Raw genomic sequence first — 72,089 nt, 5'->3', positions numbered from 1 at the left:
CCACTGTCTAGAACTGAAACAATCACTCAGAATCTAAATTATTTGCAATACTCTTCGGCCAATAGCTTAAGCAAGAATTTCTCGCTTGCTCTTATATCCCAAACTTGCCCATCTCCATGAATCTGTGTATTGCCACATATCTGTGGCTTCCTGGATAATGTTCCATCCCCAGCATCTGTCTCTGTCGGGGCTACCTGACATCTCCCTGATTCTGCCTTTTTTATCCCAGTATTCAATTTACTTTTCCCTGCCTAGTTCTATTCTGCCCTGCTATAAGCCCAAAGCAGTTTCTTTATTCATTAACTAATAAAGGCAACACATATACAGAAGGACTTTGCACATCAGCTGGGTACCTGAGCAAGAAGGGAGTCTAGCACTGTCAAGCTTAATCTGGCATAGCCATTGTTAAAAATACAGCCTTCATCAACTATTAGTGCCTTTGTTTGTGATAAATTTGGATCACATACATTCCTTGTGTTTGCTTAGGCTGTGTTTTGAAGAAATAGTGAATGGCAGGGGTATTTTGGTACATAATACATGGGGATTTTACAAGCTTGAATTCTAAGGAAACCACATTTTTGTATACAAAAATCAATTTGAAGCCATAATTTATTTGAGATTTTACGGAAAATTGCTTGATCTAAAATATTGAATGAATTGGTGACCAACATATTGGTAACTAGAAGTATAAAAGTCAACATAGATTTTAAATGGCATTCTTTGGATGAACTAATAGATAAACGCATGATTATTTATGTAAAGAAAATGTATAAAAATAGTTATTTTCCCCTTTAAGGAATTTATTTTCCAAATGCAATCAAGAGTTAGAAATTTAGCAATGTAATTCTGCCTAAGTACCTAATACCAATAAGAGTATTAAATAAAATGTGATGTACCAATTCAGTCTAATAAAAGAACACTCATTATCAGTCTGAATTATAACTATAACCAGACTATATGGAAAATGAATAGATTAAATGTGTAAATTGACATATCTATAGAAGATGCAAATAGTTTCAAAGGAAAATACGTAAAAGATAAGATAAAAGTAAAAATAAAAACATTAAAATTTATTGATATAAGATTACCTAAGAATTTTTAATTGTGCCTCTATCATATGAGAGGCAAAATAATAAAGCAATAGTTGAAGATAGAGTTCTAAATATAGTATGTAATAAAAACAAAGTGTAAAATAATATATAATTAAAATATTGCATAATGATTGTAAAAACAACTTGTGCTCACATGGTCCATATCTCAAGATCAAGCAGATATCACACATTACAGATCATTTGGTAAGATAAAGGCAGAACTGTAGGAGGGGGACAATTGTTCTTCCCAACAGCCCAGTTAGCTTAGACCCAAAATAATCACGCAGAAACCATATTAATTAAATCATGGCCCATTAGCTCTAGGTTCTTATTGGCTAATGCTTACATATTAATTTAACCCATCTCCATTAATCTGTTTATCGTCATGTGGCAGTGGGTTACTGGCAAAGTTTTAGCACAACTGTCTCCGGCAGCTCCATGACTTCTCTCTGTCTCTGCCCTCATTTCTCCCAGAATTCAGCCTAGTTTTTCCTGCCTACCTACTTTCTGCCTTGCTATAGGTTTAAAGCAGTTTCTTTTCTTTTTTTTTTTTTTTTTTTTTTTTTGTCTCTAAACCATTTATTTCTCCCGGTCGGAGGGTGGGCATTGCTACGTGTGGTCGAAAAAAACAGAACGCTGAGTGCAGCAAGGCTCCAAGAACAGCGATGCAGGTAAGTTATTAGGCCAGCACTCAGGCGAAGGTGAAACCGGTCCAGCCCACGTTGGCTGTGCTCATGTCTTAATAGTTGATGTAGATCCGGTCAGGGCTGATGTGCAGGCGATCAGCCAGCAGGCCGCACAGCAACTTGCTGTAGGTGCAGTTCTGCGCACCGCCGATCTTGCCGATGCTGTGCAGACTGCATAGGGCGCAAGGGTCGCTAGAACCGCTAAAAGTCATTAGCTGGTCCCGGACCACGTGCACTGCGATGTACTGTGCTGGCTTGCCGGTGGCCTGCGCCAGTGCTGGGTGAGCTCGGAGAGAAGCCCCTCTGGCACTGAGGTGCGGGGAACGTTGGTGTTCACGGTGAACATCGGCATGGTGGCGGAGGGATTGCACGTGGGGATTAAGGACAGTGAAAGGCGGGATGTGCTCAAAGCAGTTTCTTTATTCATTAATAGTAATCACAGAGAGGACTCTCACATTACCTCCACTTTTCTGTTTGAATAAAAAGGAAGTTTTTAACTTTAACACAGTGAAATTACCCATAACAAAGCAGTTATCAAGCAAGAATTGCAGTCACAATATTTATATCGACTTTATCTTTTGTCATAACTAAGGAAAACTATAACTATAAATAATTCAACTCCATCAAAGACTCCAAAAGAATAAAATATTACCTAAGTAAACAGAAAGTACATTGTAAGCAACTTCTAAAACTCTAGAATTGACAGAGACATCTCGCTGTCTGGACAATCACCCAAAGATTTTTCTATACGGTTGGGGCTTCTGTCTTCAGGCTACTGTCCCATAGTATCCAGCAGACTTTTCCATGAATCAGGAAATTTCAAAGACAGTTCCACCTATATTGACAGTTTTTCAGTCACTTTCTTTCGTGCCCTGCAGGATGTCTGGCAGATTCTTTCATGTAGCAGGAACCCCGAAGTAGCATCTCAACTTTAGGGAAGTTTAGCAGTTATTTCTCTGCAGGTCCTGCATGCCCATATTATCAATAAGTCCAGACAAGAGCAGTTTCTTGCCCAAATGGCTAACAAACTCCATAAGGGGCCTCTTCAGTGCTCATTATCCTCTTGAAGTAACTTAGTGCTGCCAGGAGAAGATGTGTCTCACCGTCATGAAAAGTCTTATATTCTTTTTGTGTTTTCTTTTTTTTGTTGTTTTGTTTTGTTTGTTTGTTTTTTGAGACAGGGTTTCTCTGTGGTTTTGGAGCCTGTCTTGGAACTAGCTCTGTAGACCAGGCTGGTCTCGAACTCACAGAGATCCGCCTGCCTCTGCCTCCCAAGTGCTGGGATTAAAGGCGTGCGCCACCACCGCCCAGCGAAAAGTCTTAAATTCTTAAGCATTTTAAATGCCATACTCTGAAGGCTCCTTATCATTTACCCAAGCAATGTGCTATGACCAAATGAAATGTAACTCTTAAAACATTTTCTTTTTGACTTAAGACTCCTGTAAAAATGTATTTAAGCTAGATGAACAGAGAAGCAAGAGAAAATTCGAACAGGGAATTGAAACAAAGGAGAACTAGAAAGAATTAGAACTTTGAAGAAAATTAGAGGACAGAAAAATAGAAGAATAAAGAAGATTAATTGAGCAGCACATGTGTGAATTTATTCTGTATTTCCTCAGAGAGAAAACTTTTAAGGTCAGTTTTGATTCTCTGTGGAACTCTTCCTAGAATCCTGGAGGTAGCCTTGAAGAACTGGACTAGGAAACCATTAAAAGTTAAAAAAATTAAAACATGCTACCTGAGCCCAAGGATACCTTTCCCAAAGGAAAAAGACCAAGACTTTTTCCTTTCCTAGAATCTCTTTTGTTTCCTTGTCTTGTTTTATTTAATTCTGTTTAAAGATTTAAAGATTTGAAGGTGGAGCTTATCCCAGTTTAGCGTCGCCTAGGTAACAGGCAGGGCTACTTGCAAGCTCTACAAGATATAAGTTGTCTGCAAATTCATCACCCATGTCCTCACCATCATTAACCAGACTCAAAAGGAAAACTTCAGGAAATTCTACAAGGGCAAAAAGTACAAGCCTCTGGACCTGCGATCCAAGGAAACTAGAGCCATGCCACGGTGAGTCACAAGGAGAAGCTGAAGACAAAGAAGCAGCAGCAGAAAGAGAGGCTGTACCTGCTACACAAGTATGTGGTCAAGGCCTAATGGAAAGGCAATAAAAAGTGCAATACTGGCAAAAAGAAATGTGCTAATAAAATCAGTAGACAATTCCTACAAGAAGTACAAATAACCAATAGCATGATAAAATTTCTACCACACTAGCCATCACAGAAATGCAAATGAAAACTGCATTGATATTAAACCTTACCTTAGTCAGAGTGGCAGTCATGAAGAAAAATATAAAAATAAATGCTAGTGAAGATATGAATAAAGGGATAACACTGAAATATCTGGTGAGTATGTAAATTTCAGGTACTGTGGAAATTATCGCAGAGGTTCCTCTTAAAAATAAAAATAAAACTTCTTTGTGATCCATCTATGGCTTCACAAAAAGACTCTTTCTAAACATATCACAATCAACATTTTCTGCATTAACAATTAACAGTAACTGAAGTATAGAACCTGGGTGTATAACAATAGATAAATAATCAAAATATATGTGATTTATGAGGGCAATGAATTTTTTCATCTACAAAGAAGGATAAAGTGCTACCATTCCATTGAAAAGGGATGCAACAAGATATAACCATTATCTTAGTTTGGGTTCCATTGCTGCAATTAAGCACCATGATCAAAAAACAAGTTGGAGAGGAAAGTGTTTATTCAACTTACAGTAACAAATTGATGTTCAAGCAAGGAAGGAGCCTGGAGGCAGGAACTGTTGCAGAAACCATTAATGAGTACTATTTACTGACTTGCATTCTCTGGTATTTTGTGATATTTGTACAACATGTAGAACTATATTGCTGTGATGAGTTTAATAATAACCTAAACAGTCAATATCTAGGAAAGAGGTGTGGGTAGAAGTTCCAGGGAGAGAAAGGAAGAAGAGGAAGAATTGAAGGGTAGGAGAAGCCAGGAGATTTGGAGAGGAAACAGGAGGTACAAGATGTAAGAGAGGTAATGCCATGTAATAGATTTCAGATTAATATAAATGTGTTTATTTAAGCTATAAAAGCTAGTGAATAACAAGCCTAAGCTCTAGGCTCAGTTTTCACAATTAATAAGTCTTTATGACATTATTTGTGAGATGGCTGGCAGGACATGGAAAACTCAATACAGATGGTATCTAACTCAAATATCCAAACATAGGGCCTGAGAAAGTTAAGTTCTGGACAAAAAGTTGATGTGGATGTTTATCCTGTAGTCTTCAGGCAGGCCAGTGTCCAGTATATAGGGGCTACAATTAAAGATCCACAACTACCAGCTGTTGCCTGTTGGCTGGAGTCAGCTGCCAACACTACGCACCAGCACCATGTGCTAAGCTGAGTCATGCAACAACAGATATAGCAGTTTAAGATTTGTCTGACATGGTCAGAGAACACTACAGATGCTTAGTAAAGCCCAGTTCAGACCAAGAAAGCTTCTAAAATGGTACAGTATGCTTAGATGTTAAAGAAAGAAAAGAAAATGGGTATAGACAGCCATAAAGAATAATAAAATTTTCAAGGAAAAAGTAAGTAATATAAAAAAATAAGTCATGTAAAGATGGGAAATATACAACATATCTAGATCCTATATGATATTTTATTAACTTTGAATTTTTTAAAATAGTAATGTACAAACAACAGAAGCTAAGAAACATTGTATCATGGAAACTGCTAAATTAAACTGATCTATATATTTTAAGAATGTTTTCACTTCAAAATGAAAATCAAAAAGTATGTTGTCCTGTAGAAGATATTATACCTTTATTTCCACAGAAAACACAAAGTTATGGCTTCCTTTGAAATTAATTAACAGATTTGAATGGGGGGAGAATTACTGAAAATGTTGGCTACAGACATGGAGAGAACAGCCAAGAAAGCCTACAGCACAGGTGACATATATGCCAAACACATGAAATGGGAAAATATCTGAGACTGGATGAGATAAGATAAATCTTGTTGGCTACAGAGGCCTCATGACTTATTATTACATGCCACCTTTCATGTGGCATAGATAGAGGTTTGGTAATATAGTCAAAACAAACTATAAAGTTAACAGATGTCATCTATCTGCTCAAAGACAGAACAAAACAAAATCACCTTCAGCTGTCTTGTGCCCACTGCGCATCCCACACTTATGTCAATACAGATATATGTTATCTTAAAAGTTTGTGTTTTCAGAAAATAACAGGACCATGCACCAATAAAGACAATTAACCCAGGTGTGTCAGCCTCTCAGAATGCCCCTGTTGCTGTTTTGTCAAAATTCTAAATTCAAAACAACTTCAAAGCTGCTAACTGAGATGGTCCAGCCTCATAAACTATCCAATAAATACATCAAACAAGCTCTACAATTTTCCAGCACACAGAAAGTAAACAAAAGAATAACACATCTATATCTCCCTGGACTTGACCATTATCTCAGTTTTCTCAAGGTCCCCCAAAGATGCCATTGCCCTCCAGACAACAGGAATCAGTCTAGAGAACATGATACTCACATTCCCAAGAGGTAAGATGGGTGACTTCTGGTCATTTGGTGGGTATTGAATATTTGTCAATAAATAGGGAGTTTGGTTACAAGGTGTTATTGGTCATGACCAAGAAAAAAGATGAACAAAGATGATTAGATTCAGGGATCTATTTCTGAAGGGAAAAAGAAGAAGTGATATGTAGAATGTTGGAATAAAAGGGTCAATTGTTGAGTCTACTTTTGAACAACCACTAGTCTCAAATATTTTACATTTGTATGGATTTTTATATATTGATACTTAGAGTCTTTTTGCTATACTGTAGATTTGTTTCTATTCTTGTTTAAGATTACTGTACCTATACAGTTCATTTAAAAATATAATGCAAAATTTTAGTCTTTGAAAGCTACTTAGGATTTAAAAAAAGAGTTTAGTAGTTAGTAATCTATAATAATCAAACATATAGTCATGTTAGGTATGTTTACAAGGTCAAATAGAAATAAATTTTAAATAGATGGTCTTCAAATATTCAAAGACCTACATAATATAGCATTTACAATGTTTTAATAGCATAAGGATTTTCATGACATTGAGATACGTCTGTTTCTGGCAGCATCAACTTATTTCAAAAAAAAGAAGACAGTAAGAGAGACATCAAAGAAACTCCATATAGAGTTTGATTTTTTTTTATGGCAAAGTTGGCCACTGGCTGAAGAAATTTTCTTTGCCTCAATTGCTGACAGTATGCTGTCTAAACTGAGAAAACAGGACACACACACATACACACACACAAACAGCCAATCTTTGGTAGAACAAGACTTTCAAGATAGCATCAAACAAGGTAGGACAGTCCTTCAAAGTTCCTACATCACAAAAAAAGTTTGTCAGCTGGGATAGATGAAATAATATCTTCCCTAAATTTCCCAAATATAAATGAACTGTAGATTATGGATTTAATTGTTACCTGGTAATTGTTTTTTGTATATAATTTTTACTATGTTAGAGTTAAAACATGTTCTTTTTATTTAGACAAAATGCAAAAGTGTTATGTGATATTTTTACACTGTGTGGATATTGCTGAAATTGGTTTAACAATTAACAAAATCTAAATGGCCAATATCTAGGCAGGAGGTAAATGTGATATTTGGAGGAAGAGAAAGGAAGACAAGGGAGAATTGGGGGAAAGGAAAGCCTAGGAAACATGAAGAGGAAAAAGAGGTCAAAGCCGGTATTTACAGCATTCAGAGTGGAATTCCACATCACCTCCCCTTTTCTGTCTAAATAAGAAGGAAGGTTTTAACTTTGACATAGCAAGATTACATAAAACAAAAGCTATCAAGCAAGAAATATAGTTACAATATTTATATCTACTTTATCTTTTATCATAACTAGGAAACTATAAATATAATTATCTATTCTTCAACTCCATCACAAGCTCCAGAAGGATAAACATTATCTAAGTAAACAGGAAGTACATTATAAGTAACTTCCAAAACTCTAAAATTGACATAAATGTCTCACTGCCTGAACAGTTACCCAAAGTTCTTTTAAAACATTGGGATACCCATCGACAGCCTACAGGCCCATAGTATCTGGCAGACTTCTCCATGAGGCAGAAAATTTCAAAGACATTTTCACCTATATTGGCAGTCTCTCAGTCACTTTCTTCTGTGTCCTGCAGAATGCCTGGTAGACACCTTCATGAAGCAGGAACCCTGAAGAACTGTCTCATTTTCTTTATGTAACTTTAACAGTCATTTTTCTGTGGGTCCTGCATGTCCATTTCATACAGCATAACATCAAGCAGTCCAAACAAATGCAGTTTCCTGCCCAAATGCCTAAGAAACCTCTTTCATTACCATCATCCTCTCGGAGTAGATTGGTGCTGCCAGAAGCAAATTTGTCTCATTGTCCTAAAAGTCCTAAGTTATTAAAGCATTTTAAGTGTCAGATTTTGTTAGTCTTTGAAAAATTAAAAGAATACCCATCTGAAATATATCTCTGTATATCTAGAAAATCTAATTAACATTACTACAAGCTTGACTATTATAGATGACTATCTATTACCCTGTATTTCTTAATTATACATTACATTTTAAGTGAGTTACACAAACACAATACCTTAATCAAGAGTAGAAAGATACATACAACAAAATAGACCTTACATTTGAATCAATAGAAATAGATCCATACAAAAGCAAAGTATTCATCTCTATAGCCTATTCTCTTTTAAATACAAACAAACATTTATAAACAATCAATTAGGGAATTTTGGGGCATAGTTTTCTCAAAACTCCTTCATGCTGTTTTATTTTTGTTTTTGCACCAAGTATTTTTAGGTGTTCACAGAGATTTTTTTTTGGTATTCTTGGTCCTCCAAACAACTTTAGTCTGGAAGGAATCCACAGGTTCTCATCTTCTGTAAAAACAAAAGCAGAACCTCTTTGACAAGAAAAATATATCCTTAGACCCAAACTTTGAAATCAAGGTATGTTGGGTTAGCTTAGCAGCCTGTTCAATGAAATGTCTCTCTGTACTTTACTCATTCATAGTTAAAACTTCCAAAGTAAACACATTGATATACATTATCCAGACTCTCTGTGTCCATTCCATCTTTATATGGCTTTTTTTTCTTATTCTATTATTTTTCTACAAGTTTACTCTGTTCCTTTGAGTACTTTGTTTTAATTTTTTAATGTTTCTTCTTTTTATAACTCTTTTTTTCTTTTTCTTTTTGGTCCTAAGCCTATGTACATTTTTAAACACACTGTGTCATATTTAGATGAATTTTATGTCAGAATCTGTCCTATTGTGTATCTGTAATTGTTTTTTTTTTTATTTTATTTTGGTTCGGGATTGCTTCTTAAAATACTAAGTGGTATGGCTAGGACTAAAAATGTTTTGACTTTTTGTTCCACCCAGTCTCACATGGTTGAGGTCTGCTCAGTGTCTGCTCTGTGAGCCATGCTCATAGATCCATTTCAGGCACAAAGCAGATCTATATTGCCATTAAGCAAGTTGTATCACTTAGCTAACAAGCCCCTTTCAAATGCTCAGTCTCCCCAAAAAAGCCAGAGATCTCCTCCTGCAACCTCAGTGGAACTCTAAAACAGTTTGCTCCAATAGTGAGGGGACTTAAGAGGTGATTGAACAACCACACACATTAACCTGAAATGAATCCCACAGGTTCTTATCCTCTATGGAAACAAAAGAGAAACCTCTTTTCCAAATCAGCAAATCCTTAGACCCAAAGTTTGAAGAAAAGATTCCTTTAAAGTATATATGTTGGTTTAGCTTAGCAATTCCCAGAATCAAATTTCTCTCTACAGATGTAAAATTGAAAGAAAAAACAATATTATACATAATCCAGACTCTCTTTGCATATTCCATCTTTATGTGGTTTAATTTTCTTTACTCCTTTTAATCTATGACTGTCTGTACTCTGTCTCTTTAAATGCTTCACCTTTTTTAATGATTACCTTTTTTTTTCAACTCTCCATACTCTTTTTCTTCTTTCTCCAAAGCCTATGTACATTTATCCAACACTGTGACCCATTTTGAGGTCTTTTCCATCTGAATCATCTGAATTTGGCTTTATTGTGCATTTATACTTATTTTCTGACCAGAACTTTTTCTTATAATGCTAAGTGCTTCTCAAAAACTTAAGCTGTGGCATTACTAGCAAATGTATGGCCCTGCTTGCTTCCTCTGCCCATCAGATATGGCTGAGCAGAGGTCTGTTTAGTATGATTCATGCTCACGGGCCCATTTTCAGGCACACAGCAGGTCTACATTGCCATTAAACAATTTCTAGCACTCTGTTCACAAACCCTATTTAAATGCTGGTTCTCCTGAAAGAGCCAGGGGTTGTACTGGCAGCATGGCCCAGAAATCTGGCATGTCAAAATTGCAGAGCATTTTTCTGCTTCCTCTGAGTCAGGAAAGCCTCTCTTAAAGGAGCTGGAACATGCCACAGGCAAACAGCAAGAAGCAGTACTAAATTCTGCATTTTTTGTGTCTAGAATTCCTTTGAAACTCTATCAGGTTTTAAGTGGATTTTAGTTGGCCATGTGGACACAATTTCTTGTAAGGAGGCCACCAGTTAGTTCCCTGCCACCTGACATCTCATACCAGAAATAATAACACAAACACTATATTATTTAAAACACTGCTTGGCCCATTAGCTCTAGCTCCTTTTTGGCTAACACTTATATTTTAGTTTAACCCATTTATAGTAATCTGTGTATTGCCATTTGGTTGAGGCTTAGAGGAGAAAGTTCCGGCATCTGTCTCTGGCGGGACTATGTGGCTTCTCCTGATTTCACTTTCTTTCTCCCAGCATTCAATTTAGTTTTTTCCACCTACTTAAGTCCTTCCCTATCAAGAGGCAGAGGCACCTTCTTTATTCACCAATGGTATTCACAGCATAGAGAGATAAATCCCACATCAGGAAAACCCCAACCCAAGTAAGCTCACTAGACACACAAAAACAGAGGCAACTAATAACCCCCCACAAGCATAACCCAAAGAAGGGAGACACACAAACACTACTAATGCACAATAACCAGAATTAACAAACACTGGTCATTAATATTGCTTAATATCAATGGACTCAGTTCACCTATAAAAAGACACAGGCTAAGAGAATGGATATGAAAACAGCATGCATTCTTCTGCTGTATATAAGAAACACACCTCAATTGATGCTCACCTTCCTGGGCCTGGATGGAAGTGGGAGGACCTTGGTCTTCCTGTAGGGCAGGGAATTTGGACTGCTCTTCAGTATCGAGAGGGAGGGGGAATGGACTGGGGGGAGGAGAAGAGGAGTGGGGATAGGGGGAGGGGAGTGGGGGGAGGGGGCAATGTGTGGGAGGAGGGGAGGGAAATGGGAAACGGGGAGCAGTTGGAAATTTTAATTAAAAAAGAATAAAAAAAATGCGCAAACAAAAAAAAAGAAAAAAAAAAGAAACACACCTCAAAAAAAATAAAATAAAAAATAAAATAAAAAAAAAGAAACACACCTCAACCTCAAAAACAGGTAATATCTCAGAGTAAATGGTTGGAAAAAATGTTTTCCAATCAAATGGATCTAAGAAGCAAGTGGGTGTAGCTATCCTAATATCTAATAAAATAGACTTCAAACTAAAATCAATAAGAATAGATGAAGAGGAACTTTTTATGCTCACAAAAGGAACAGTCAATCAAGATGTAGCCTCAATCCTGAACATATATATCCCTAATACAAGAGCAATCGCATATGTAAAAGAAACATTATTAAAACTTAAATCACACTTCAGTCCCCAAACACTAATAGGACACTTCAACACCCCACTTTCACCAATTGACAGGTCAAACAGACAGAAACAGAGAAATAAGAGAACTAACAGATGTCATGATTCAAATGGACTTAAGGGACATCTATTGATGTGGGATTTCCCTCTGTATGATGTGATTGCCATTAAAGCCCGAAGAAACTGCTTTGGACCTATAGCAGGGCAGAACTAAGCTAAGCATGGAAAACTAAACTGAATGCTGGGAGAACAGAAGGGCAGAGTGAGAGAGATGCCATGTAGCTCCACCAGAGACAGATGCTGGAACTGTAGCTGGTAAGCCACAGCCACATGGCCATATACAGATTAATAGAAATTGGTTAAATTAACATAAGAATTAACCAATAAGAAGCTAGAGAGAATAGTCCAAGTTCCATTTAATTAATGCAATTTCTGTGTGATTATTTCAGTTTTAAGCTGGGAGCCAAGAAGCAGTCTCCTTCCAACAATCTATAAAACATTTCACCCAAACACAAAAGAATATACCTTCTTTTTAGCACCTCATGGAACATTCTCTAAAATTGATGACATACTCAGTAACAAAGCAAACCTCTACAGATACAAAAAATAATTTTATTGTAACACCATGGATTAAAGTTAGAATTTAACAACAATATTACTCTCAGAAAGCATAAAACTCATGGAAATTGAACTGTCAACTACTGAACCATCTCTGGGTCAAGAAAGAAATTAAAAGCTTCCTTAAATTCAATGAAAATGAAGGCACAGTGTATTCAAACATATGGGACACAATGAAAGCAGTGCCAAGAGGAAATTTCATACCACTAAGTTCCCACATAAACAAAACAGAGAAACCTCACATTACTGACTTAACAACATACCTGAAAGCTCTAGAGTAAAAAGAAGCAGACTCATCCAGGAGGAATAGAAGATAGGAAATAATCAAATTGAGTACTGAAATCAACAAAATAGACACAAAGAAAACAATATAAAGAATCAACAATACAAAGAGCTCGTATTTTGAGAAAATCAACAAGATAGACAAACCCTTATCCAAACTAACCAAAAGGCAGAGGGAGAACATTCAAATTAGCAAAATCAGAAGTAAAAAGTGGGCATAATAACAGACACTGAGGAAATTTAGAGAATCATTAGGTCATAGTACAAAAACCTATACTCCACAAAATTGGAAAGCATAAAAAAATTGGGGAGGGGAGTGGGGGAGTATGAGAGAAATGGGAGGATGGGAGGAGGTGGAAATTCTTAATAAATAAATAAATAAAATAAATAAATTTCTAAAGATATACCATATACCAAAATTAAATCAAGACCAGTTGAGCAATTTAAATATATAAACTTCAAGGAAGTAGAATCTCTTATCAAAAATCCTCCAACCAAAAAAAGCCCAGGGCTAGATGGTTTCAGTACAGAATTCTAGCAGAACTTTCAAGAAGACCTAATATCTATACTCCTCAAAGTTTTCCACATAATAGAAACAGAAGAGATATTACCAATCTCCTTTTATGAGGCTGCAGTTACCCTAATACCAGAACCACACAAAGACACAACCAAGCATGAGAATTACAGACCAGTTTCACTCATGAACATCCATGCATATGGATGGAATTAGAAAACATTATCTCAAGTGTGGTAACCCGGCCTCAAAAAGAAGAATATAGGATATATTCACTCATAAGTTGATATTAACTATAAACAAAACAGATTGACTCTATAGTTTATGATCCTAGAGAAGCTAAGTATCAAGGTGAACCCAAAGAGAAACATGTATAGATCTACCTGGAAATTGGAAACAAACAAGATTGCCTAGCCAAATTGGAAGCATAGAGTTAGGAGAGAAGAGAGGGTGGGAGGGGAAGAGGAAGGGAGAAGGGGAATGATGAGGAGAAATTGATCAAATGGGATAGTCAAGATGGAGGAAGGACAGAGATGAGAGCAAGGAAAAAGATATCTTGATTGAGGGAGTCATTATAGGTTTAGCAACAACCTGGCTCTAGAGAAATTCTCAGAAATCAAGAAGGATGATCCCAGCAATAGAGGATAAGGGGCCTGATCTTGACTTACCTTGTAGTCAGGCTAATGAATATCTTAAGTATCACCACAGAACCTTCTTCCAGCAACTAATCAAAATAGAGACTGAGATCTGCATAGGAGCACTGGACTTAGTTCCCAAGGTCCAGTTAAAGACTGGGAGGGATGAGAATATGAGCAAAGTGGTAAAGACCACGATGGGTACACCCACTGAAACAGTCTACCTAAGTTAATGGAAGCTCATCAGATCCAGCTGGATAGAGAAGAAACAAGCACAAGACCAAACTAGTCCATCTGAAAGTGTCTGGCAGTTACATGGCTGGGGTAGACTGTGGGGTCACTGGCAGTGTCACCAGGATTTATTCCTACATCATGTACTGGCTTTTTAGGAACCTAGTCTCTTTGAATGGAACCTTGCTCAGCCTCGGTATAGTAGGCAGGGTCTTGGACCTTCCACAAAGCAATGTGTCTTATACTCTCTGAGGGTTTGATGGGGTGGGGTGGGAGGGTATATGGAGGGAATGTGATATGGGAGAGTCTTCTGTTTTGTGTTGATTTCATTGGTTAAATAAAGAAACTGTATTGGCCCTTTAATAGGACAGAAAATTAGGTAGGCAGAGTAGCCAGAACAGAATGCTGGGAGAAAGAACCTGAGTGAGGCAGTTGCCATGATTCTCCTCTCTGAGACAGATGCAGGCTAGAATCCTTCCCGGTAAGACCCCACCTCTTGGTGCTGCACAGATTATTAGAAATAGGTTAATCAAGATATGAGAGTTAGCCAATAAGAGGCTGGAACTAATGGGCCAGACAGTGTTTAAAAGAATACAATTTGTGTGTTGTTATTTCAGGGCATAAGCTAGCCAGGCAGCCAGGAGTTGGGGCAGCAGGAATGCAGCCCGCAGCTTCTTCTACAGGAATAGGAAGAGGGAAGGAAGTGGGAATTTGTATTGGTATGTATAATGAAAAAAAGATAGTTTGTTTTCTTTTTTGTGTGTATATATATTTATATTATTATACATTATTAATATATCAGTATCATTATATATTAACATTATATATATATATATATATATATATATATATATAGTACCCATGCTTGCAGCCAACAGAACTCATCTGACAAAAATAATACGGCTACCAAGAAGAAGCACTAAACTGATTTTTTTCTGTATCTAGAATTCCTTTTTAAGATCTATTAGGTTTTATGTCGATGCAGTCAGCACACGTTGGTGAACATTATGTTGGCAGAGGCTGCTCATTAGTCTCCTGGCCACCGAGAAGCAAATTAGTCACAGAAACTATATTACTTGCAATACTGTTTGGTCAAAAGTTTAAACATATTTCTAGCTAGCTCTTACATATTAAATTTTAAAAAACCTATCATTTTATATTTTATCATGAGGCTTGTAATTTACTGGAAAGGTTCATACTGAAGGCTTATGTCTTTCTCTTCAGGTACCTACATGGCTTCTCCCTGGCCATCCCTACTGCTTTGGACCTATAGCTAGGCAGAATTTAGGTAGGCAGGGAAAGCTAAGCTGAGAGCTGGGAGAAAGAAGGGCCTAGTTAGAGAGAATCCATGGAGCTGCCAGAGACAAATGTACTGAAATTTTGCCAGTAAGCCACTGCTACGTGGCAATACACAGATTAATGGAGATGGGTTAAATTAATAAATAAAAGTTAGCCAATAAGAAGCTAGAGCTAATGGGCAAAGCAGTGATTTAACTAATATGGTTTGTGTGTGATTATTTTGGGTCTAAGCTAGCTGGGCAGCTAGAAGGAGGAAGCAGCCTCCTCTTACAAATTGGCGTGCCAACATGGTGGACTAAAATTCACATAAAACCTGATAAAGCTTAAAAAGGAATTCTAGACACGAAAAAGACCAGAGTTTAATGCAGCTTCTTGCTGATTGCTGGTGGTGTGTCATTTAACAAACTATGTTGGCCTTTATACTTCTAGTCCTTCTGTATATGTGTTGCTTTTATTAGTTAATGAATAAAGAAACTGCTTTGGGCTTATAGCAGGGCAGAATAGAACTAGGCAGGGAAAAGTAAATTGAATACTGGGATAAAAAAGGCAGAATCAAGGAGATGTCAGGTAGCCCTGACAGAGACAGATGCTGGGGATGGAACATTATCCAGGAAGCCACAGATATGTGGCAATACACAGATTCATGGAGATGGGCAAGTTTGGGATATAAGAGCAAGCTAGAAATTCTTGCTTAAGCTACTGGCCGAACAGTATTGCAAATAATTTAGATTCTGAGTGATTGTTTCAGTTCTGGACAGCGGAGAACATACAAACAGCCTCCTACAGCACCCAGCCATTAGCAGCAGTGAACACAGATGACAACACAAGTGGAGGACACAATTTTATTTTCATTAGGTCAGGGTATAAAAATTGGGGTGGATAAAAATACTGCAAGTCTGTTGTAATTCAACAGAAAAGAGTATCTATTTTGTGGTGGATAGATAGTATTGTTTGATTTTCTAATCCATAGTAATGAAGGTCTGGATGTCTATTGTTCAGATGACTTTAGCATTTGAACTTGCAGACAAAGGAGTAAAGTGAATCACAGTTTTCATCTTTCCATTTCTTGTATGCTACAAATTAATGAAAAAGGTCAGATACAGACAGTGTGGTCTCATCTGGTTCTAAGACTCAAGATAGGAAATAAGAACACTTCTATTTCTTGCATAAGTAACCCTTTCTCTTTCTGCACCCTGAGGTCTGTCCCCAGAACCAAGATGAAGAGGTAAACAACAATATCTTTTCCTCATACCTGTGTTTGAAGTCAGTGACACACAAAAACCATGATTTTTCATGCTTGGAGCTCCAGTGGCCCATGATTTATAGAGAAACAGAGATCTACTGCTCCAGTGCCAATGTCGGTTCTACAGTGAAAGAGTCAAATTGAGCAAATGTTACTCAGAATTTTGTAGAAACTTGGGCCATGTGCATTTTAAAAAATGGACCAAAATATAGAACAAAAATAAAGATCATACTCCCTTTAAGAACCATAGTGTTTCTTTGCTTTTGTGCTTTCCTGAAATATTCATCTCTTCCACTGTCCCTCAGAGAAGTACTCTGAATTTTACAAAGAACCATAAATGTGTATCACAGAAACTGCTCCTAGAGTTTTTTGAGCATAACACTAGATAGGACTGGTTGGATTGGTAAAGCAACAGATACACCAAAACAGGCAATAAATTATTTTCTTCTGTCATCCCAAAAGGATTCTCTTCTAACACAGAAATCTACAAGATATGCTATAAATAGTAATGAGTATGTAAAAAAAATCTCAGTAAATACAATACAATTTTCCATGAATGCATGGGCCTTTAAAGAAGTTGAGCCCCAGCTATCTCCATAATAACCTGCAGTGAACCTCAACATGCTCATATATTCTAGCATCCACAAACACATTGCTTTTCTATACTTGTTGTAAAATTGGCTTTTTACAATCTAGACTTGATTCTCCCACTTCCCCTTCACCTGTTTATTAGGAGATAAGGGGCCACATACTCACATTTTTGGGGTCATAGAGTCCAGTCCAGACATAGGCATTTGTAGTACCACTCTCCTTAACCAGAGAAGCCACAAAGTTGCCCTCGGCCTGGCTGAGCACTGACACCAGGTGCCCCGAATTCTTATTCTGGCCAAAAAGCTGTAAGCATGCAGACAGAAAATAGATTGCTCAATGGAGAAAAGCTGTTTTGAACAATATACTAGCCCCACTAAGGAATGTTTGAGGAAAAGAACAATGTAGAAATGCTCCTGATGATACTGTGACACAGCCTTAAGATTTCTGTCCAGAAAATTCAGAGTAAAAGTTACCAGCAAGGGACAAACTCAGGTAGGTGGGGCAAATAGGTGATCAACCCTATCTTATGAAGTGACTAGAAAAGACGAACACTATCTTCAGAACCTTCCTCTTCTCATATTTCTCTTTTCACTTACATTTGCCTCTCCACAGGCCAAACGTCTTCAACAAAGTAGTAGCAGTAGGAACTATAGGCATTAGCACCTTCTGGGCAGTTGATCCTGGCAGAAGGAAGATCGTTCTTAGGTATGGGCAAGCCTTCTTCAGCCTTTCACCTAGAGAGTGTGAGAGGAGAGTGAAGGAGATGCTGAGGACTGGACAAAGCCTGGATGCTGAGATACCTGTCATTGAAGCAAGCCCCTCTGTCGGCATGCAGGGATGTAAGACAGGCAGTAGAGTGACCTCTATCTTCCTTTCTTACTTTTCATTCCTAACCTCTCAAGTTTAAAAAAAATGTTTTGTTCTATAACAGAATGCAGATTCCTAGTTCCCATATCCCTGAGTAGGAACAGAACCCTTCCAAGATCTCAAGATGTCTATAGGGGTGAGGGGGGCTAGCGTGAGCAACCCAAAGATGTGTGACACTAGAGCAGGACAGTCTGTGAGTTCTGGAACAGGGTAGGCAGCCTCACATGACATGTCACACACCTGCTTGTGACAGCAATAAAACAATTTAAGATTTAGACAACTTAGATGTCTTCTCTAGCATGCCACTACATAAGAAATGAAGGCTGAACTCCTTTTTTTCTATCCTTGTATTTTCCTCTTCTACCTTTTCCTTTTTTCAAATTTCATATTGTGTACTCTTTTCTCCCTAAACTTTACCATTTATGGAATCATGATTTGGTGGTTTTATCCACTTCCCTAGATGGCAGAATCCTATGCAGCATGCCTACTCCTTTCTTGACCCTCATCTTCCTAAACTGATCTGGACAATTTTGCCTTTCTCACTAACAGAAAGTTTATTCTGACTCCTTTCTTAATACAGTTTTTGTGTGGTTATTTCAGTTTTGGATGGCCAGTATGAACAAGTGGCTCCTACCAACAAATTGGCACCCACATGGCCAACTAAAATTCATGTAATAACTCGAGAAAGCTTAAAAATTAATTCTAGACTCCAAAGAACAGAGTAAAGCATGGCTTCCTAGTGCCATTTTCTTTGATAGGCTCTGTTTGCTAGAAGCAAGCAGAGGCATGACTCCTTTAAAAGAGATTTTCCTCACTCAGCAGCAGCAGCAGAAAAAAAAAGTCTGGCTGTTTTGAAATGCAGGCTTTCTGGGATGTACTGTCAGCATGACCTTTGTCTCTCTAGGGAGATGGAACATCTGAATGGAGTTTGTAAACAGACTGCTGCAGCTTCTTTACTGGTGACATGGACTGGCTGTGTGCTTGGAAGTGAGGCAGTGTGAATGGCTCTCCTAGACAGTGAACAGCTCCACCATGCTGGACTGGGTGGGGCAAACAGGCACTGCTGTTTTTCTTAGAAGAAGTGCAGCTTAAGGTTTTAAGAAAATCCTAGCAGTTTAATAGAGCTCCTGGAAAATAAAGAGTTACAGATATACAATAGGACAGATTTAGACATAAAAGACCTCTAAATTGGTCACAGTGCTAGATAAGGGTATGTAGCCTCAGAAGAGAGAAGAAAAAGAGTATAGAGAATTGGAAAAGAAGTAGATGATTCTTTAAAAAATGGTAAATTCTTTAAACAGACAGAGTATAGATAGTCATAGATTAAAAGAAGAAAAAAAAAGCCACATAAAAATGAAAAATTCACAGAGTCTAGATTATATATATTATTGTCTTATCTTTGAAGTTATTGACTGTGAATGAGCTAAGGACAGAAAGACCTTTCACTGTCTGGGCTGCTAAGCTAAACCAGTGTGTATATTATAAACGTAGCATGACTTCCAAATTTAGGTCTAAGGATATGTTGTTTTGGAAAAGAAGTTCTTCTCTTGTTTTCTCAGAGGATGAGAACCTATGGGTTGCTTCCAGATTGGTGTGGTTTGATGGAATAAGAACTCCCTGAAAGGTCACCTTGAATACCCTTAAAAATTACTTTGCCCACGTACTGACTGAGGTAAACCTAGCACACAGGATAAACCATGAAATACCTGATTAACAGTTCCCCCAATCAGCAGGAAGCAGAATGAACAAAATTACACCCATATTCCCAAATATTGTCTATAGATGCTTGTTTACATTTAAAGGGGAATACAATATAGAAATGAATAATTTGCATTGGAATGAATCTTGGTTTATTCATAGAAATTTAAGGTCAATTTTGTTATATGTATATGCATTTCTGATCTTGATTAAGGTATTGTGTTTGTGTAACTCATTTAAAAATATAATGTATAATTAAGAAATATAAGCTAATAAATACTCATCTATAATAGTTAAGCTTTTAGTCATTTTAGTTAGATTTTCTAGATATGTAGAGTTATATTTCAGTTAGATAGGTGCTCTTCAAATCTCTCAGAAACTTTTAGAATATGGCACTTAAAATGTTTTAATAACTTAGGACTTTTCATGACAATGAGACATGTCTACTCCTAATAGCACCAATTGCTTCAAGAGGAAGATGGGCATTTTTAAGAGGCTCCTCATCCATTTGGGCAAGAAACTGCTCTTGCCTTGACTGCTTAACTGGACATGCAGGACCCACAGAGAAATGACTATTGAACTTTCCTAAAGGTGAGACGGTTCTTTGGTTTTCCTGCTTCATGAAAGAGTCTGCCAGACATTCTGCAGGACACAGAAGAAAGTGAACAACAAACTGCCAAAGTAAGTGGAACTGTCTTTGAAATTTCCTGCTTTATGGAAAAATTTGCTGGACACTATGGACCTGTAGGACAAAGATGAAGGCCCCAAAAGTGCAGAAGAACTTTGGGTGACAGTTTGGGCAGCATGATGTCTCTGTCAATTCTAGGGTATTATTTTGTACTTCCTTTTTACTTAGGTAATATTATATCCTTCTGGTGTCTTTAATGGAGTTGAAGAGTTTATAGTTATAGTTTTGCTTAGTTATGACAAAAGATAAAGTAGATATAAATATTGTAACTGTAATTCTTGTTTGATACCTCTTTTGTTATATGTAATTTTACTATGTTAAAGTTAAAATCTTCCTTTTTATTTAAACAGAAAAGGGGAGGTGACGTGGTAGTCCCTCTGTGTGCTGTGATTACCACTAATGAATAAAGAAACTGCTTTCAACTTATAACAAGGCAGAACTTAAGTAGTCAGGGAAATCTAGGCTGAATGCTGGGAGGAAGAAGGGCAGAGTTAGACAGAGAAGCAATAGAGCCACTACCAGAGTCACCCATGCCAAATAAGCCACTGCTACATGGCAATACACAAATTAATAGAAATTGGTTAAACTAATATGTAAGAGTTAGCCAATTCAAATCTAAAACTAATGGACCAAGTAGTAATTTAATCAGTACAGTTTCTGTGTGGTTATTTTGGCTCTGCGTGGCCAGGATGAACAAGTGGCTCATTACAACATCCCTACCTCTTCTCTTCTATCTGCTTAGAATTCCCACCTTGCCCTATTCTGTGCTGCAACAGGTCAAAAGCAGATTCTTTATTAGTCAATGGTATTCACAACATACAGAGGGGAATTCTACATAACAAAATATTTAAGAATAGAAGAAAAATAGGAGGAGTTGTATCTCTGACTGTTGTGCCTGATCTTGGGACTCTTTTCCTCTTATTGGGTTGTCTAGTTCAGTTTCAATATGAGATCATTTGCCTTGTCTTATTATATTTTGCTTTGTTGTGTTTGGTTGCTATCTCTTAGAAGTCTGCTCTTTTCTAAGGGGAAAGTGATGGGGAGCAAATCTGGGGGAGATGAGAGGAAAGTTAGGGGGAGAGAAGGGAGATGAAATTGTGGTCAGGATGTATTATATTACAGAAGAATCTATTATCAATTAAAATAGAACGAAAGAAATGAAAATGTCTCATAAGTCAGGTTGTAGGTCAGCCTGTAGGGAATTTTTTTAAATTAGTGATTGACCGGGGGGTAGGCTGTCTAATCCAATTTAGGTGGTGCCATCACTGGGCTGGTGGGCCTGGGGTCTATAAGAAGGCAGACTGAATAAGTCATGAGGTCAAGCCAGTGTTCCTGCCCTGCTGAGTTTCTGCCTTCACTTCACTCAGTGGTAGACTGTAACCTGGATATGGAAGCTAAAATAAACCCTTTCTTCCTTGTCCACCCTTATGAGATGGGAATCATGAAGAAAAGCCACTGACACTAATCTTTAAAAATGAACAACAATAAACTTAAACAAGGACACTGCAATGAAAATTAAAAAGCACTGAAGAAATTTGAAAAAAAAAAAAAAAAAAAAGATGTTCCCAGGTGTCCAATTCCCATGATCCTGAAAAACAAAGAGAGCAAGAAAACATCTCCCAGGAATTGTGCAAATTAAAGATGAAGTAACCAAGAAAGGAAAGATGAAGGTACCCTGGAGAATAATTAAGACTTGTGTGGGGAAAATGAAGAAAAAAGACTCAAAAACAGTGAGGAGAATTCCTTTCATTGGTGATGAGCCTTAACTCTTAACTCTACCTCAAATAAAAACTGCCAATTCTTGCCTATACAGAGTCTGAAGGTGGCTAATAAGGATGGCAAAAGATGATCAGAACTCTTTCAATAGAATTTAATAACAAAAATGCCTGAAGAAATTTGATATATCACAAATATGCTGTATAGGAACTTATACTTCCTCTACATTAAAAAAAATAGTATAGGGCATGTCTACTTTAAGGACCCAGTCAATTCTTCAAATTAATGTGCAAATATATAAACATACTTATGTACTTTGTGTATACACATATATGTATATATTAAAATGTTCCTTTATGTTAAGGAAGATCTTTGGAAAATAACTTTCTGATAAGTAGTCCGTTATATTTGTTAAATTCTTTTATTGGTTTTATGAATTGCTGTTGCTCCATGATGGTTCTCTTTGCAACTGCACACTTGTGACCTGTGCCTCTTTGCAGGCCTTTATTGTTCCTCCTGAGTACTCAATAATTTGGATCTTGATTCATGCATTTCCAATGTAACTTAAGGCTTAACACATTTACCACTTTGTTAAAGGATTTAGCTTTAGATTTAGGTAACTTGTACATATCTTTGTGCAAACTTTGAGTAAAGATGCTGCATTAAAGCCAATATTCTTTCTAGAAACTTCTCCATTTCACGAATATCACTTCCCAATTTTGGAATTTTTTTCAAATTTTCCCAGGAAAAGAAACAATTAGTAGACTAAAGAAACAACCTGAAGAACAGCAGAAAATTTTTTACCATTCATGTACTTGACAGTGAATTGGTATCTAAAATATAGAAATGTCTAAGAAAATTAAACCCAGAAATACCAAAAAAAAAAAAATCCAATCAATAAGCAGACTAGTGCAATGCTCAGACATTTTCCAAAGGAGCAAGTACAGTGGCCAATAGATACATTTTAAAAAGTTAAATAGCCCTAAGCTTTGGGGAAATGCAAAGTAAAGTACATTGAGATGCTATGTCACTCCTGCCAGAATGGGGCTGTCATTAAAAGAGCAAGAGTAGTGCTGACACAACAGAATGACATTTGCAGAGTGTAATATTGGGTTGACAGAACTGAGATTGGCTGCCACACATTATCAAATTCCTGTGTCTACAATGGTTCTATTGTAATGCTTTACATAGTTCATTGGTCCAAGAACCTGAAAATAGAGACGAGCATCTTGAACTTTATCTCATTGCATATATGTATATATATGTAGTTAACAAATAAGAGATTTCTTCCAAAAAAAAATGAGAACAAAAAAATCTTTCTTTGGGAGATCACCATATTGTTTTATGTGCACTGAAATGTTTCCCAGAAATGATAACTTTTGTAGCTGTGCAATGGGTTGCATGTGTCCATTTCAAGGTCACCTTTTCTTTTGGGGGGTGGCGTTTCAAGACAGGATTTTTCTGTAACTTTGGAGCCTGTCCTGGAACTAGCTCTTGTAGACCAGGCTGGCCTTGAACTCACAAAGATCCACTTGCCTCTACTTGCCACTTTACTCTGGGATTAAAAGCATTTGCCCCCACCATCTGACAGCAAGTTCATCACCTTAAAGATTTTAAATGCTCAGCACTCTTTTCTGCTTCCATCAAAAGACAAAGGACTAGATAATTCTAAAATCTTACTTGGCTATTCCAACCCATTTTTGCTGTATCCTAATCATAGTGTTTAAGAAAAAAATCTTGGAGGAGAATGTTTTGTTCTTTGATTGTAAAAAGAAAATATTACTGAAAAAGAATCAAGAAAAATCCCAAAACCAGATCATCCAAGGACAGTACAGCAGGTCCAGCTAGGAAGATTATGAAATTACCTGGAGAGTCATTATAAAATATGGTATTATGTTTACTGTTATTAAAACACACCCATGGCAGACCGTCATAGACTTCTTTTTAGTTGCTAGAAAGTTCTCAGCCTTTTGAAAAGAAAAGGGAAATCACAAGGCCAGGCAGACAGATAGCTTCACAGGAGGCTGACTTTGTGAGCAGATCAGTAAGTGAGGAAGTTCCAGTGATTTCGGTTTTAGCATTTTGCTTATACCGTCGAAAGAAGGCATGTAAGCAATCTGAAGTTTAAACTATTTTATTCATTGTCTCAAGCAGGGATGCTTCACAACATATCCTGCTGCATCTGCCTTTCCTGTCCCTGTCCCCATGATGGCCCTGTTCTGGAAGCACGTAGGACATTTCTCTCCTCCCCTGCTTTAATTAGCCTTTTTGAGTTTCTGGAAGGGTTTCACCTAGGCTGTTCAGGGACTTGAGCACTTATTTGCTTCTGGGAAAGCAAAGAAATAGTCTTTAGCCTGGGAAGTTCGCCAGCCTAGGTGCGGGAAAGGGACCCCATATGTGACAGTTCTCAGAGTGTATCAGAACGGAGCTGTTACTATTGCCAGGTTTTGCGTTTCAGTGTCCAATGAAAATGCTCTGACACTTCTTGCCACTCCCATTCGTCACCCACCCTAGAGTTTCTATTCAACCCTGTTGTATATGAAAGACCTCCCTCTTGCTAGCCCGACATGATATCTTGATCTCAGTCTGCAGGTAAGTACTTTTTATAGGTAAGCACTTGTAACATAAGTTAGTCCTCATCTATGTGGGGAAAGTAAAAAGGTAATTTTTATACCGAGGCTGCTAGCAAGGACGCCTAAACAGAGCCAGAGCTGCCTTTGAGATTCAGGGTTTATCTGATCCCCTGAAGAGAAATATTTGAGCAGTCTGGGACTCAGATGGCCTTCACATCAAGAAATGGAGAGCAGAGAGGCCTTGCAAAAGATCAAGCATGCTCTGTTCATTCCAGAATTTTAGTTTCTGTGTTATTTAGTAGAGATTGTTGACTTGCTTCCTAAACAAAAGACAGTCTACTGTTCAATATGGCTAGGAGCATAGCCTACTTCATCCTGGTCTCATGCCTGATCTTCCTGTCTCCAAGGCAACATGAGCTCTTTTCCTAGAACTTGTATTCTGAAACTATCGTTGCGTGCCTACCACCTGATGTACCTGGAGAAAGGCAGAGGCAATGTCAGTCATGGCTTGATCTTTACTACTGTTCTAGTTCCATTTCTCCTGGGATTTTGAAATGAAATTTAAAATCTATGGCTGCTGAAGTTTGATTGGCTCATCTTGTAACTTTAGATCTTATTAAGGATTAAAGGGGGTTCGTGGGCTTAATAAAAGGGATGGGGAGTGAAGGGATTCCTGTGTATGGAAAGGTGTCAGTTAGACTAATGAAATAAACTTCATTGGCCAACTCATTATGAGTTCTTTTCTTAAAGAATGAGAGATGTGAGAGAAGAAAAAAAGATGCAGGGAGTGGATCAGGCAGTCATTCCATGCCCATGCTATATCTCTGAGTCTACCAATAATCTCATTGTCTAGTTTTAGGCTAATCTTGGCTTTCTTCTTTAACTGTTTTCCTTTCCTTGGCCAGACCTGCACTCTGTCTGGATCAGCTGCCCTGAAGGTTCTAATACCTATAACCCCCATTACTAATACTTCTTTGAAGACCATTTAACTCGGACTATCCAGATATCAGTGAGTAGAAGAACGTGTGAAAGGGAGAACGTGTGTGAAGGTAAAACCCACTGACAGTTTCTGGTGTCTTCAGCAACTTCATTAGATCCCCTACTGGACCCATCTTGCAAGCCTGCCTTTCATTTCGAATTTTCCTGACCACAGATCATGGTGGTGAGCCACAAAATTATCAGAAATATGTCTGCACTTTTTTTTTCTGTCTCATTCCTTGGGAGGACCTACTATATTGCTCAAAACTTGTAAGAACATGAATTCGAGCTCCATTGTGTGAGTGTTGAGTCAGGCTGAGGGCAACTTTGTGGCCACTCTGACAAGGAGAGTGGTCCTGCAATCGCCTATGTCTGGACTGGCCTCCACAACTGCAAAAGTGTAAGTATGTTGTCTTTTCCTAATATTCAAGTGAAATGGAAGAGGAAGGTCTGAGATGCAAGAGCTAGCTTCTTTAGCCTTTCTTTTATTCATGAATGGTACTTTTCCATTTCAAGAAAAATATCTTTTGCTTGCCCCATTTTCACTTGTCCAGGTGATCTTTGTGTTTGATAGAAATGCTTTACAGGTGACCCGATAGAAGAGAATTTCCTGTCCATACACTAGCAGGTAAAAGGCTGCTGGATTATGAAGTGTTGCCTCCAAAAGTAAAATCTAGGAACTATTTTCTGTAATGAGTGTTTGTAAATTCTGTAAAATTGAAAAACTTGCATGCTTGTGGTACAGAGAAAGAACTTTAACTATTCAATTAAAAGAGGAGCTGGGGTCAGGAGGTGGTGATACACGCCTTTAGTCCCAGCATTTGGGAGGAAGAGGTAGGCAGATCTCTGAGTTCAAGACCATTCTTGAGCAGGGCAAATTCCAGGACAGACAAAGCCTGTCTTGAAAAACAAAACAAAATAAACAAGCAAAAAGTAAAGCTGAGAACAAAAGCCTGGGGAATTTCATGAACGTAGTTAAAAACTGTGGTTTATTCTTGAAACATTTTGTTGTTGTTGTTGGTGGTGGTGGTGGTTTTCAAGTGTGCAGTTCAGACAGATTGTTTTAACCCTTTCTGATTTGCAGATCTCCTATTTTACATGTTGTCTTCCAGAAGACCGGAACAGTGAGTTTCTATTTGTCTACAAATCCTGGGGTAGTGTGTATCCCTGACTTCAAACACAGGTCAGAGACAAAGAATCACCATACTTTTTGCCTCTGTTAAGACTTGGGATGGAGCTGGGGTGGGGCTTGGGCTAGAGGTAGGGTAATAACACATTTGAGAAATGGAAGACAGTCTGTCTCATTTCTTGTCCTGAATTTTTAGGTTTGGCAGGTCCAAGGCTCTTTTTGAATCTCTCAGTCTGACTTTTCCCATTGGGCTAGTAGGATAAAAGAAGTGGAGAGATGACAATCATGATGCAGAATACCCTTCTGTCTGAAAGATCAAAGACTAAAGTCACCTGAAAAAATGAGGGGGACATCTAGAGCCTGACAAGAAATTACTATGGAGTCAGAAATTAAACTGAGCCATCCATCAAAAGTGAGTTAGACTCCTCTTTCTGGACCAGCTTTCCCGCATCACTGGCCTGTGATACCTTTATCTACACTATTTTCTGGAACCCTACACAATTAAAATAAAAACACCTTCTCAATGTGGTTTTTGTACACTGATGGTGTTTATATATCTGGGGTGTATGTCATACTTTCTTTGATAAAGAAACTTTTAAAATTCCATCCACATAATTTGCATGTTAGTTTATGAGCCCACAGTCATGAAAGATAAATGAATGAATAAAAATTCTACCTAAAATCTATATGTTTGTATGGGCTCATAAGAATTACTAGTAATCTGTTACACTCCAGAGTGTCTTGGTACTCTAGAGGAATTCACATAGTTAAACTGTGAAAGGACTATTTTCCTTGCTCAGTTATACAAATTAAAGCTATAACCAATGTGGCAATGTCATGAGACTTTTTGGATTTAGAATGTTTAATGAATCAGTGGTAGAAAAAATGAGGGCTGAAAGGCTTTAACTGATATTAAATGGCAATCTTTAACTAATGACTAAATAAATTTATGTTGAACGAGGCAAACAAAATATACTGTCCTATTTAATTGCCTTTTTTATTTATTTATTTTTATTCTTTTTTTAATTAAAATTTCCACCTGCTCCCCGTTTCCCATCCCCCCTCCTCCTATATATTGCCCCCTCCCCCCACTCCCCTCCCCCTATCCCCACTCCTCTTCTCCTCCCCCCACTTCATTCCCCCTCCCTCTCGATACTGAAGAGCAGTCCAAATTCCCTGCCCTGCAGGAAGACCAAGGTCTTCCCACTTCTATCTAGGTCCAGGAAGGTGAGCATCCAAACAGGCTAAGCTCCCACAAAGCCAGTTCATGTATTAGGATAGAAACCTAGTGCCATTGTCCTTGGCTTCTCATCAGCCTTCATTGTCTGCCATATTCAGAGAGTCCAGTTTCAACCCATGCTTATTTAGTCCCTGTCCAGCTGGCCTTGGTGTTCTCCCAATAGATCATAAAATTCTGAAACATTAAGAGTTAGGTTTTTAAATTTTTTTTCAGGGAAACAACTCATTACCAAACATTGATTATCATACTGGTACATTTAAATATTATTTGTCAAGTCAATACAAAGAAAATATATTTGTCAGTCTGAGTTATAGTCATAACCACAGCACAAGAAAGACAAATATGCAAGCTTTACTTATATTAGAGACAGATAGTTTAAAAACAAAAAGATAGAAAATATATGATTCAAATGTAACCATGATAGCATTGAAATATATGTTCTATATCAGAATGATTTCTTGGAATGGTGTCATAAACCCTAACACTTGGGAAGCTGATGCAGGAGAATTGAACGTTACAGGCCAGGTTGAACATGTGAGATTCAAGTCAGCCTGGGATATATAGTAAGGCCTTGTCTAAAGAAAAGCAAAACGCAAAATTGGCTGCTTTTGTCCCTGTGCTATCCTGGGATTTAGGGTTCTCTGGGCCATATGTGTTGGGAATTGAAGTTAGTGTGATATTGATGTTGAGGTGGCTGTTGCTGGTGGGGCTTCTTCATGACTTCCCTTGTCCTCTTTGCCATCCTCTCTAGACTGTCTTTGGTGAGGAGGGCATGGAGGCTAAAAACTGCAGGCCCATTTCCACCTTGTCTGAGGGTCAGAGAGTTTAGAAACTGACAGGCATAATTGCACCTCCTAACTCAAGAGTTGGTTTCCTGGCTCCTTTGACATTAGGATAGCTCAAGATCATCCTGATGGGAGGTCAGGCTATATAAATGTACTTCTGCTCCTTTATTGTAACTATGAGGTCACCTAGGGAAGGGCAGTCTTCAGCATACAGTGATTTAGGGCACCTTAGCTACCTAGAGGACATAATGCTAAGGATTTGATGTCTCAGGGTGATAAGGCCATTGACTGTGTGAGTTATCCTTTGTATCATATTAATAAAGTCTTTTGTGATAAGGCCATTGACTGTGTGAGTTATCCTTTTTATCATGTTAATAAAGTCTTTTGTTATCTTCTCCCCCTAGTTTATATTGGGTATTAAAGCTGGGGAATAAAAACAGTGGTGATTTTTAGGATTTCAGTAATCCCTGGAATACCCTCCCTGTACTGTCTTATGGATTCTGTCTTATTATTCTATGTGTCTTCATATACTTTACTTATATTTCTTCAATTCCCATGTCCCTACCCTGGTAAGAGATGATTTTGTCGAGGCCAATCCCCGACAGGAGGGCCCCTGCAGAATCATGGTCCCTAATCCCAATACATACTCTGTCTCACCTTGCTCTCCAGCACCCTGATTGTCATCACTCTCCAACACTTCTTGCACAGAGTTGGAATACTACGGTCAATGCCCATAGGGCCTCCATATATAGTAAGGTACCTTTGCCTGCCATGGGACCTGAGTTGCTGGCCCTATCCTTTGGGAGCACTTCAGATCCATTTTTCTTCTCTTGACTCTCACTATTCTGGAAGTTTTGCTGGTAATTGCATGGAGGACACCTATGATGTGGATAAAATCTATAATAGTTGTGGTTTGCTGTGTATTTACTACCTTTAACTGGAACTCCACTTGTAACATTTGCTGCCTCTGCACCTTTTTCTCCTTCAACAACATCAGACTCCACAGTCTCTCCATCAATGCTGCAAAGGTGCTTCCTGGGATTGCTCTTCTTTAAGGTAGTCTGGAGTACAAATGTCTTCCTTGATGTCATTCCTGTTGATGTAACTATATTCATTCCTTACAATGAACAATTTTACTGCTCTACAAATCTTCACTGTGATGACCTTCTTGTCCCTGCTAATGGATTTAGTCAATGTGATGCCCTCCAGTGCTTCCACTACCCACTGTTGCTACTAGTAGAGCAGACTTAGTGGGGGCAAGTGGGTGTGGTGGGCAGGTGCAATGGGGTGGGAGAGAAAGAGGCTGGTGCTGCTGATTCTCAACCTTGCTGTTTCTCATATTTGCAGTCTTAATGACTAAGGCCAGCAGGTGAGGACTTTGGTAGGTTAATGGTCCTCATTGATTGTCCATATCTAAGTGTCCACATCTTAGTGGTCCATATCTAAATACATACATATATGAACAACACTAAATAAACCCAGCAGACTGTACACACATACATACACACACACACACATACACACACACTTCTTGAATAGTAGTTGAAGAAGAAATAATGAATTTGATAATGCGCAAAACAATCACACATCAGTTTGGATTTAAAGGGGTATTTATTTTAGGGAAAAAACTTACAGAACATTGAAAGCCAGGAAATGAGTCTAGTTGCTGGAGCAAGAGCCAGAAGCAAGAGAGCAAGCAGAGGGCTGCCGCTCTTTTTTAAAGAGCAATAGACCACGCCCAGTGGGCTGGTATTTCAGCAGCTATTGGCTGTACTGATGTATCAAAAGTTCCATAATCTTAGTTTTTTGGGGTTCTTTGGTGGAAACTGACAGGTCAATCATAAATTTCCTACCATGAATAAAAGCTTCTATAGAAATATTGATCCAGAATAGAACAATGTTGATAACAAAGAATATCACTGGAGAACTTTCAGTTCTGTATTTCAATATTTCATATAAAGTGACTCCAATTAAGGCTGTGTTAAACCAATCATGATATCAGAGTCATAAAACCTGGGTTCAGAAGTAATTATTTATACAAGCATCCTGTGAGAAATCTGTGTGAAAGAATATTTGTTAGCAAATGGACTGGAAGTAATTCATCTAAAAATATTAAATTAAGTCTTTATTCTTATGTTATACATGCAAATTAGCTGGAAGGGCTTCATAGACTTAAACTGAAAGGTTAAAAGTATCAAATCCTTAGAAGAAAAAACATAAGTTAGAGTTGGAAAGATGACTCAGTGGCTAACAGCTGTTGTTGCTCTTCCAGAGGACCTGAGTTTAATACCTTGCACCCACGTTGCAATCTCCTGTATCTCCAGTTCTAGGGAATCTGATACTTCAGGCTTTTATAGGTACCTGAACTCTTGGGCACATATCTATAAGATATCTGTGGAGAGAAGCATAAACATAAATAAAAATAATAAGAATATTTTAAAATAAATAAGTAACTATGACTTTGGACAGGGCAATTATGTCATGATAATACCATCTAAAACAAAGTAAAAGAAATATATCTATATCTAAATACATGGGATTCCACAACATTTAATAATTTAATATCTGAGATGATAGAATCATAAAAGTAAAAAGCTGACACAGCAAGGCAGAAAGCTTGTTGTGAGAGATTTAGTTACACTGTGTAAAGATATCCCACTGTGGTTGGTTTAATAAAAAGCTAAATGGCTAATAGCTAGGCAGGAGATACAGCAGAGTAAAGTAATATAAAGAAATAAGCCATGTAAGAATAGACAACTATTGAATGATAATTAACATTGGATGATAACTGCTGATAGACATTGTAATATTGAAGGAACTGCTGAATTAATCCAGCCTTTAGGGATGCTTTAACCTCAAACTGCAAGGGAGAAAAAGTATTGCTTTGGGGAAGGGGCTATGTTATTGTTTCTACAGAAAATGAAATGCTGCAGTGGATTCATTCAAGATTGATAGACACCAGGTTTGATTGGGGGAGAACCCCTAAAAATCTAGGTTAGATTTAAATCTAGGTTAGACATGAAGATATAAACCTAGGAAATCTACAAGACAGGTGACATATTTTACCTGTTCAAACATGAAACAAAAAAATTGTCGTTGGCTGGTTTGTGCACAGAACACAGTCCATACTTGTGTTAATGAAGATATGTATGTTACCTTTAAAAATTTGTGTTTTCCCCCATGCAATCCTTTACCCAGCATGCCTGGTAAAAGATGTTACTGTACTGTCAATGTATTTAATATTTGATTGGCATGAATTATGTATATTCTTTTTGCATATACTTTCTGATTTCTTCTGTGAATTGCTTATTACAGTGCTATCTTTATTCTAGCAATATGTAAAAAAATGTGTGCAAAGAACTTTTAAAAAAAAAAGAAAAAGAAAATTTGTGTTTTCAGGCAGGGGACCAGAAACCAGTGAAAATGGATGACCCACGTGATCCAGCTTCTCAGGGTACATCTGTTTCAGTTTCCTCAAAGTTCTATATCCAGAACAACTTCAAGGTTGTTGATTGAGATGGTCCATGATTACAGAGAAGCCTTGTACTATGCCATTGTATAGAGACTAGATAATAAATGTTAAGGCTACTTTTGACAGGAGTTGACCAAAAGCGGTTTGCCTTTATGGTTTGGGAGCCTAATGTACACAAACCTGCATGATGTTACCAATGAGTGCAATTTGTCAAATTATGTGCAACAAGCTCTAAAAAATATTCCTCATGACATATCGGTAATCCCATATATGGATGATATCTTCCTGGTCCACCCACTCTCCAGCATAAGTTATCATGAATGTTTTTGATCTTGGCCACTATAAGATGTTTAGGTAGTTTCTTACCCAGTCATAATGAATGATGCTAATTTTTGCCATTGGAGTTTAAAATCATCATTTTTATAAAATAGACAAACAGAAAAATCATAAGAAGTTGATAGTGACAGTTTATATAGAAAGAAGTCTAAAGGTGACACTGAGATTTTATCATTCTTGATTTTATAATCTGGAGTCAGATCAGAAGCCCTGATATTGAAAACTTTGGCTAGCCACTTAATTTTGTTGTACATTGCATCCCATGGTGCATGAAACTAGGCAGCTGTAAGTAGTAATATTTGCTACATAGGTTTTATTTGGTGATTATATACATTAATGCATGTGGAGATTTCATAAAATGTCAAGCACCTGGTCAAGTTTCAATAAATGTTGGCTATTGTTACTTTTTAAGAGCAATAACAGTCTAAAGTAATAAGCAAAGAGAACTGTCTATTTAAATTTTGAAACCTTAAGCTAATTCTTTAATAAAACATCTGTCAATGAACAGTTTTAGTGAGGAAGGAGATGCTCCAGTCAACAGATAGCAGGTCTATCTCTGTGGGGTAGCTGTAGCAGCAGAAAGGGAAGGTATCAGGTGTCACCATGCATCAGCAGTCAGGAAGCAAGAGAGTGAACAGGAAATGGGACCACTTTATAAATCCTCCAGATCCTTCCCCTCTGATCCACCTACAAAATTTTATACAATTTTTTGAAACAGCATCATTCACTGGAGACCAACCATTCAGAAGCCTAAAACGTCATCGTGGGAAGAAATGCATTCCAAAGTGAAAGGCATGTTTGTGACATGAGGCCTGTGGAGGCAGAATTAGAAGCAGATGCTCTCTACTGATGGGTGAATGTTTTGATAATTAACTGATTTTATTTTTAGTTGAAAATAACATAGTGTCTACTCCTTCAGGAATATAAATTTTTTTGTAACATAGCACAGATTAGGCCCAAGAATCACAACCTGAGGGGGAAGGACATTTTTATGTAGAATCATGCAACTCTAGAAGGAAGAGTTTGAAAAGCACAAAAGTTTCTCACTTGATGGTGACAGGAAACTGATTTCTGAAAGGGTATCCGGAGAGAGGTCTACTGGCAGCCCAGTCAATGAGGAGAGGTATCTTTGATATTTCTGTTTTTGTATAAGGGATGTTCCCACACTGCCACTAGACCCCAGAGTTCTAGATCCTCTAGATATCCTGGAACTATTTTTAGGCATTGGATGCCAGTCCTTAGCTTTAGACTTTTGATGCAACTCCTTATTTCAGATACAAAATAGTTTTTCTTTTATTCCAAAAAAAAGTCTGAAGGGAATGTATTTATAGTGGAAGGGGCAGAATCAGGGGAAGAGAGGGATGCTTAGGGAACAGTAGCAAAGCTTTCTGAGAGCGAAGTGCCAGTGACTTTTGTCTAACACACCAACCAGTTTTCTACCTGAGAGAATCTGGAGGTTTCCAAACACTATAGAAACTTGGTGGTGGGACACAGATGCTTTCAGATCTAAGGAACAATAAACAGCTTGTGTCTACTTTGAAACACATTCAATTACGGCTGCTTCCTTGCCAGAGGACAGTTCATTTAGAGCTCTGTGGTTTTGGGAGCTGTGAGCTCAAGGCTGGCACAAGTATTGTGCCAGCTGTTCACACTTCCTACTGAGATCCAAGAAGTAGCTGGGATCCCCTCAAAAACATCTCTGGCTTCTCTGTGTTGGTGAGTCTTCCTGGGTTTTACTCAAGGATGGGCTGGCACTGCTGGGTGGAAAAGCAGATGGGATAAGGTCTGCAGAGCTCAGATTATGCCTGTTGATGGGGGAGGAGGGGTGTGGAGAGTGCCAGGAATTTAAATAGTGACATACTGAATTTCGTAGACTGCTAGCATGCGCACATTGTGTTTAATTAACAGTTTTTGCAAGTCACAAGCATATGCTTTGTCACTTCTTGTTGTCTTCATGGTAAGCTATTATGTACTTTAATGAAATCTTATGTCTTCTCTGAGCGACTCTTGCTTGTAATCATCAGATTAACACCATATGTTAACCCCACCCCTTTTGCCCATGTCTGTTATCCTCTAGACCTCTCTACAAACTATGCATTATAGAGACACAAAGGAAATGTGATGCTGACCAGTGGGACCAGACCCATAGTGGGAACTCAGTAGGGAGTTGGGCCAGAGAAAGGAATGACCAGCGTAAAAATCCAACCGGGGCATAATCAGAGTAGAGAGAAAGTAAATATTCATAGGAGATGCTCTGTAAGCCAGAAGCTCGAAGTGGAATGAGCACAGAAGGCAAAGAGACCTGGGGACTGAACCCAAAGAAACAGAGAATAATCCAAAGGTGCCTCTAGCGGGAATTTCCATTGTCCATGCCAGAGAACCGGTGAATTGCAATTGAAGTTCCAGGGGTCAGTCTACCAGAACAGTATCCTTTGATGGGCCAGTCTCATTTAAGACCACAAGACTACAGACCCCGGAATGTCATTTCCTTCTGCTGTGTCTTTTAATTTTGGCTCAGCTCCCTTTCTCTGGTTTCTAGAATGGTACGAGGAGATGTAGAAAAATCTCCATTGCCTGTGTTTATCTCTTGGAAACATCCTGTTCGACTGGGCATTTTTACCTGTAGATTGTCAAGAAGATGACCCCTCCCTAAGCTGTACTGTCTAATTTGATAATAATAATAGTTTATAGAGAGTTTTGATGAATAAAAATAAATACAGCCAGAGTCTGTGAGTTTCACCTTAGAAGCTGCATGGATTGTAGCTCAAGCTAATGACTAAGAGTTGAGTCCCAGGAGCCCAGCTACTTTAAATTCTTTTAACCTTAATATTGGGAGATCTTTCAACAGGTCATTGAGTGCATCACAGCTAAAACAAAGCTTTGAAAATAACAAAGTTAGACTAAGATGTTTTTGCTAAATAACTTTAAGGTGAAAAACCCAAGAAGACATTCTGAAGTTTTAGAAAGGCACATAGATGAATGCGGGATTCTTTAAGGTCAAGGAGCAAGAACAAAGAGGTTCTATTATTACTAGATGGCGTACTTTCCTTGCTAAGCTTGGTTGATGACCAAAGGTGATGATTAATTCCTTATAATCTATTTCTTCCATCAATCTCCTGACACAAAAATCTATTGATGAATGACTATTTCATGTATAAAAGTTTAGGTTTGCGATTCCTTTTAGATTCCTTAAAATATTACCTTTCAAGATACGTAATAAAGTAATTTGCCCTTTAAATGCAGGCTGCCGGTAAAAGACCTGACAAGAGCACCTTCCTTGCCCACATGGGTAATCTGTAACAAGTTGTATGATAGTTTTTGAGATAATTTGTTTCTTTGCCTGCAATACATAAAATGTTTAATCATGTGAGGGAGATGGAAAGCATGTTTTTAACCTATAATCATTCACAAAAGAAAGAAAAAGAAATTGAATGCAACTGTTTTGACTCTTGTACTGTCTGGAAGATTCTGTTGGGATATAAAAGCTGTGAAAAGGCTTGGGAGGAGAGAGAAGAGAGAGAGAGAGAGAGAGAGAGAGAGAGAGAGAGAGAGAGAGAGAGAGAGAGAGAGAGAATATAAAGAAAAAGAGAGAATGAAGAAGGAATCACTAAGAGAATTTCTGAGTGCTTTTTTCCCTAACCTCCTTCAGATAGAAAGGTCTAACCTCGATGACTTTGTGGATTCCTCTTAAACCCCTTGTGCTTCTGGAGGCTGTCCTCCCAGACAGCAGTACTCACATACTTTGAGCAATGTGAGAATATGAAGTTGCATGTAAGCAACAACCACTGAAATTCGGTTGTTTCCACTGTGGAAATTCTCCACAAACTTCATTGAGAATCTTTGCACCCCTTTCTGCATTCCAAATTCCATCAACATACTACTGTCATAGCCAGGGCACTAGGCACAGAAGGCTGAGAAAGAAGCTGTAGTGACTTCACAGTTAGGCGTTTACGGCAGAATTTATGACAGCATCATTTCACAGGTCCTATGAAGAGCACCAAGCTATTTCTGAATATCAAGTTGGGCACAGATTCTCTAGGAAATCATACAACTTGGTAGTTGTAAGAAACCTGCAAACTCTAGGTTTTCACGTATTCTTTTGAAAGACTCTAAATGCATTTGTAAACCCCCTCAACCATAAGACATTTTTCTAAAACTTTACACTCACTCTATCTTGGAAAAGGGACAGTCGCCCACACAAGCACATGCTGGACTGCTTATCCTCCTGTGTCCTTGTGAATAATCTACAAACATAACTCCATTCTGGGAATTGAGGCAAAGACAACCCACAGATGTTGACTCAGTTCCTGATGTATTGATTTAGTCACTAGAACAAGGTCAGGAAGACCACAGAGACGCTCTCCCTTATCACCTGACCACACAACTATTCTCCTGCTCTGGAATAGACCAATCTTTGCTAGTAACCCTTTGAATAAACCAATCCAATAAGTTGGAAAACAACCTACAGGTTCCCCCCTTATGTCTGTGACTTTTTGCTTTAAAAGATGGACTGTAACAGCTATCGGATGTCCTTCATATCCCAAACCTGAAGGGCCCTGTCATGACAGAATAAAAATCCTCTTGCTTTTGAATCAATTGCGCCTGTGTGAGTGGTGTCTGGAGCAACTCCTCCCTGATGTTTGGACATCTAGTCCAACACTTTCAAATTGCTTTCTGCAACACATTCCTGGTTCTCTACTTAATTTTGGGCTCACTGTATGAAGACCTTTTTTTTTTTTATTATTTATTTACTTACTGTGTACTTTGGAAGGTTTTCAACTCAATTCTATGAAATGACCTACAACTCAATCTCAGAGGGAATAGAAACAGATTAAATATATTTAATTTCCTAATATCTCTCCAATTCCTTCTTTTCCTGCAAACAGCAGACTCATTTTTTTCTTTTTCTTTTTTTTTTTAAACTTTTTTTTGTCCCCAAAACTACAGTGTGTGTTGGCCTAACTAATGTGGGATTCCATTCTGTATGCTGTGAATAACATTGGTCAATAAAGGAACTGGCTTGGCCGGATAGGATAGAACAGAGTTAGGCAGGGAACACTAAACTGAATGCTGGGAGAAAGAAGGAAAAGTTAGAGAGAAGCCATGGAACCACCAGCAGAGACAGATGTGATGAAACTTTGCTGGTAGACCATGAACTCGTGGTGATGCACAGATTAATGGAGATGGGTTAAATTAAGATGTAAGAGTTAGCAAATAAGAAGCTAGAACTAATGGGCCAAGCAGTGATTTAAATAATATAGCTTCTGTGTGATTATTTCAGGAGTCTGGATTGACAGAAAACAAACTAGCGGCCTTCCTTACAACACCTAATTCTCTCTCTACTCATAGTTTATTTAATTCATCTATAGTTACCTCAAATATTCTGTGTAACTTTGAGCGGTTTTCAAACATTTAACTGTTATTCAGAATAAGACTTTCTTATTAGCTGGAAATGCTGTAGCTCAGAGATTGAATGGTTGCCTGGTATGCACAATGCCTTGAGATTAATTTCCAGCATAGAAAAACATATCACATAAAAGTATTTATTGCCAGAAACATAATTTTATATCAGTATTATTCATGTGTGCACAAATAATTATAATAAAAATTATTTTAAAATATTTCTGCAACTTTATTCAACACAATATGGCATTTTATATTGTTACCTTTATATTTAGACATTTATATTAGTTATTATTCACAGAACTGACTTAAAAGTTTTAATCACCACTAAGCTAAAATCCACACCTTATCAGGCACTGTTTTAGATTATTATTAGCACTGTATTTCCTATTTGGTCTATGAATTGAACATTTATCCAAAATTAGGGTATCAGTTCTACACAAAAGATGCCCTGTGCCCAAATAACTGGAAAAACCTTATTCCTTCCTTACATCTTCAGGGCATATGTATTTTCACAGCAACATAGCTTTCACTTGTAGCATCACTCACATGTGGTTTCTATTTCTTTGGTTAGATGGCTAGAAATTCTTGTATACTATAGATTTTTTCAATTAATTAATTAAATAATTTTAAGTGGCCTTTTCTCATTTTCCATGCCCATCCCAGTTCCTACTCCATCCTCTCCTCCCTCCCACTCTCCCCACCTTCCACCCACCCCACTCCCATCCACTCCTCAGAGAGCATAAGGCTGGAGTCAAAAAAGTCTGACACAGCACTCTGAGGCATGACCAAAGGCCTTTCCACTGTATTTAGGCTGAGCAAAGTATCTCTCCAAAAAGAATGCACTCGAAAAAGTCAGTTCAAGTACTAGGTATAAATCTTGGTCCCACTACCAGTGGCCCCACAATCTGCTCAAACCACATATCTGTGACCCACATTTAGAGGGCCTAGTTTGTCATTCCAGAGTCAGTGAGCTCCCACTCACTCAGGCTCAGGTCAGCTGTTTCTGTGGGTATCTCCATCATGGTCTTGACCCCTTTACTCCTATTATGCTCCTCTATCTCTTAGACTGGTCTCTGAAATATCAGTCCCGATTTTTAAAAAATGATAATTAATTCTATTTTGTTAATATTTTTCTATGGGTTCCACATATGCAAACTCAGTGGTTTTAGTCTTCACACTTCTCAGTTTATTTTGCATTTTCATTGCTTTCTTTCTCTTATTTCCTCAGGAGTGAGCATGGATTAAACTCGCAGTGCTTCTTAACCTGTGGGTCACAACCTCTTTGGAATCGAACAACCCTTTCCCAGAGTTGACTAAGATCATCAGAAAACACAGATATTTATACTAGAATTAATAACTGTATCAATTGTAGATATGAAATAGTAACAAAAATAATTTCTTGGAGCCGGGCGGTGGTGGCGCACGCCTTTAATCCCAGCACTTGGGAGGCAGAGGCAGGCGGATCTCTGTGAGTTCGAGACCAGCCTGGTTTACAAGAGCTAGTTCCAGGACAGGCTCCAAAGCCACAGAGAAACCCTGTCTCGAAAAACCAAAAAAATAATTTCTTGGTTGGTGGATGGGAGTCACCACAACATGAGAAACCATATTAAAAGGCCACAGTATTAGGAAGGTTGAGAACCATTGGATTTATTTTTTTTATTAAGCTATACATTCTTCCCCTCTCCCCTTCTACCCTCTCTTGTGATTCACTACACTTCCAATATACTCAGATCTTGTCTTTTTCACCTTCCTATGCAGATTCATGTATATCTCTCTTAGGGTCCACTTTGTTTTCTAGGTTCTTTGAGGTTGTGGACTGTAGACTGGTTTTTCTTTGCTTTATGTCTAAAAGCCACTTATAAGTAAGTATATACTATATTTGTTCTTCTGGATCTGAGATACCTCACTCAGGATGTTTTATTTTTCTAATTCCATCCATTTGTTGGCAAATTTCAAGATATTATTTTTTTTTTTACCACTGTGTAGTACTCCCATGTATAAATGTACCACATTTTCTTTATCCATTCTTCAGTTGAGGAGCATCTAGGTTACTTCCAGGTTCTGGCTATTACTAATAATACTGCTATGAACATGTTTGAGCATTAAATTAAAGATTTTATATCCTTATTCTTTTCTAATGTTATCATTCAGTGTTATCAGTTTCTCATTAATCACTAGGTTAAAAGTACATTTTTTCCAGCTGATTTATAAATTACTAAAAGAAAATGATTTTAAAATCATGAGGTTCTCCCAACTTTAAATGGTTAAGCTTAATTATTTTTTATTTTATTTTTTTAGTTTGTAAGGATTCAAAATTTTTGTATTCAATAGTAAATACTACTGGAATATTTTTCTGAGCTAGTAATAATCTCTGATAATCTAAGAATACCTAATAGTGGCAAGTAAATCACCATGAGAACAGTAAACAATACTCGCTTCAAAGCATTCCCTGTTTGGCTAATCTAAGATTAATAACCTATATGGTAAGTAACCTATGTGTTTATTAATCTATATGGTAGCAACCTGTATGGTAAGTAACCTATGTGTTTAGTAATCTATATGGTAGCAACCTGTATGGTAAGTAACCTATAGGTTACTGATATATGGATAGGCTAGTAACTTATAGGTTACTGACATATGGATAGGCTAGTAACTTATAGGTTACTGACATATAGATAGGCTAGATGAAGTAAGATCATTTTGAACTATTATGTTAGCAACTTACAGTGCATGTAACAGAACCAGCCTTACCACGGGTCAAAGATCTGAAATGACTGTTTATTTCCACTGTGGTTTTGAAAGTCATTGCCACATTGATTTGCAGTTTTGTTCTCAGGCACATACTTTAAAAAAAAAAAAAAACTGAGAAATTTTAAGGTTTTTCAAATGGTTCTCTTTATTCTTGATAATGTTTTGTTTTCTGAAATAGGACTTGGCTAAAGTTAACATAGTTATTCCTTAATTTTTTTCTAATAATACTATTGCCTACCTTTCTCAGTTTTTTATTTTTAACAGATTTATTTGTATTTAAAATGATATAGATGTATAAACACATATTCTTTGGTTTTGTTGCTTTTATTGCTTGGCTTAATTATATATAATAATGCACTTCATTATGATACTTTTACATAAGTATACCATGTATTTTGTATGAAGCCCCTATTTCTCATCTCCTTCTCACTAGCATCCATCCTCTTTCTCCTTCCTATTTACTCCCATTTATGTCAGGAGCCATTTCAGGCTTCTCCTTTCTCACATCTCACAGGGTATTGAAGGAAAAATCTTGAAACAAGAAAACTTAAAGTTAGCCAAAACACGTGCTGACCCTGGAGACTCAAGCTCTGGAAAGCACCACAGAGTGTCTTCATGGCTTCCTGCTTATTACTAACAGCAGGTGTTCTAGCCACTGACCTTGTAACTGCCCTGCTTAGCTGCCAAACTGCCCCACTTAGTTGCCTAGCTACCAAGCCCCTCCTTCCCTTCCCCCTTTCCTCAGTTCCCCCTTGCCCTAGCTCCTTTCTGAGGAATATTTAAGACATGAAACTTGCTTCAATAAATGGATGCCTTGAAAAAGAATACTGCTTGGCGTCCGTTTTTCTCTCCTCCCATGTCTTTCAGATAGTGCCTCTTCAAGACCCTGGAGTAATTTAGGACCTGCTGGGCGGGTCACATTTAATTTCATATTTTTCTTTAGTGCGCATGTGTGACCCATGATTTAGTTAGAGCTCCTTACAGACGCATGAAGGATAGTTTATAGGATCATGAAAACACTTCTTGTGGTTAACAAAGAAAATGTCTCTCCCTTCCCATGATAATTGTGTCTTCTTTAAAAATTTAACTCTACTTATCTCTTTTCTTTAGCTGATATATTTTGTTCATTTACTAAATGAATAGAGCACAAAAGAATATGCGTATGAGTTATATATTTATTATTACACTCTGAGAACTCAGGGCTGAGTACACACAGAAGAGCCTCAGATGAAAGTGAAGAAAGGGCAGAAGAGGAGAAAACTGATAGAGGTTAGGATTGGAGAATGTTCCCTTCTTGCATCTCTCTTCACACTTGGGTTCTTGATCGTGGTGAACTACATACTAATCTCAGGGTGCTAACTCTGTCTTCTAGGCTTTGAACTTGCAGACATAGGGTAACTCCAAGTCACAATAATTATCTCTCCACTTCAGATATCCTGCAGACACAGAAGAAGCAAATTAAAAGGGTCAGGGGCATTTCGTAAACTCTGTCAAGGATCCAGGGTCTTTTTACCATCTTTACCAGCATCTCATCTCACTCCAGCAGGACGAGATACAAAGAAAGGAGACATGGAAGGAGACAAGAAATCCAGAATAGCATAGTGAAAAAACATTGGTTTTAAAAGAGGACTGCCCTCTTTCTTACCTGAGCTTCTTGACAGGCTGCCACAGTAACCGCCTGAAGCACTGGAAGGAACTACCTCCCAGTTGAGGTAATTCATCACATCAGCATTACTCCACTCCCATCCACCTCCATTGGGTTCTTGGCCCTAGAGAGAAGACAGCCATGGGAAAAGAAGGGCCACTGAAGTTCTGTTTGCATGATTCCTTACTGAGAAAAGCTGATGCCTATGTCCAGCCTCATGGAATTGATCTAGTCTTTCAGATGCTGCCCAGGATTCAACCTTAATATCTCCTTCCTATTATCAGATCTCCGCTGATACTCACTATCTATTTAAACTCAGAAAAAAATAATATGCCCCTTGGTGAACATAGCAAGTTGCGCTTTTGTAAATTTCTCTGAACCACATCTATTCTGTGAAGAATAATTACGGTTAGTCTCTTCTTTTGATATTCTGTCAGAATCAAGAGGACAAACACCCTGAAACTCACAGAAGAGAATTCCAAAGCCTCATTTAGGAATTTTGTAAAAGTTGACAATGGCCAGTTGAATATCATGAAGACTAGGAACCTCAACAGAGCACAGGGATTTCCCTTTGCCCCAACTGCTATCTAGAGTTTGAGATCTATGTATAATTGTGTCTTTCCTCATAGAATCACAGAGAATGGGCCAGGAAACAAAATTAATGAGAGACAAATTAGATGGGAGGAGAGGGTATCTCACCAGTGTTGGGTCATGGAGCCCAATCCACACATATTGGCCACTGTTTGCACTTCTTTTAACCATAGAGGACACAAAGGAAGCCTCAGATCCACTGAGCACAGACACAAGGTGACCTGAGGGCCTCTTCTGGCAAGCCAGCTAGGTGAGGAAAGACAGAATAAGTCACAGACTGAGATCTCACGAGTGAATGGTGGGCAAATGTAGGTGATAGGGGCTACTGGAAGAAAAACAGCTTTCATTTTGATTATCATGGAAGCATGGAGAAGGGAGCTCACTTCTTCTGTGACTGACATGCACTTCCCACTGTTTCCCTCCTCTGCAACCTCCAGTACTTACATCTGCATCAAACCAGGATTTAGGTATCTTGAACAAGGCATAGCAATAGGAGCCATAGGCTTGGGAGCCCTTGGGGCAGCTGATTCGTGAAGAGGGGACATCTTCCTTGGCATCTTCACCTGAAGCAGAAGGAGATAAAGACAGTGGTGTAGTGAAATGAAGAGCATGGCTTATATGGGTAGATGAACAATGCAAATGTTTATGAAGCCTGTCTTTGGAAATTAAGTCCACAATACAGACTCTCTGTCACCTTTACTTTCTCCTTTTGGTCTTAAAATTGATGTATTTTATGAAAAACAGTCTTCTTTTAATTTTAATTTTCACTATTCTCCTATTATCCATAGATCCCAAATTCTAGGCCAACAATCTCTACATTGGCCCATCCACTCCTTCTCTAGCTCAACAGTTCATTCGTGACTGCCACACTTTCCTTGTTAAACTCACCACCTAGAAGTTCCTAGAAAATAGGAATCTCTGTAGTTTCAATAATGGGCTGCTATGAAACCATCTGTCATCAGTGCTTAGAGGAATGCAGCATGGCAGATGAGTGGCAGGCACTGTTTCTGTATGGGACTCTCTTAATCATTGGGGCAGGAGACTCTCCAGAGCCTTCCTCTATTCCTTAGCTCTGGACACTCACTGGAAATTCAGTCTTAGGGGCAGAAAAACCTTACCTTGCACCTGAGATAAGAGCATCAGGCAGGAGAGTAGCATCCAGGACATGCTAGTGAGAGCTGTGGGAGGCAGCATCTTATCTGAGAGGGAGGAACAACCAGAGTCATGGTGGGAAATATGGTAAGAGAGGACATGTAGAGAGAACCATCCCTTCCCTTCTCCTTTGACTAACCCTGTAGAGATATACTGATTTTCACTCTATTCCTCTCCTTCTTTGATTCTGAAATGAAAAGAACCCATTTTTCCCCTTCCTCTGAAAACTTCTCAGGAAGCCATTTCTGATTCTCAGAATCCTATACTTGGTGAGGACTGGTACTCTACCATACCTTCTCCTGAGTTATGAGCAGTGAACCACTGCAAGGCTTTCAGCTCCTACTTACCTGTCTTGCAGAGATGTGGGATGGTTTGTCAGGGCAGAGATGGCTGTGCTTTTATAACAGGATTTGAGGGAGGGGCATCAGAGTGAATAACTGTAATGCTTATGCAAGTCAGGGAGGTAGGTGGTGCTTGGCACCGACTCCAGGAGGTTCCCATCAAAATCACAAGTTTCTTCCTGGCAAAGACTGTGAACTGCTACATATGGAGCTCTTTCCAATTAGCTGCCCTGCTCTGTTGTCTGGTGTGGGTGCAGTTTGAACTTTCCCCACCTCCTCCCAGGTACCTTGTTCTGGGAAATTTAAGAAAATGATAACTGTGTTACAGATTATGCTGTGACACCTTTTTCAAAATATTGTAATCTTGAGTTACTGAGGAAAACGGATATTAACTTTTGTTCCACCAGAAAGAAGTCATACCTATAGATTCACATGTAGGTTTCTTGGTAATTTGTTTTGTAAGATTTAAAGTATATTAATAATTCAATGTTTGATTATTCAGGAATTGTAACTATTGATGATGATGGTGTACTACTTGAAAGAAGAAAGGAAATTTTTAGGCCAAGGAGAAAAACCTGTACCGAAGGTTGTAGGAAGCTTGATAATCTCTTGAGTCAATATTACAGTTGAGGTTTCAAGAAACAGTGTTCAAATGAACTTGCTCTCTCCCCGCTGCTTTGAGGCAAGAACTAGGCTGACTGTAATTCTGAGCTGTGCACCTGATATTCAGAATAGTATCTTCAGCTTTGATCACACACTCATGGAGTCTTTAAGATCCTCTCAGGATGACATTGAAGGTGTAATTTTCATAATTGTAGTAACTATGCTATTTTTATGGTACAAAACCTTGTATTCTTGAGGTCAAGAAAATAATGAGTAAATGGTGTGTGTGTTCGCATTAATTCAGCCACAGTCATCACCTTCTGCCCATCACCCATACAAGTACAGGCAGAATGAAGATGACATTTCACATTAGAATGACCTTGAAATACACCAAACAATGAAAATAATTAATATTACAAACTTCATCCCTTAAATACATACTTTTAAACACTCTCTTTGAATGTATGAAGTCTTCTTCCTGAGGACAAATGATTATCTTGAGGAAAAGCAAGTTAACTCACGTAGCTTTCCTTGTAAAATGACTTGACATACATACAGTTTTCAAAACATGTGGGCATTTCCAGAAATGCTTCAGAAATGTTCAAATATTGTTTAGTGCCTACTTTAATGCCTAGTGCTATGAACATCACTGATGTGAATAATATTGACATTTTTTTACTTATTTATTTATTTTTATTCTTTTTTAATTAAAATTTCCACCTGCTCCCCATTTCCCATTTCCCTCCCCTCCTCCCAAATATTGCCCTCCCCCCACTTTCCTCCCCCTATCCCCACTCCTCTTCTCCTCCCCCCACTCCATTCCCCCTCCCTCTCGATACTGAAGAGCAGTCCAAATTCCCTGCCCTGCGGGAAGACCAAGGTCCTTCTGTCTACGTCCAGAAAGGTGAGCGTCCAAACAGGCTAAGCTCCCACAAAGCCAGTTCATGTATTAGGATCGAAACCTAGTGCCATTGTCCTTGGCTTCTCATCAGTCTTCATTGACCGCCATGCTCAGAGAGTCCGGAATCAACCCATGCTTATTCAGTCCCAGACCAGCTGGCCTTGGTGGGCTCCCAATAAATCAGTTCCACTGTCACAGTGGGTGGGTGCATCCCTCGTGGTCCTGATTTTTTGCTCATGTTCTCCCTCCTTCTGCTCCTCATTTGGACCTTAGGAGCTCAGACCGTTGCTCCAAATTGAGACTCTGTCTCTACCTCGATCCATCGCCAGATGAAGGTTCTAAGGTGATATGCAAGATATTCATCAGTATAGGATAGGGTCATTTCAGGTTCCCTCTCCTTAGTTGCCCAAGGTACCAGCTGGGGACATATTCCTGGACACCTGCGAACCCCTCAAGAGTCAAGTCTCTTGCCAACCCTAAGATGGCTCCCTTAGATAGGATATATACTTCGCTGCTCCCGTATCCATCCTTCCTATATCCCAACCATCCCAATCCTCCGAGCTCCTCCCATCCTCCCCTTCTCATATTTCTCATCCCATTTCCCCTTTGCCCCATGCCACCTCACCCGCAAGTTCCCAGTTTTTGCCCTGGAATCTTGTCTACTTCCCCCTCTCCATGCGGATGACTATATGATTTTCTTTGGGTTCACTTTCTTATTTAGCTTCTATAGGATCACACATTATATGCTTAATGTCTTTTATTTTATGGCTAGAAACCGATTATGAGTGAGTACATCCCATGTTCCTCTTTTTGAGTCTGGGATACCTCACTCAGGATAGTGTTTTCTATTTCCATCCATTTGCACGCAAAATTCGAGAAGTCATTGTTTTTTACTGCTGAGTAGTACTCTAATATGTATATATTCCACACTTTCTTCATCCATTCCTCCATTGAAGGGCATCTAGGTTGTTTCCAGGTTTTGCCTATTACAAACAATGCTGCTATGAACATAGTTGAACAGATACTTTTGTCATTTGATGTGGCATCTCTTGGGTATATTCCCAATAGTGGTATTACTGGATCTTGGGGTAGGTTGATCCCAAATTTCCTGAGAAATCGCCACACTGATTTCCAAAGTGGTTGCACAAGTTTGCATTCCCACCAGCAATGAATGAGTGTGCCTCTTTCTCCACAACCTCTCCAGCAAAGGCTATCATTGGTGTTCTTGATTTTAGCCATTCTGACAGGTGTAAGATGGTATCTCAAAGTTGTTTTAATTTGCATTTCCCCAGCAGCACAGACATTAAAGGCAACATTGAATAAATGGGACCTCCTGAAACTGAGTAGCTTCTGTAAAGCAAAGGACACTGTCACTAAGACAAAAAGGCAACCCACTGACTGGGAGAAGATCTTCACCAACCCTGCAACAGACAAAGGTCTGATCACCAAAATATATAAAGAACTCAAGAAACTAAACTTTAAAATGCTAATGAACCCAATAAAAAAATGGGGCACTGATCTGAACAGAGAATTCTCAACAGAAGAAATTCAAATGGCCAAAAGACACCTAAGGTCATGCTCAACCTCCTTAGCGATAAGGGTAATATTGACATTTTTATGATAATTTGGTGTTTAAAAGTTCCCCAAGAGAAAAACTATTTGAGAAGTTGTCATTATTATCTATCCATCTATTTCCAGGAAAATAGATGATGAGAAGAGATTTTATGTTATATCAAAACAAATGCAAGTAGAAAAATCAAGAAAATGTGAATTCAAACAATGAATAAAGAAAATAAAATTGCACAATGCTTAACAACTGAAAGAAATATATGGAAAGTCCAATACATAAAATACATTTATATTCTAATATGGAAAAATTTAATAAAAACATAATAATTATGAAATTAAGGGTGAAATGTAAGTAATTAATAAAGTTAAGGTGTTATGTTTTTACATGCCAACCTGGATGTTGATACAGTATTATCTGAGATGCTTTTGTCCTTTAAAGCTTAATATAATAATTACAGATAAAAAATGTTTCTCAGAACTTACATCAACATAATTTGCTGCATTATTGACAAAAGGGGAGGGGTTGAATGGATCAAGGTAGGCAATAAATGTATCTCTTAGTAACAGACATGTGGGGATTAATCATACAGTTCCTTTTGGATTTATATGATTTTTTTCATAAAATGTTGGATAAAATGGAATGCTGAGAAGAAGGAAAAACTGAGAACTGACATGTGAAGGAAATTTAAAGAACAATTTTTCTCAAGAACCTACATATAATTTTCCTGAAAAATACTAAACAAACCAAATCTGTACAATAAATGAAAAGAAAAAAGAATTAACCTCAGGGATACAAAGGTAGCTTCATCAGAGAGATTATTGTTTGTATCATATTGAGAAATTTTCCCTTTTGAAAAAAAAATTAAATGATCATCTTGCAGAGAAAAATGTACTTAGCATAAGTCTAACTCTCATTTATTAGCTCTGGACATTGGTAACAATCAAGATATAGATAAGAGTCCTTCAGTAGGCTCAAAATAAATATATTGAAAATATTGCCTTCAAAATCATGAACATAAATTCTCCACCCTTTACATTCTATTCAACAGTATCATATTATGGAAAGCACAACTTTTTAAAGAAAAATAAAATTAAACAATCAAGAAGGTAAATAAAGCTTTCAGTATTTGTAAAAACATTGCATTTCTGTAAAGAATAAAATCCTGAAGAATCTCTAAATTGATCATTAGAGTTAATGAGAGAATTGAACATGCATTAAAAATATTGCCAACATATAAATTTTAATTAAACACTTAAATTTTAGCAGCAGAGTTAGAAAAAATATTGTTTCAAAATGTACTACATTTCTTCCTTTTAGTAAACATAAGTTCTTTTCTCATACAAAATAGTCTGAAGTAATTCCCTCCATCTACTCATCTGCTTCTTCCCATGCCCCATCCCATCTGGATCCATTTCCTTCCTGTTTGTCATTAGAAAAGAGCAGTCATCTAGGAGATAGCTATAAACTTAACAAAGTAAAGTATAGTAAGATAAAACAAGAACCATCATATTGTAGTTGTACCAAACAAGCCAACAGAAAACAAACAAAACAAGAACAGGACCAAGAATCAGAAACCCACCGGCTCATAGAATCAGGAGTCCCATAAAAGTACTAAACTTAATAGCTATAGTATATATGCAGAGGACTTGGTACAGACCTGTTTAGGCTTTCGATTAGTGCTTTGGTCTCTGTGAGCTCATATAAGCTTTGCTCAGTGGTTTTAGGGGGCCTAGTTCTCCCAGTGTTCTGTCTTCCCTTCTCCTTCTGTGTGTGTGTGTGTGTGTGTGTGTGTGTGTGTGTGTGTGTGTATCTGTCTGTCTCTACACAATGTCTGGGTGTGGGTCTCTGCATCTCTTCCCATCTGCTGCAGGAGGAAGCCTCTCTGTTGATGACTGGATAAGACACTGATCTATAAGCATAGCAGAATATCATTAGGAGTCAATTTATTTTTACTTTCCACTGGACTACATTTCCATACCACCCTTCTTATGCCCTTTACTTCTAGCTATCTCCCTTCATTCCCTCCCTCAATCCAATATTCTCCCTCTTCCCACCTGATTCTCTCATTCTCTCTGCCTCCTGCTTCTTCCCCTTGTCCATTCAGAAGGAAAGTATAAAAATACTGAAGACTTAACTAATGATCAGTGTTAAAATCTGATACTTCAAAAGTAATAGACCACAAGTCATGTGATCTATAATACTTGGTCCTCTTTCTACTTCCATGGTAAACCTTTGTGAACTATAAAATACCTTTTAGATGCAAAAGAGAGAACTTCACCAAATTCCTTCCATCAGTCTTCAAAACTCCCTATAAACATGAATGTTAAGGCAAGAGCAGAGGACAGGGTATGTATCTTCTGCACACTGATCTCAAGACCGTACTTGAAAATTCAAGTCAGAAATAAATATGTCATCATCTTCCTCTTGAATCTCTTTGCATGGATTTGCTATTATTAGTTCATCTGATGACATATTACTACTGTACAATGATCTTTCCCCGTAGTTATTGATTTGAGACAAATTATTATTTCTCATGGTCCTGTGAGGTGATTCAGTTTACCTTTGTGGTCTCTTGTTCAATCTCTAGAACCCAGGCTACAAAATGCCGAGTGTAGTATTGTATCCTTGCAAGCCCAGTGCTGGGAAGACAGGAACAGATGGATCTTTGTGGCCAGCATTGCCTGCTTGTTGAGCTCCAGGACAGGTGAGAAACAATATGAAAAGCATCTGAGGAACAATAGTTCAAATGGTCTAGCTTCTACATACATGCATAACTGTATTGTCACATATGTCCACCACTCACAGAACCCTGAAAGACAGACATATATATCTCTATATATGATAGAATAAATCATATATTGCCATTGTGATCATTGTCTACTAACTAAATGTGGATTTATACCTTTGTCAACTTGTATGTTAAACCCTCTAGTATTTATTCAATAACCTAATATATTTGTTAATAATTCATTAACTTCAAAATGTGTTTTCATCTTAAAATGATATTTTGATATTATTTCCAAAATTAAATATATTAGTTTGAGTGATGACTTTATCTCCTTTTACATGTGTTTTTCAATACTCTAATGAGATGCTAAACACAAAATTCCCTGAGGTACAATTCCTTTTTTCTATTTTTGATGAGGACTAGAATATTATGAATATGAATCAGAGAGCAACTGGGAAGTATATTTGTTGCTACCATGCTAAAATCTCAATCTACAGAAAAAAAATAATTTCTTATTGGTCATAGAGTTCATCTGTAATAATCTATGGAAATAGAAAATGATAGCAGAATTAGCCTGCAAGCGGAACCATTATGGATAATTCTAACCACTTTATTTTTTACTCAGTATTAGAAATAACATTCTAAAATGAAAACACATTTTTTGGCCTTTCCTTGTAGCTTGTGTAAACAAAGTATGTTTGTAGAAAGCCTTCACATGACAATTTAGATTAAATAACTTTATTCAAAGGGTGATTATTTTCTAAGCCTTTGAGCTTATTTCCTAAGCAGCTTTATAAGAAAGCCTACTTTGAATAAAGAATTTAACACAGAGATTTCTACAGATATATTTGAACTAAATCAGTGCTCAAAATACTGAAATTGCCCACATGGTCAACTTTTAGACAATGGTTTCCTAAGAGAAAGAAACAGAAGAGAGGAAGCAGGGATGGATAAAAGAAAGAAAGGAAAAAAGAGAGGGAGGAAGGAAAGGAGGGAAGGAGGAATGAAGGAAAGGAAACAGATAAAAACTCAGATATGTGTGTTTCTTGTGGGTGAACCAGAGTTCAAAACCAAGGAAACTTTGCTCATTGGGGTTCACAATACATGGCTTGAAGTAGGAACCACAGACAAGTGACTCTCATAGAAAAAACTTTTCATAAATATCTAGGATATTTGGAATATTTTCTGTGTGTCTCTCATTATCTTCTCTTCATGTTCTATATATTGCTTAGGGAAAAAATCAGGTGACAACATGATTTTGTTATTACTGCAGGAAAAATCAAGAGTTAGGACAGAGGCAAGCACAGTCTTTGTGATTAGGTAAGGGTGATAGAAGGAACATGCAAAGGGTAGACAGAAAGGGCATGGCAGATCTCAGAGATGAAATCTACCCTGGGACACTGGGAAGTTCCCAGTAGAATAGCATGAGCACACTCCAGACAAACCCAGGTGGTTGAAGCTCTCTGAAGATCCAGTGAAAAGTTCTACCTCCAATATTCAAGAAGGTTTTTTATTCAGGTTATTCTACCTGAGTAGAGATGCCAGACTTGTTGAGGTGGGGTAACATGGGTTTGAGATGCCCACCAGACATCCTAAGTTGGAAATTATCCAAGATAGTATGGGTCTTTATGAATATGGGTTCCATCTGGAGGTAACCTTCATCTGGCGATGGATGGAGATAGAGGCAGAGACCCACATTGGAACACCAGACTGAGCTTCCAAGGTCCAAATGAGGAGCAGAAGGAGGGAGAACATGAGCAAGGAAGTCAGGACCGTGAGGGGTGCACCCACCCACTGTGACAGTGGGGCTGATCTATTGGGAGCTCACCAAAGCCAGATCAACTGGGACTGAATAAGCATGGGATAAAATTGGACTCTCTGAATATGGCGGACAATGAGGGCTGATTAGAAGCCAAGGACAATGACACTGGGTTTTGATCCTATTGCATGAACTGGTTTTGTGGGAGCCTAGCCTGTTTGGATGCTCATCTTCCTAGACCTGGATGAAGGGGGGAGGACCTTGGACTTCCCACAGGGCAGGGAACCCTGACTGTTCTTAGGACAAGAGAGGAAGGGGGAAAGGAGTGGGGGAGGGGGAGAACAGTGGGGGAGGGGGAGGGAAATGGAAGCAGGGAGGAGGCAGAAATTTTTTCAATAAAAAAAAGAATATGGTACTACCTTTACTACCTATGGCATCTCATGATCTCTCAGATTCTTGTTTTCATAGAGCTGTGACACGTCAGGCCAAATAGTGGACAAGCAGAAAGCGGAGATTAAGGAGCTGGGCTGAGGGATCAGATCTTTTTCATGAAGTTAATGTGGAATCAAGTAAAACAATACATAGTCATTTATCAATTGTCCCATACATATCATAGCAAATAGAAGCTAATTATAGTCTTAATGGCTGCTCATGATATAGTTGATGCTCCTTAATTCTCAATGGAAAAACCAACCTTTGATCTGAAGTGAGATTATTATAAAGTGGCACTACTGAATCACTTTTTAGCTTAGCTTTTAGCTGTAATCAATTTAATCTGTTTTTTAAACTTCAACATTGAATACTCCCTTGGGGGCACATGGTCAATACTTGTCCAGCTCTCTTCATTCTCAGAGTATTCTTAAGTATAGTAAAACTATATTAATTTCTACAAAGGAATTCAGATGTTACTAATTGAGGAGATTTCTTTCTAAAAGGATTATTAAAGAATTGCCAGAATAATTTGAGGAGGAGGTCAGTAATGACTGTCATTTCTTTAGCACTGATTTTGTGGTATCCACTGTGCTCAGAAGTCTGTACACATCAATGACATGTCCTGAGAATCATTAAGACACAGTTCGTCAAACCCTCACTTTTTACACAAAAGAATGCACATCTGAAGTGATTGAATCACCTGGTAACAGATTGGGAGAGACATCATCAAAGGCCAAAGTGATTCTTGGGTCACTGTTGCCTGCTTCCTCTGAGAGGAAGAGAAGACATAAACCCATTCATTATTACATGAGGCAAAAGGAAAAGTGTCTTAGACATGCTTAATTTTCCATTGGGAATATCTGATATTAAGAAGACTTAAGGCCAGAAAATCAGCATCATGTTATGCATGGGAGAGTTAAAACCTCTGGGGAAATTTCTATGGTCAATAGTCCAGAGTAGTTATTTGCTAAGCTACATTACCTTAATGGATATTTTGAAGGAGAGTGCTCAGTGGAGTCATTGGATATTCTTTACTTACTCAAAACACAGTATCACCAATTTCTTTTTTCTTATAAGACAGATAATCGTCTTCATTTCCCTATAAATGTCTGAATGCTTTAAATTCAACTTCTTTTTAATTTAAGCAATTGATTGATACTGTCCACGAGTTCCCTTTATAGTCAGACTATTCCATACATTATAAATTACAGGTGTTACTCTGTGTTACAATGAATGAACTCAGGAAGAGAGAAGACAAATGGCTTGGGTTAAACAATACTGCATGTTAGAGGTGATGTGAGAATGAAGTGAATGAGCCCTGTGTGTTCTTCCTTCCTAGTATTAGACATGTATTATTTCATTTCAGTTAAGATTCTTCAGGCATTCATCAGCCACAAGTTAAACTCTAAAAGAGAACAAATTAATTGTTTTCTGACTTGGTACGATTTTTAAAAAGTCACTTCAGTAGATATATTCATTAAGTTTAAGACATCTTATTTGCTTTCTGCTAATGGAATTTTCCACAGATGATTGGTTGGTTACTTTTCCTGAGTGTCATGTAGAGTTTTAATGTCATTTTATACAAATATATGCACTTCAAGAAAGACAGGTGTAATTTATTTTTCAGAACAAATAAATTGCTCTAAATAATTTTTATAATAGGGTTATAAGGCTTACAATTATTGGAGATTTGAGTTTATGCATTTGGGAACATATCTATGCACACAAGTTCCCATGTGGTGATTTTGCTTTGAAAAAACATTTGTTCTGGAAGATTCCAGTTGGTATCTTTCCCACAAGTGTTCCAGTTATAGGGATTACAAGAACTTCTATGAAGCATATTCTGAGAAATCACCCTGGAGTTTGGAGATAAGAGAATTGTTATAAAAGAGAGAACCTATGAGGAGTAATACAGACTTCAAAACCCATGACAATGAATGTATGTGGTGTGCATAAGCCATAGTACATGAGAAACAGCTTTCTCCACCCAGGAGAAGACACTGGGGGTGGCTCGAAAACTTCAGGGCATCTGAAGTTGTCACTGACATTGGAGAATCTGAGACTGTAATACAAGGAAGTCTCAACATTCTTACAGGAAGCGATCAGGAGAGCTATTAGGGCTAGAATTTCCATGTTGGACTTTGTACCCCTATAAATCTCTAGTATAAACTACAGAGTCAAAGCTGACACTTGAGAATGTAGACTAGCCTAATAGAATAATAAAAAAGGCTGCCCACAGAATGGGAAAATATTTTCAACAACTTCACATCTGACAGATGTCTAATATCCAAAATATATAAAGAACTAAGGAAACATCAACAAATTAAATAGTCCAATTAAAAATAGGATACAGATCTAAACAAAGAATTCTGAAATGCAAATGTCCAAGAAACACTTAAAGAAATGATCAATATCCTTAGCCGTCAGAGAAAAGCTAATTATTTGAGATTGCATCAAATATCTGTCAAATGGCTAAGATCAAAAACACAAGTGACAGCTTATGCTGGTGAAGATGTGGGAGAAGGGGAAAGCAATATGGTGTTTTCTCAGAAAACTAGGTATCAACCTCAATAGCAAGCTCTACCAGTTCTGGGATTATGCCCAAGGATGCTCCTTCCTATCACAAGGAGACTTGCTCAATTATGTTTATAACAGTTTTATTCTTAATAGTCAGAAACTGGAAACAATCTGCATGTCCCTCAATAGAAGAATGGATAAAGAAAATATGGTACCTTTACACAGTGGAGGATTACTTTACTCATGATGGAGGAGGGTTATAAAAGATAAAATAGATCTAAATATTGTAACTGTAATTCTTGCTTGATAACTGTTTTGTTATATGTAATTTTACTATGCTAAAGTTAAAGTCTTTCGTTTTTGTTTAAACAGAAAAAGGGGAAATGATGGAGGAGGGTCATCTGTCTATGTGTTACTTTCATTGGTTAATAAAGAAACTGCCTTGGCCCTTTGATAGGACAGAAAATTAGGTAGGCGGAGTAAACAGAACAGGATGCTGGGAGAAAGAAGGCAATGAGGCAGACATTATAGCTCTCCTCTCCAAGATGGGTGCAGGTTAAGATCCTTCCCAGTAAGCCACCACCTCATGGTGCTACACACATTAATAGAAATGGATTAATCAAGATGTGAGAGTTAGCCAGTAAGAAATTGGAGATATGGGCCAAGCAGTGTTTAAAAGAATGCAATTTGTATGTTGTTATTTTGGGTATAAAGCTAGCCGTGCAGGAGCTGGGCGGGAATGCAGTCTACTGCTCAAACTACATACTCAGTTGTTGAAAACAACAGTACCATAAAGTTTGCAGACAAAAAAAAATCATCTTCACTTAGGAAACCCAAGCCCAGAAATATAAACATGGTATGTACTCGCTTATAAGTGCATTTTAGTTGTGAAGTAAATGATATTCATGCTAAGGTCAACAGACCCAGGGAGGCTAATAAATAAGGAGACAGTAAGAGAATTAAAAGCATTTTCCTGTGAAGGAAGAATGGAATATATTTTGTAGATGAACTGCAGTTGAGTGGGGTTGGGATCAAGAAGGACCATATGACAGGGAAGTAAATAGCAGGGGAAATGACTGGATTTGGGGAGTTTCAAGATGTAATGTGAGAATCTAGAAAGGTCAATGGTGAAAATGGCGCAAGCATGATAGAATACACTTGTACAACTGGAGAGTGACCACAAAACAAAAATATAGATGATATTAATGGTAATAATTTCAAAATCACTTCCACACACTTTTCTGTACTCTTATAAATGCAGTGATTATTTAGGCTTACAGTCTTATTCAATCTTTAAAATGATTTTAAAGCTACTTCTCTCTATGCAAGTGTGTGTTTATGTGTGTGAGTATGTGCAGAGTGGTGAAGAGGTGGTCTAACCTCTGGAGCTAGAGTTCTGGCATCTGTGAACTTCGCAATGTGGAAACCAAAAGTCAGCAACAGCACTAAAAATGATTTTAAACTGCTTCAAAACATTTTTCTTATATAAACTTTTAACTGACATGTCTTTTGGTGAAAAATTATATATTCCTATTTAGTGAAAGATATGGTCCACTCCGCTTTCTCATTTATTAAGGGGAAATAGCAGTAGGAACTTGAGCTGTTGGACATTTGTTTTCCAACCTCCTATGGCTTATTATATCTGGTTTGAGCACAGTCAAGTTTTACTTTTTACCCCCCGCTGGCTTGTAAATGCAGGTACTGAACTCATAGGGAGTACACTTGTCTCAGTAAAGCTTTTACCTTTGCAGAGGGCATGACTCACAGTTCAACACTACTAATGGGATTGATGGAAGTTCGGGAGCATAGTTATTAAACAGAGAATTCAAGAGGAAAAACGCCAAGTGTTAAAATGACTTAGCAGAATATAAGTTTACCTTGGTGCACTTAATTTACCCTTTATTCCACCATTAACAAAGTCTCATCCACACAGTCCATAGCACTTTTTATCTTACCATAGGGAGACGGCCTACTGTAAATGAAGTACTTTAGCCTCTGATTATGTACTTTATATAGTCTTTCAATAAAGTGCTACATCTTTAACCCAACCCGTAAATACATAAATAGGGGTATGCAGCTCAGGTGTAGAGAAGTTGTCTAACAAAATACTGGACCCCATACCAAGACTACTGATACACACTCACACACACACATACACACCTAAATATAAATGGATAGCTGATAGATGGGTTGATGGATAGATGAATGAACAAAGAGACAGATAGATAAAATAATAGCTTTATGGATATTTAATATTTATCTGTATCTCTCTATCAATAATCTATCATCTATCTATTTATCTATCATTTATCTCTCTATCATCCATCTATCTATCTAGTATACCAGGAATCTGGATATATACATATATAGAGATAGATAGAAAGATAGATAGATAGATAGATAGATAGATAGATAGATAGATAGATAGATGATATGAAAGTAGCAAAGAAAAAGGAAAGAGTCTAATCTGAGGGAAAAGGAAGCAAGAGAATAATAGGAGGAAAAACAGAAATGATGATATGTTCTGTCATTTTTATGAAAAACCTAGATATAAATATATGTCTATATTAAGATATGGAAGGCAGCAAAAAACTTGAGCAAGGAGGTACTGCTTCAGAACATATTCAGGTGATTGGTATGGATGCAATACCTTTATCTAGGACTGCAACTTGATCCACTTCAAGTTCCACCCTCAGTAAAGTTTTGCAAAAAAAGTAAAAGGCTGCTTTTCAAGGCCAAACATGACTTTCAATATTAACACCAACCGTTACTGGTTTACAGCATAGGGTAAGTAACTTCATTTCTCTTAGTCTATTTCAACTATAATGATGTGGAAACAGTGTTTCAAGACTCTTCTACAAATCAAAGACAAATATCGACCTCAGCATGGCTAAAGAGTAAGAAAGCTAGATCTGGCCCACTGGATACTGTAAGCACAAAATTCACTCATTTTGTGTGTCTGAAGCTGCTTATGACATCTTTAGTTTGCAATTTTTACTTTCCATAAATGGCAATGGTGATAATTTTCATCTGAGGTTTTCTTGAGAAAAGGCTAGCATTCCTAACTAGCTACCGTCTCCCATTCAACTTTCTGCGCATCCTCATTCTCAACTCTGGTTAATTCTCAAGTATGCAACGCTCATGTTTCCTTACTGAGGCCTACAGCCATTCATCAAAGACCACACCCTCCCACAGCTGATGTGTACCCAGGACTAGTCTGCTTATTCTAAACTACTTGGTTATTTTTCCCCAAGAAATGTAGACCCCTCTTTTATTTTTATAAGATTAAAAATATCAGGTAGTCTTTCAAACTAAGTGTTAATGAGACAAAATAAGAAATAAAATAGGAAATAAAATCTCTATGGAGACATAATTCATTGAGCATGAAGAACACCGCCATCACTCTTGTACTCAATAATGAAGTGACCTTAGTTAACATTAAAATGTGAAGGGACCTCTGGAGGCAAGTAGATCAAGTATGGGGTAAAAATACTGACAAAGGAAATAGTACAAGTGAAACTAACCAGCAAGATGACCTAACAGGTAAAGGCACTTGCGACAAAACCTGATATCCTGCATTCAAACACCTAACTCACTGGTTTAAGGAAAGAACTTGCCTCCAACAAGTCATATTTCACCTCTACATGCTTCCTGTGGCAAGGAAGGAACAAGCAAACACATGCATAAATAAGAAGTACTTATAAAAACTTAAGTGATTTTTAGCATATATCATCAATTCACTTATAAATTTGGTTCCTAATATGGAAGAAAAGTATGTCAGGAGTGTTTTAGGGATTGAAAGGAACATGTGGGGAAACTGAGTCTTGAGATAAAACCTGACAAAGTGCGAACAAGAGATGATAAAAATGATGAGTTAGAATCTAGGCAATAGTGGCAGTGCTACTGCAGGATAGGATTAAGAACGGGAGTGGAGATCTGCATGGCTTAAGATAAACCAGATTCAGGCTTTATAAAAAATTTCAAGAGTCATTGCAGAAAATGGAAAGCACTGAAGAGTATCATATTATGTACAATAAGGCATATACTCTTGCTTATGCATGAAAGTGGAAGAGAGAAATGGGGAGAGGATAGAGGAGAAAGAGAAGAGACTAAGAGAAAAAAGGAAGACATGGAGGAGGAGAAGGTAAAAGAGGTCATGAAGTTTTCTATTGTGATTATTTAAAGACAAATTGTCAAACTATTTTGGCAAAGATGTAGGAAAACAATGCCAATTTCCTCACTCTGTGTGTATTCAGTTTCAGCCTCATTTGCTTGGTGCATTTAGTTATTTTTAAAATTATTTTGAAATACCTAAATAATACTTTCACAGCTACATTGATAGATATTTTGTTTTTTGTTTGCCAGGCTGGATCACCACATTTATCTGCACTGTAGCTTTTGAAACTCAGTTATCCTGGAGCCAAGAATGAATATCACAGTAGAAGTAGAGGTGACTGTCTCAACTTCAGTGTCCAAAGAACGAAGCTTTTGTGATGTGTCAGTGGTTATCAGCAAAGAGAAAGTATGCCCCCAAGTGTTCCTTTGTATAAAATGATTGACTCCTAGAGTTGAAAGATATTCTAAATTTCATCTAAATCAACCATTTCCAGAGCTCTAACTCCTTGATAGAGGACTTGCTTAGCATACACATGGCTCAGGATTCAATATATAGCCCCTGGCTGGACAAACCTTGTTCTAAACCTGTGTACCACCAGTGATAGAGAACTACGTCCTAACTGCAGCCCCAGTATTTCTACTGCCCCACATGTGGCACTCATCCATCACACAATAACAAGACATTGTAGGTTTTGACTTTTTAGTGGAATGGCAATGATTGGATGCTAATATTCATCAGGGATGATGCAGGGATGGCAGTTATTTGGAGGGGAGAGAAAGCAAAGCACATCTCTGCTCAGAAACTGGAACAAACCCAAGAGGCGAGTGATAAATCCTTGCCAAGTTGGGAAAGCAGAGGACGGTTTCAGGCGAAATAGCCAGGTGGTAAGCTCACTTAATTTACTTCCCCTGAAAATGAATTCTTTTTGTCTACCAAAACAGAGATGCATTTGATCACACTCTTCCCCAGAGGACCATTCACCAGACCAGCGAAACTCCTCTAAGCGTTCAATCCTGACACCTCTCCTTTCTTCCATCTGTCTCCAACTCCAGGCTGAGAAAAGAAGCTACTTTGAGGGAAATATATACTTTGAGATGAAGTTTTTAGCTAAGATTCCTTTCCGAGTCCTAAATACAGTGTTATTTCAGAGGTTATGATTCTGCCCTTGAATTTCACAGGCTTTCTGTAGAAAGACTCATGATCTACTTCTGTTGCTAGCCTTATTAGCATGGGTAAAATATTAGCCTCAGTTTTATAATACCACTTGCAATTTGGTGGGTGAAGCCTGTAATTCAAACTTCTAGGTCTGATGCAGGAGAACTGCCATCAACTCAAGGCCAATGTGAGTTACATAATTAGTAAGTGTGATATGAGCCAGAGCTGCATTGCAAGACCCAAACTTGAAAAAGAAATGAACTAATGAACAACTCCTTATATGTCAAGATGACCATTAATGAACAGACATGGCTCTCTGTTTCTTCCTGTTCCAGAGATAGCTGCATCTTTTAGTTCAGTAGCAGCTTTGTCCTTGAGACAGGATGATGAAGGCCAAAGTGAACGGATTTGGGCATATTGGGTGCTTGGTTACCAGGACTCCCTTCAGTTCTTGCAAAGAAGATAATGTTGTCATCTGTGTGGTTTGAAAGAAAATGACTCCAAAGGAGAGTGGCACTATTACGAGCTGTGGCCTTGTTGAAGTAGGTGTGGCTTTGTTAGAGAAGTGTGGTGCCATGGGATTGGGCTGATGGTTTCTTTTCTTTAAGCTTTGCTCTGTGTGACAGTCAGAGTGCTTCCTGTTGCCTGCAAGATGTAGGATTCTCAGTTTATTTCCTGTTGCCTGCATATTAACATGTAGCAGCTCCTTCCCCAGCACCATGTCTGCCTCCATGTCACTTCCTTGCTCTCTTCCATGATAATAATGAACTAAACCTCTGAAACTGAAAACTGACACTTCAGTTAAATGTTTTCCATTATAAGACTTGCCATGGTTATGCTGTCTCTTCAAAACAATAAAAATTCTAACCAAGATACTATCAATGTTTCTTTTAATAATAATGTCTATTCTTCCTCTTTTGATGTTAAGGCTGGTATTGCTCTCTCAGTGACAACTTTGTAAAGCTCTTTTCCTGGTATGACAATAAATATAGCTACAGCAATAGGGTGGTAAATTTCCCAGATCTACCCCAAAAGGAATATGAGAAAAAGAGAAAGACCTTCAACTGCTAAGAAGTCCCTGTCTCCAACTCAGTCCCAACACTAAGATTTCCCCTCAGTTTCCATCCCAAACAACCAGAAGAAGGGGAGGTTCTTAGGCACCCCTACTCTCCTCTTTTAAATACCATCATTAAATTTACCATATCCCCCCCCCAAAAAAAAAGCCACAAATCTAAATTGGTGCTGTCCCAGAGAAATGTAAAGGAAATGTATATTATTGTAGGTTTTCTTATGAGATAAAAAATACTATAGGGGGACTGCAAGATGGCTTCAAAGGGTGTTTGTTATGTGTGCCTGAAGACCTGAGAATAATCCCAGCACCCAATCACAGAAAGAGAACTGTCTCCCATAAGTTGTCATCTGAGCTCTACATGTATTCCACCGTACACACACCTTCACAGACATATCACACAGAAAAACATACTCTCACACACAAAATTAATAATAATAATAATAAATTTTAACTGTAATTTATTTGGCCTAATATGTGCAAAATGCCAAGAGAAAATAACTTTAAAATCTGAGAAAAAGAGAGTAGGGGTGGAGTGGATGACCAGACACAAATGATGGCTGAGGACCCAGAAAAGAGCAGGCCAATAACCGAGCCTGTTTCCCAGCACTGACGAAGGACTGAAAGATCATTCACAAAAGCTCAGCCAACAGGCATCCCCAGAAGGTCCCTGTGCATCTAAATTAACAGTGATTCTTTGGGAAAGGTGGAGACAGAAACACCCAGTCTCGGGGGCAGAGTCCAATGCCTCTTGCTCCTGTCTTCTGGAATCTTTTCTTCAGGAGGCCTGGTCAACGCTTGGGTTCCTGCTTGAGTCTCTTAACCTCTGCTCCATTTGGCACCTCAGGATGGTTCATGTTTCTATGTGAGAGTGAATATCCCCTTTCCAGAGCAAGGATTGATAAGAAATTATAAACACAGAAGTTTTATCAGGGCCAGAGCAAAGTCCACTGCTTTTCACGGAAATTGAACTGAATAATCAAGATGCAAACAATATTGGGTTGCAATTACTAGTAATTAAAAAATAATAACACATTTTTCATGTAGTCCTGGCCTTGTTGACCTAATGAACCCATAGCATAATTGGAGTCTAGACTTAAAAAATGGAGCTTTTGTTCCTCAAAGGTATTGCAAACAGGAGAAACAGTTCAGGCAGTTTTAGGGTGGGGACCTCAAAAAATAAGCATTCCTGCTTCTTGTCCTTATCCAGAAGCTAATAAAACTTAAGGTGTTATAGACAGTTTTGTCCCAGCCAGGAAGTCAGTAATCTCAGAACCAGGTATGAGTGTGGACTTTTACTCTGGTGCCTCATTCTTCTTTTCCATAGCACCTATGTGAACACAGCTGCTTGGGAGGGTGTGGCCCAAATCCCAGTCCAGACACTAGAATGAACAGGTACATGAATATTGTCTTTGGGATGTCTGGCCTGAACAGTTCAATACCACAGCCAGGTTTCAACACAATGAAAGCTTTTTCACCCCAGACAGCAGCGTTGAGATGTGGAAGGGTGCTCTGTGGTACCTGTTGTTGCTGTGCAGGAGCTCCCATGCCTTCCTTTCATCTTTTCTCTAAGTTCTCATCTAGGAACTGATATTGAACTTTCCCCCCAAAGCTCACCTTCTTGCTGGCCCTGAAATCCATTCTTCAACTTACCAGGATGAAGAACTCACAAGCTGCAGGCCTGGAGTGGCTTTCATAAGCATTTTGTAGAGGATTGTAGGCCTAGAGATGCTGTTAACCTAACACAAGAAGTTTTCCTTATTTCCCAAATTCCCGTTTTCCCCTCCTCGTATCAATGGATTCCCTACTCTTCCTAGTTCTCTGATTTGCCTTAACTTGGCTGTGTCTCTGAAATGCCATAGGCTCCACTGATGGAAGGTAGGCTTCCCTGAAGGAATTTTTAATTCTGCAACAGGATTTGATGTGACTGCCTTTTCTCCCCGCTGTGTTGTTTCCTCGTCCTCCCTTCCTTTCTCTTAACTTGCTGGACAGATTTGTTCTAGGCTGTATGTGTGTGGTGGTGGTGGTGGTGTGGGGGGCGGTAAATAGCATTTTCATTTGAGTGTTATGGTGCTAAAGCACAAAAAGACCTTTGGTGATGTCAGCATTGAGTCTGTGCAGCTCCCAGAAGAGTGCTTCCTGTCACAGGTATAAGAGAAGCCAAAGGTGACTAGAAGGAGCCCTTGCTGATCTTAGAAAATGTTGAGGAAGAGGCTGACTGGGAAGGTGAAGGGGTTTCCATGTGAGGGATCCAGAGCACAAGACAGAAAGGAATGTGCAGCAAGCAAGGAGCTAGGAGATTACTGGTTGGAGCAGAAGTGTAACACACAAACCAGAGGGAGAGAGCAGTTGATCTTATTTGGTAGCCTGTCTTAACTCAGCATTCCTCAATTCCCATTTGCTTCAGATGGTTCACTTTTTATCTTGAACTGTGGAGCCAATTCTTCTCAACTTGTGGTCAGAACTGTGCCCTGCCCATAAGCCAGATTTAGCTATACACCCTTAATAAGCCAAATAAAAGAACCAATTTTTCATGAAAACTAGAAACAGATTTATTCAGTAAGGTATATTGGGAAGAGATACAATGACTCCCTTTCAAGTACATTTTGGGGGTGCTGGGACAGATCTAACATTTAAATAGAGAGCCAGAGTTATGCATCTAGCTAAGCAGTTTTGGTCAAGGTGTGCCCCTCCCCCATCATTTTTTTAATGGCTCCAGTCTTTCCTGCAAGGAGGTCTGATAAGTTATAAAAGTCTTTCAGTACACGCTCCTCCTATGTCTGACCAAGACTTTACCTCTCTTCTTCTGGCAATATGGCAAAAATTCCAGTTGTTTAGAGCCCACCATTTCAATAGTATAGTAGTCAAAGTGAGGAGCACAGTATTTTTTATAATAGCCTTATACCTGCCAGGCTGTTTACAGAACCAAATGTCACCTTCTTAGCAATCCTTCTATAAACCTTCCTGTGTAGCCCACTTCCCCCACTACATTTTGAAGCTTCCTTTTCCTCCTAACACACATCACCCCAGAGAATTATTTGCACCATTGCTTCTTGTCAGATCTCCCCAGAGTAGGAGCTCCAAAAGGGCAAGGACTGATTTGGGCAGCTGAGCTTCCTGTCACCTGAAGGGCATGTGTACAGAACTAAATACATTTGTTAAGAATGAGGAAGCTCTCTCCGGGAAATAATAATCCAAAAGCATCCAGGAACATATCTTTGGGCTTTGGTGAGTGGCTCCTGTTAACCCTGAGGATAAGAGGGGTTATTTAATGGGTGTGGAAGACATCTGAGAAACCCTGGCAAGAGGAAGTTAATGGAAAATAAGAGAAAATAGCAATTCTTCCCATCAAGGCATCCATCCTCACCCAATCTTTAGCCACGGTGTGTCCCACTCCTTACTTTGCACTACTTGAAGAATCATGTTTATCCTTTAGGCCTTAAATGTGAGCCTTCCTAGAGCTTTCTTCTATTGGCAAGTAGTCTCTCTTCAGTTACTTTTGATGAACTTGCCCATTTCTCTATCTATCCCCCAGCTCATATAAAAGGCTTGGGTGAGTTAAATGATGTCACACAATGAAGGTTGATGGACTGAGGCAACACGCTCCTAAGATGTTCGTATTCTTGACCCCTTTGGGACTTTCACCCATTTTTCTCTCTCTACTCATTTTCTGTTCTTAAGGAGTATTTTTTGTGGTGACCCCCTTCAGGAAAACTAAGCCATGAAGAGACAAGAATGAAATTCAGCCTAGCCCGATTTTATTGTAACCTGCTGTGGACCAAAACTTCTAGTCTGGTCCAGATCATTTTATTTTAGCTATTTTCTAAAGCACAATACAATTTTGATGGAAAAAAGTTTTCTGATAACAATTAACTCTGTCCCAAGTGCACAACAATTTACAAAATATTTACATTGAGATTCTTTACAAAGTACATCTGACTTTTTTCATAAGAATGTGTGTTTTTGACTCAGATAATGCCCAAGATTTAGAGTCTAGGGAGACTGACTGAGGTAAACATAATGCCTATGGGTGTCAGGATTGGTCTGGCCCTAAGATAACATAGAAGTCATTTAGACTGTTGTAAAAATGACATTTCTCACAAGGATGACTTTTATGGCCCAGAAGAAATGATCAAGGTTTTATGGGAAAGGGTTTGGGGTGAGTAAACCATAAATTCTCAAAGATATGGGCTGGACCTGGCAATAACTACATTTCCCCCCAGCATTCTGGGAAAACAGCTAAGCACCCCATTGCTCTGAAGAGATAAGTTTATCTTCCCTGACTTCTCCTGTGCCTATGTGTATGTTCAAGGCCTTTTGCCCTCTACAGTTCTTCACCTTATTTCTACTCCTCATGGGATGAAGTAGTCTTGGCTCCACTGTGTGAACTTGGGCATTAGTAACTCAGTGCTAAGTTATAAAATCTTAGGAGGGTCAATGATCTTTGTCCTGTGTGAATTATCAACAGAATTAGGGCATTCTACTGAAAAGAAAAACTCATATTACAGCTAATTCCTGTGCAGGTTTTTGGAAATGAGCCTTTGAGATGATTTCTTGGACAATTTTAGTTCCTTTTTGTTTACAATGGGTCTTAGGTAGTTGCTGTCAATCTATTTTACTGGAGCTAAGCTCATTTAGGAATATAACTTCAACCATTTTCTTCATTGCTGAATTTTTACTACATCTCCTGACATATACATGCTCTTGAGGAACACTGGTTATGTGAACTGAATTGGATGGTATGCTTTGAAAGTATGACTGATCTTGGTAGAGTTTTAAAGGGGTGCATTTGCATGTGAGAACACACTTCATTCTGCATGAGCATTTACTCAGGAGCAGCTCCAAACCAAAGAGAAGACAGGAACAAGCCTGTGAGAAGGGAGAACACCACTCAGCTTTAAAGCTTAGGGTTATAAAAATGATATCAAATTTTTCAAGTAGAGACTTTTGGGTATGTGTGAAGTCTAAGAAGTATGGACTTCCCTTCTCTTAGCTCTGGTTGTTCCTAGAATAAGATGATGCTATAGTCTTGGTTGCACAATAAGGGCTCATGTGTTAAGTGAAGGCTCAGTCTCCAGCTTTGTACTATTGGAAGAAAGAAGTATGACAAGTAGGGGAACTGGAAGGAGATTGTCAGGTCACTGGGGGTATTTTCTTGAGGGAGACATTTTTTCTCTCTCTCTTTCTCTCTTTCTCTCTCTCTCTCTCCCTCCCTCCCTCCCTTCCTCCCACCTTTCTCTTTCTTTCTCTCTTTTTTCTTATCTTCAGGTTAACCAATTTATTCTAGTACATACTCCCAGCATAATCTATTGGCTGGACAAAGATCAAAATCATGGACCAACTGGCAATGGACAGAACCCTCCATACTTTGACTCAAGGTAAACCTTTCTTTGTAACTTGATGACCTTATGTGGTTGTGACAGTAACAGATGATAAAATATATCATAATGAAAATGAGATGGCCTATGAGATCTTTAAGCTTTGTGTCTCTCCTGTCTGTTTTGCCCAACACAAGAGAAGTCTATATCCTCCTGAAATAGTAACTAGGGCTTCTTTGTTCACCTGCACTGGTAGCTGCCTCCTTCCACAGCTCCTTTAGAAAAGGGAATTTGAAGATGAGGGACACAGAACATTTTTCTCCTTTTGTCTTAGAGGTGGGAACTATAAACTGCCAAGGGTGAAGAGTCTGGTTCTGCTGAAAAGACTTCAAACCAAGTTCTCTCAAGGAAGCCAGGGTATCAGTTCCATGAAGAAGTGGCATAAAGGAGGACAGGGGTCAAGATTACCACCGCAGTTGAGTTGAGTCACAGGCCAGTTAGAAGCATCTGTTAACAGAATGTGATCTTATTCAACCATAGGTGAGGCAACTTCACCTCTTCAAGGCACATCCCCGTTTGAGTGATGAAGTCCACATCCCTGATGAAAACACACTTGTCTACTTTAATTTCAGCTCTCCTTGTCTTTGCAATAATTGTTCTTGGCACAGCTCCCCGGGTTACAGACTCTTTGTGATTACTCACTCATGGTTAATCCTCTTTGGAAATGCAGGACATGTGTTGATCTCTATTTGGAATGCTCTTCCACTCTACTTCCATTCCTCCTTGTCTGAAAATTTCTCTTTACTAGAGACAAAATCATACCTTTTTTTCTAGTTTTGTTTGGTATGAGAACAATGTGAAGTGGTCTTTGAAAAGAGAAGTTGTGTCTTAACCTATCTGTATGTCATCAGAGCTACACCCAGTTTCCTGTTTGAAGCAATTAAATTAATTGATTCTATTGAATTCTTTATTCCTATAGAACCTCTGCAGCATGATGTCACATTTGCTGGCCTAGGACCTCCATGTTCCTCATTGAGGGGTCCTGGTGAGCTAGGTTTGAGTTGCTGACACATTTTACCTAACTGAGTGAAAAACACAACAGGTTCACCTCCTAGAGATCCTTGGCTAGTTATAGGGCACAGTGACACCATGTCAAAGATTGAGAGATTGAATTATGCTACTACATTGTGGGCAATAGGCACACTGAACGTTGTATGTAATTGTTTGTGAGGACTACTGTCTTAGGGTTTGCTAAGATGAAATACCATGACCGAAAAGCAAGTTGGAGAGAAAAGAGTTTATTTGAATTACACTTCCACATTGTTTATCATAAAAGGAAATCAGGATAGGAACTCAAACAGGGCTGGTACCCAGAGGCAGGAGCTGATACAGAAGCCACAGAGGAGTGCTGTTTGCTGTTTTTCTCCTCCTGGCTTGCTTAGCTTGCTTTTCTATAGAATGCGTAACTACCAGCTGAGGGATGGCACCACCCAGATTGGACTGGACCCTTCCCCATTGATTATTAATTAAGAAAATGCCTTATAGGCTTGGCTACAAGCCAATCTTAAGAAATTAATTTAGGATCCGTCATCTCAAATGATTTTAGCCTGTGTCAAGCTGACTTAAAAGTAGCAAGCACAGCTCTTATTATATTTAGGTATGACCCTTGTATCCCTAATCTCTTCAAGACTTTTATCATGAAGGGAAGTTGAATTTTGTCAAATGCTTTTTCAGCATCTAATGAAACGATCATATGTTTTTTTTCTTTCAGTTTATTTATATGATGGATTACATTGATAGATTTTCGTATGTTGAACCAGCAGCCCTGCATCTCTGGGATGAAGCCTACTTGATCATAATGGATAATTTTTCTAATGTGAACCGAGAATTCTCAACAGAAGAAGTTCAAATGGCCAAAAGACACTTGAGGTCATGCTCAACCTCCTTAGCGATCAAGGAAATACAAATCCAAACAACTTTGAGATATCATCTTACACTTGTCAGAATGGCTAAAATCAAAAACATCAATGATAGCCTTTGCTGGAGAGGTTGTGGAGGAAGGAGTACCCTCATCCATTGCTGGTGGGAATGCAAACTTGTGCAACCACTTTGGAAAACAGTGTGGTGATTTCTCAGGAAATGTGGGATCAACCTAGCCCAGGACCCAGCAATACCACTCTTGGGAATATACCCAAGAGATGCCCTATCATATTACAAAAGCATTTGTTTAACTATGTTCATAGCAGCACTATTTGTAATAGCCAGAATGTGGAAACAACCTAGATGCCCTTCAATGGAAGAATTGATGAAGAAAGTGTGGAATATATACATATTACAGTACTACTCAGCGGTAAAAAAAACAATGACATCTTGAATTTTGCATGCAAATGGATGGAAATAGAAAACACTATCCTGAGTGAGGAAACCCAGACCCAAAAAGATGAACATGGGATGTACTCACTCATAATTGGTTTCTAGTCATAAATAAAGGACACTGAGTCTATAATTTGTGATCCTAAAGTAGCTAAATAAGAAGGTGAACCCAAAGAAAAACATATAGTTATCCTCCTGGATATAAACCTTCATCTGGCAATGGATGGAGATAGAGACAGAGACCCACATTGGAGCACCAGACTGAGCTTCCAAGGTCCCAATGAGAAGCAGAAGGAGGGAGAACATGAGCAAGGAAGTCAGGACCGCGAGGCGTGCACCCACCCACTGAGACAGTGGGGCTGATCTATTGGGAGCTCACCAAGGCCAGCTGGACTGGGACTGAAAAGGCATGGAATAAAACTGGACTCTGAATATGGAGGACAATAAAGGCTGATGAGAAGCCAAGGACCATGGCACTGGTTTTTGATCCTACTGCATGAACTGGCTTTGTGGGAGGCTAGCCAGTTTGGATGCTCACCTTCCTAGACCTGGATGGAGGGGGGAGGGCCTTGGACTTTCCACAGGGAAGGGAACCCTGACTGCTCTTTGGACTGGAGAGGGAGGGGGGCAGGGGGAGAGGAGTGTGAGGAGGGGGAGGGAAATGGGAGACTGGGAGGAGGCAGAAAATTTTTTTTCAATGAAAAAAAATAAGAAAACTGATGGAGGTGGGTCTTGTATTAATCTGTTGCTTTCACTGGTTAATTAATAAAGAAACTGCCTAGTCCCATTTGATAGGCCAACCCTTAGGTGGGTGGAGTAAACAGAAGAGAATGCTGGGAGAAAGAAGCAGAGTCAGTGAGTCGCCATGATTCTCCCATTCCAGACAGACGCAGGTTAAGATCTTTCCTGGTAAGCCAGCTCATGGTACTACACAGAATATTAAAAATAGGTTAGATCAATGTGTAAGAGCTAGCCAATAAGAGGCTGGAACTAATGGGCCAGGTAGTGATTAAAAAAATACAGTTTCCATGTAATTATTTTGTGTAAAGCCATGCGGGCAGCCGGGTGCCGGGGATGCAGCACCACAGCTCTTATTACAACGGAAAACAAAAACAAAAAAAGTAGCAAGCACAATAACTAACTCATGATTACATACTTATCATAAGATCTTACCAGGAATATGTGCCTCACTTGTTTTAAATTTTCTCTCTGACCATTTTAATTCATGTTGGAAATCAATAAAGCAGAAGGGAACAAAGTGTATAAATCTGAATTTTCATAGTGCTATTCCTTTAAAGGACAAAAGAAAAGACTAGAAAAGGGAAATTGTGCCCAAGCTCTGTCCTTGCTTGTGAAGGAGAATGTTCACATCCAATAAAAAGGACAAGTATTTTTTTTTAATTGAAGACAGAAGAAAGTCTCCATCTAATTAATAACAGCATTTTCAAAATAAGGGGTTTTCAACTGACAGATTTTCCTGTGAAGTTCAATCCTAGAAAGAGAATTTCTCCTGTTTTTAAAAATGCTGCAGATAGGGGACTTAACAGTACAGAGCAGAAGTTAGCTAGAAGGAGGTGTTTCCAATTCGGTGATGTGTTTTAGCATGTTGACATGTTTACCTGTCTTCACCCTCAGGCACTGCTGTCCACAGACAGGGCATAGCTTCTAACTCAACAATCTAGCCTGGTGCACCACTAGAGGGCTTTGCAGTTTGAAAAGAAGCTGCTACATTTTTTTTCTAAACAAAAATCCATTTTTTTCACTTTGTATTATAATATAAATTTCCAAAAAGTGATACAATTAGTATGGTTATTGTAATAGTTAATAATGTAGTGAGACCTGAGGCATAGACATGTCTATCCATCTATCTATTGATCTTTCTATCAGTTATCTACCATCTACCTATGTATTAACCTGTCAATCAATCTATACATCTAACATCTGTTATCAATCTTATACCTTCCTATTATCTCTCATCTAGTTCATATATCTGGATCTCATATATTGATCTGTCACATGCCTTCTATCCCTTATCCATCTCTCTCTCTCTCTCTCTCTCTCTCTCTCTCTCTCTCTCTCTCTCTCTCAATCACCCATTCCATTAATCTATCATCTGACACATATTCATCTAGTGAAAAAGAGCAATGGTGTATGTGTGGCTGTGTCTTTGAATTTCAAGCTACCTTAATCCTTTCTTATACAAATGCTGAAACAATTTATAAAACAATATGGTATTCAGTTCACAAAATACTAAGCTAATGTTTGTGTGCTGGACTTCCCTCTTAATGTCATGAAATGTCTACCTACCTCACTGGTTGGTTATTTTTAATAAGGTAATATTTTAGTGGAGAGTCTGTTTCTAATAAGTAATAAACCTTCAACAAATGTTTACAGTTGCTACTCCTGAAAACAAATGCCTCCATCTCCTGGCATTCTCTAAAGGTCAGGCTTTTTGCACGGGTTTCAGATAATCAATATTCCTGCTGTTTGATTATGTCTTCTTCAAACCCACAGGAGACAAGCATGATGATAGGCCCTCAGTTTCAATCCTCTGCTGTCTGGTCACCTGTGTCCTCCTCAGTGGATGTCAGACACTATGACAAAGAGCTGTGATCTAAGGACTGACTCTCTGTAAGAAGTTGGGTGCCCTAAGAGCAATCACGATAACACATCGTGTCAGCATTCTCAGAATGCCAGCAAACATCCCCAGGGCCTGACAGGCTTTGACTAAAACAATCATTTATTGTTGGGACAGCTTCGGATTTCTTTGTCTGTTTGTTTTCATGAATTATTTAAGGAATGCCCATTGCAGGGCTTTAGAGAATGCTCAGCAGTTAAAGCACTCTCTCTTCTTTCTGAGAAAGCTAGTTCAGTTCTGAGCACCCATGTCAAGCAAATCCCAGCTACCTCTAACTCCAGCTCCAGCACAACTCCCTTTCCTTGCCTCTCTAAACACCTTCACTCACACGTGTACATACTTACAATACATGTAAACATATACAAATAAATCTTCCAAAGAGACACCAAGTGAGGTCAAACATTTATCAATGGGTATTAAGTTATTAATATAAGCAACATATAATAATAGGTTGAATATACATACTTTTTAAAAAGAAGGGATTATAAATGTTTGGCCCCAA

At 38.3% G+C, this 72,089-nt stretch overlaps 1 protein-coding gene and 3 pseudogenes across 1 annotated transcript; all 4 read right to left on the bottom strand.

The window, feature by feature from the left end:
• Positions 1–1,782: 1,782 nt before the first annotated feature.
• LOC130875513 (macrophage migration inhibitory factor-like) lies at positions 1,783–2,129 on the bottom strand (annotated as a pseudogene).
• Positions 2,130–16,210: 14,081 nt separating this feature from the next.
• LOC130873873 (lithostathine-2-like) lies at positions 16,211–23,706 on the bottom strand (annotated as a pseudogene).
• Positions 23,707–29,249: 5,543 nt separating this feature from the next.
• Positions 29,250–36,352, bottom strand: LOC130873809 (Y-box-binding protein 1-like; annotated as a pseudogene).
• A 5,694-nt stretch (positions 36,353–42,046) lies between these two features.
• LOC130875502 (regenerating islet-derived protein 3-gamma-like) lies at positions 42,047–44,108 on the bottom strand. The gene is made up of 5 exons (XM_057771423.1): positions 44,033–44,108; positions 43,359–43,477; positions 43,023–43,160; positions 42,324–42,447; positions 42,047–42,114 (listed from the first exon to the last, which is right to left on the bottom strand). Exons 1-5 carry the CDS (start codon positions 44,106–44,108, stop codon positions 42,047–42,049), a joined length of 525 nt encoding a protein of 174 aa, XP_057627406.1.
• Positions 44,109–72,089: the final 27,981 nt, after the last annotated feature.

Source organism: Chionomys nivalis, chromosome 1 (genome assembly GCF_950005125.1).
Source record: "Chionomys nivalis chromosome 1, mChiNiv1.1, whole genome shotgun sequence".
NCBI classification, from domain to species: Eukaryota; Metazoa; Chordata; class Mammalia; order Rodentia; family Cricetidae; genus Chionomys; species Chionomys nivalis.
The sequence above is the reverse complement of the archived record's forward strand: the minus strand, read 5'-3'. Positions and strand labels throughout refer to the sequence as shown.

Coding starts and splice junctions, on each gene's coding strand:
- LOC130875502 (XM_057771423.1), bottom strand. CDS start 44,108: ATGCTGCCTCCCACAGCTCTCACTAGCATGTCCTGGATGCTACTCTCC. Junction 43,478..44,032: donor GCTCTTATCTCAGGTGCAAG/GTAAGGTTTTTC, acceptor CTTCTGCTTCAG/GTGAAGATGCCAAGGAAGAT. Junction 42,448..43,022: donor GGCTCCATGACCCAACACTG/GTGAGATACCCT, acceptor TCTTCTCTCTAG/GGCCAAGAACCCAATGGAGG.